The sequence below is a fragment of the Punica granatum genome, chromosome 7, assembly GCF_007655135.1.
Source record: "Punica granatum isolate Tunisia-2019 chromosome 7, ASM765513v2, whole genome shotgun sequence".
In the NCBI taxonomy this organism is placed as follows: domain Eukaryota; kingdom Viridiplantae; phylum Streptophyta; class Magnoliopsida; order Myrtales; family Lythraceae; genus Punica; species Punica granatum.
Window position 1 is genome coordinate 20,477,217 of NC_045133.1, and position 60,948 is coordinate 20,538,164.

Below are 60,948 nucleotides of genomic sequence, written 5' to 3' on the forward strand. Positions count from 1 at the left end.
ATTGGGGAGGCATCTTGGGCTTGGGTCGACCATGGGCTAATGTGACGGGATTGGGCCGAAGCCTGTTTAATCATGCTTCTCGGGGTTCAAGACATGGGCATGTCGGGATTTGCCTATGAGCAAGAGGCTTGCCAAGACTGGGTGGAAGGGAGATTTGACAGCCCAGGTTCGACGCACTATGTTTGACAGGACAGGGTCATCGTTAAGTCTCCTAAGTTGTGTGAAAGCCCCCCATTTGGGTAGGGGCTCACCGGGTCTAGGAGGCTCATCGAGGCGCCCATGCGGGGGAGGCCAGTCAAGTGGTGGAGGTTACGGCTATGAGAGTACTTCAAGTACTCACTTATAGGTATTATAAATATTCAATAAATTCAAAAGCATTAACCATAAATAAGAATTACAAATGCCTGCGAAACACGTAGGCTACACGACCAGTTTTATTTTACTTTCTAGCTACTTTTCAAAAAAAATTATAATTCATTCAACGCCATTTAATCCTCAAATGCTATAACATAGTTTACACATTTGAAATTTGAATTATAGAGGCATATTAGGGAACATTACATTAGAATAGTCACAGATAGCATATTTAAGAAAGTTAAAATAATTTCATATTCAAGATTACTTGAATGAGTTTGAGGTATAATTCTATCATAAAAATAAAGGGTTTTTACCCCATATATCCCATAGTTTCACATTTCTTTCAAATCATTATATACTTTTAAAATTATCTAAAATATCTCATGGTTTATATTTTTTCTTAAATCTATCTCGGCGTTATGTTTTCCGTTAATGAAGCGTAAATAAACTCCAAATCTATCCCATGGTTTTAATTTTTTCTCAAATCTATTTTTTGTTAAAAGGGTCTCAGTGACAAATCCGTTAAATGTTGACGGAAATATAACAGTGGGATAGATTTGGAAAAAAAATGTAAAACATAGGATATTTTTGACAATTTTAAAAGCATAGGATATATTGAAAAAAAAGGTTAAATCATGGGATACATGGAGTAATTTTTCCTAAAAATAATTCACGATAAAGCGCAGGGATAATTTGTTAGTGAAATTCAGAGCATACGCTCTTTTTCCTCACCAAGCAAATAAAGTACCAGAAGTATTTTTGCATTTTGCCCTTTTCTTTTTGTCAAGTTACTTTCAAAATTTTCCAACTGCGATACACGTTTATCAAAAAATCAAATCCAATTCATAAAATGATCTTAGAGGAAGACGGTTTAGTATAGTATACGTTATTGATCCGGAATTACGAGGTTTCCATGCCCTTTAGTTCATTTTTCTATATTCTTATACTAAATTCATGAACCTCCTCTATAATAAAAAGTTTCTTAATATTCATATCTTGTCATGGTGAGTCAACTTAGCATAACAACTTATATCATAAACTCTAGGCGTGTGCACGGATATCGGGTATATCTGGAACCTACCCATTAGGGTAGAGTTCGGGTAACTCGTATTGAAAAATAGAGTAGGGTCCGTGTATTAAAATAAAGAACAGGTGAAAACCGATTTTGATTCTTGCATATAGGGTACACATAATCAAAACCAAAACCGATACCCGGACTCGCATAATAATTTCTCACATTATATATATAGTTATATTCAGATTTTTCTATATTTAAAAAATATAGTCACTAATTTTAAAAAAATATAAATATATGTCGACATTCTGTTTTGCTTGATTACTAATTATGGATTAGACATTTTCGATTTTATTTAGTGAGACATAAAAATTTACAAGTTCCAACATGGTACCATGAAGCTGTGGTATAATACAGGTTCTGGGTAGATTTCGATTTCAGGACTCAACATAGTAGGGTCCGGTTCCAAAATCTTAGAGCCTGTCTTTTACAAATAGAGTCCAAGTATCGTGAAAAAAAAAACAAAATACCCGGACTCGCACACCCTTGAAAATGGAACTAATTTCTTGTCAATTGTCAATATAAATCTAAGATCGTAATTTAACTTTTCGAATGAAAAATTGTATGAGGTAATTAACTAAATCTTATAATTGATTCGAACCTATACATATAACATGCAACCTAAAAGAAAATGAAAAATGTACGTATCTATATCAATACTATATGTAAATGTATATCTATACTATACATAGAAGCATGACAACTCTCTTGAATTTTTAATCTTTCAAAAATGACATTACCCTTGTAACTTTTTATCATACTTTTTTCGGCTCGTTAATTTTGGTCGCACATTTTTAATACATATATATATATATATATATACCGACTCTTTTGATTCATTGTTCATTTTCGACATTTTATTACCTCATTTATCTCTCGACGGAATCAATCATTTATTACAGTTATGTTTATTATATTATTATTTCGCAACGATTTATAGTTTCGAAATTTTGTTACACCAACAATATTCATTTCCAATATATGTTGTCTCAACAGGTTCATACATTCTTTGTCCCATCGTTATGAATCACGTAATTATTTTCAAAACTTCCTATTTTCTCGATTTATGTTCAAAAAAAAATATTTGTATCCTTCGTAAATTTCTATCTTCTTTTCATACTTTTAACACGCAACTTTTTGTGTGATATGTTAGTATGACATTTTCTCACACACTTTCAATTCTCTATTCATTGTTCATTCTCAACATTCGTTGCCTTACATGTTCTATTATATGTTACCTTAACCGAGTTAAATTTTGTATATCTCTTCTAAAGTACGACGCTTGCCAAAATGTTTCTTCAAGTTTTTTTCCTTTTTGCCCTTGGTAAACTAATAATATTATTATTTTACCCGTTACTAAAATAATATGAGTACTACTAAACATCACATCTTTTTAATAGCATGACGTCTTGTCATTCATTTTAATAGAAAAATTAACTTATATGTATTCTTCCTCGTGATCTTTCAATTTCAAGGCTTTTATACCTCCTCACTATAAAAACTACCTAATATATTCTTTCTCATAATTATTCACTCTGACAAACGCATCAAACATGAAATAATTTCTCCATTTAGCGCTCACACTTCCTCTCTCCCTTTTCTTATTTACATTTGTAACTTTTTTCCATTTTTTCTTTCGATTTTTAATTACTTCTCTTTTTAATTATTCTTATTCTTTGACTTTATTAATCGTTGGAAAAAAATTTCCTATTCTCTTTTTTCTGCCAGAATCCTTTTATTTTTTCAAGTTTCAAAAACTAACTTATTCTTTCTCATGAATTTTCAATTTCAATGAACCCTTTCATATTTTTTCACTATAAAAACTACGTAGCATGTTATTTCTCATAATTATTCACAATGACAAACATATAAAATATGTATGTTGCGTTTGGTTTCATAGTAGAATTTTAAAATCAGATTTTGATTTTGAAAAAGAGTGGTATAAATGGGGCCAACCCTTTGACTTTGTATGAGTTATGTTGTTTTGTTGTGAAAAAAAGTGATATAAATGGGGCCCACTCTTTGACTTTGTATGAATTATTTTGTTTTGTAGTGGGTAGAGTTAAATTAGAATTGTAATTCTAAAATAACACTATGAAACCAAACAAGGCTGTAATAACTTCTCCATTTAAAACTCATGGTTCCTCTCTCCCCTTTCCTATTTACATTTGTATCGACGAATATTTAAAATTTATGTTAAGAATTTTTCAAAATTATTTTATATATAAATATTTTTGATGAGATCCATTTGAAAATACGAAGAAATTCAAACAATTTTTCGACGAATAATTCAAAATTTATATTAATTTATTTAAAAACTTTTTAAGACATTATGCCATTGGTAATTTGTTTCAAAGTCCCAATCAAATTTTTTATGGGATTCTATGAATACAAAAGTACGCATTTGAGAGAATAAAAAAGAAAGAGAGAAGAAATATTTCCAAGAAAAGATATACTATATCATTAATTTCTTTTTTATTTTATTTTGTTTTCTCTTATCTCAGGTTTCTTCTTCTCTACCTATTCTTATTTTCTTCTTTTTCTTCTGTCAACAGATAACGGCTACTGTTCTATCCATTGCCACTATAGTGCTTGCCACCACCACATGCTGACAATGTTGCATAGCATAGAGTGCTCATGCTATCATTGTCCTCCCTTCACGAGCTCTAGGTACATTTTTATTCTTGCTCCTCAAGTGTATGTGTGTAAAAAGGGAGAAATAAGTTGCTTTCAATGTAAATCTAATATCGATTATTAATACAACTTATCAGTTGGAAATTGAAATTAAATTTACTCTTCTGACTTTGGAGGGATCTAAGGCGTGTTGATTGTTTTCTTATTTTATTTATTAAGTATAAATTATAATATATAATATGAATTACTAAAACAAATTTATATATATACGTAAAATCGAGTCCAATCAGCTTCCTTCCAATTTTATTTCTTTAAAACTTAAACACGACCCTTAAAGTCTTTAACTTTCAGAAGTTTTTGATCGATTTGGGTCGGATTTTTCTAAATTTCAAGTTATGGGTGTCATTGCAAGACTATTTGTGAAAATAATATTTCTATTAATTATTTTGTAAACTTTTATTGAAATTCTGAATTCACTTCTCTATTTTTTTCTTTAGGATATTCTATTGAAATGATTTACTCTTGTGCATTAGGTGGGATCAAAAGTGTATTATTTGTTTTCTTATTTTATTTATTAAGTATAAATTATAATATATAATATGAATTACTAAAACAAATTTATATATACATAAAATCAGGTCCGATCAATTTCCTTCCAATTTTCTTTCTTTAAAACTTAAACCCGACCCTCAAGGTCTTTAACTTTTGAAATTTTTTATCGATTTGGGTCAGTTTTATGAATGTCATTGCAAGACTATCAGTGTAAATAATATTTCTATTAATATTTTGTAAAATTTTATTGAAAATTTGAATTCACTTATCTATATTTTCCTTCAGGATATTCTATTGAAATGAAAGATCAAGTGAGAAAAATATATTAACTGAAAATTTTTCCTTGAAATAAATTATTTTTAATTGCATTAGTTTCTTTCTTAAAATCATTTCTATTATTTTAATCATATTTATCAAATTTGTATTATTCATAATTTCATATACTAGATTCTGCACTAGCACTACGCGTAACGTGAAGAAAACATGGTTTAAAATGTTGCCTCTGTATTTTCATCATCATAAACCATTTGTAATCCTACATAATTGTGCTATTATTAAAAGAATTTAAAAAATTGTGACAAATTGAAAAAAAAAATTAGTGAAATAAAAGAAAAATAATTTAGATTAAGGTAGAGATAGAGTGCGAGTTGAGGATAAATAAATAAAAAGTAAAGTGGAAGATGGCCACTTGTGAATTGATGGAGAAGCGAGATAAGTAGAAATGAGTTTAAAATTTAAGCAGTTTTATAGTTTTATTCTTACCTTCAGTTTTATTTTTTTTCTTCAATAGAGTTAAAAATAATAGGGATAATTTCGTAAAATTGTACAAAAACTGATACATATATTTAGATATTGTAATTAGTATGCTAATTTTGTATATACTTTTTTATGTTACACATATGTAAATACTATTATCAATATATAAACATATATATGTTTCCATTGAAATTTATTATTATTTATTTATTTTACTAAATTACTTGAAATAGTTTTTGTAAATATTATTAGTTACTTTTAATAATTTTTATTTTGAATTAAATATTTAAATACTCATGGGGTCCACTCGGTATATTTTCATGTATCATGTCTGCAATGTTAATATCATGTTAGAAAAATCCGTTAAAATTGATAGGAAAGTGACAACATGTTATACGTGATACGAAACTCATGATTTGTAATTTTTCATGTAATTAAAAAATCGTGATAGAAATAAAAAGAAAGGCAAATGTTTCGCTTTTTTTTGGTCATCAACTCTCATAGATATTATTAACTATTTTTTATTTTATTTATTTATCACTTAAAGTAAACAAATTTCTAACTAGAAATAGTCACAAATTTATTCAAAATGAGATACTATAAATATATATTTCTTTTTCTAAAAGAGTTTTCTTGATTTTGAACTCATGAACATCTTACGGCCCATTAATTATTGTGTCCTTTTACAAGCATATATTATGTCGTTCGAGTATTATGTATTTTAACATTATCAAAGAATATTTCACATGCATACACGTGTAAATTCACTAGTAATTATAAAAGCCTGAACAAAGCGCCGAGTAATACCATGTAGAACGTAGGTATCTCATGGTTGAATGACTCTTGAGGTTCTCACCAATCACGATGCGAAAAATGGTGTGGTATCATTAAGCCATATCATTCATTTAACTCTAAAGTTTTTTAAGTTATGGAAGATGAAAAGTCATCTATTATAGTAATATGATTAAAATTGAAAAAAAAATATTTATACACGTTCTTAGCATTTTCACAAAAACAAAGCGCAAACTTTCATATTTTACGAACTATGAAAATCTAAATTGATATTTTATTGAAAGCACAAAAATATTCGGCTAACTATTTTGTAGGGTACGAGAAACCAATATATGAGAAAAAAAGAAGTTTAACTGAAATAGGATTGATAACAAATAAACCTTAACTAAATATATGGTCACAAATTTAAAAAAAAATATCCTTATAAATACATATAAAATAAACTTTCTTATAGACAAAGTCTGCTTATGCAATTATGGATGATCTTTTGTTAGTTGTGAATATCTTATACCATTTTAAAGCTTATTCCATAAGTTAATCATCTTTTCAATAGTAGGCCGTGCATATTCACGGGTCCTTCATCTAGTTAATTTTATAACTTCTTCTAACCTCAAACTTTTGCCCTTCCAAATCGACAACTGAATAATATTGAAGGGAGAAAAAGTTTATATTTCTACTGACATTATTAGTCTCAATTTTAGTTCTACAAGGATCATTATTCACGTATATATGCATAAAGATATAACTATAAAAAAAATATGCATAATGATATTATAAAAGCAATACATTCATTCATTTTATAAAAACTTACGCTTTTACAATTTAGTTCTCCTTATCGATATTCTGAACTCTCCATTCTTTTATCTTGAATCTCGATTTTGATAGGTTTGCTGCTATACATTTTCCACCTACTTTATTCTTGAATGGCGAGACCGAGGGGGGATTTCCCTACATGAGGAGCTCAATATTAGTACATGAGGAGCCTCAATGAAGCCTATATAACAGCGGGTAGTGGAATTTCCCTACAGCCGATCTCCCTAAGGCGGCCTTTTCTTAATCTTTTTTTCATTTTAACCTTAAAAATTAAAAATTCTTTTATTTTTTGACATCTAAAAATTTTGTTTTAACATGTCAAGTACGGATATTTTGTTTGAAAATTTTCTTATAGTGAACACCATTTGAATTCTTAGAATTTTCTTGTATTTCTCCAATGTGAGATTAATCTCTACTTCCCATCGAACTATTTTTTTCTATGTGATATTATTATAAAATGGTTCATCATACTGCATTGTTAAAACAAAGTAAAAATGAAAAGCTTTTTTTTAAAAAATTTGAAAAGCTTTACTCATACGCTATGAACTAATCTATATATATATATATATATATATATATATAATCTAATATCGTATTACTATAACAAAGCAAGAATACCCTCCAAATGTTAAGCGGGCATTTACATGAATAACCTCCAAATTTTTTCAAGAAATCAAATATGTGAGAAATTAATCCATGTTTCGAATAATAAAATAAACAGAAAATAGAAAAAAATTGAAATCGCTAGAAATCCGTCACTATTCACTCTGTCAGACAGACAATACTCAAGTGTATATATCACAAAAGAAAACTGCAACTCCTTCCACGTTACATTTTTTTCCACACACTCCCGTCTATTGAAAAGGAAAAACAAGAAAGAGACAAAAGTTTGTTTTTTTTTTTTGAGTGAGATCCCATATATTCTCTATTTAGTAGCTGAGAATCTCATTCTGAAGCGAGACGATTCATTTAACTAGCTCATACAAATTTGGTAGTAATACGGGCATAAATGGAGGAGAGTTCCAAATATGAAATGTCATATCGAATAATAATAACATTCCCTTATCAGCATATGCTAAAATGACACATAGGAAGTTGGAGTTTACTTATTAGTTACGGAACAATACCTTTTGAACCGAATAGTTGCCATACGAGGGAATATCATGATCGTCTCAAAATCCAACTAGTCAACTTATTATCTTAATCTCGTAAGAGACATGCAGATTCCCACATAGCATGAGCATATGGCATTCATGTTTATCGGACGAGAACGGTTTCGTCTTTTGAGGTAATTAAGGAGAGAGATCTTAGGGGTGATGAGCTGCGGAATATTACAGCACACAAGCCATGGAAAAAAAGGCATTGATAAGATTGAATTGCGTATGAAGGAAGAAGAGACAGGTAGCTAGGTCTCTCTTTAATTAAAGATTCCCAAAAGAGAATAATTCGATTTGCTTGAATTATTGTTGAAATTTCGCATTCTCAGCGTAATCACGTCAGTTGGATATTGGCACAAGTGCAATAAGTTTTATTGTTGGATATTGACAAAAGTGCGATTATACGTTGATGTCGATTGGGACTGTGTTTATGAAATTCTGAAAGATGGATATCGGGATAAATGTTCTTTATTCGAAGATATCTTGATTCAGTCAAAGTGTACAGCTTACATCAATTCGAGCTCGATATTGAGGATCACAGTGAGGTGCGTCAACGTCTAGATCGCCCAACCAGTCAGAGCTGAGATCTAATACGAATTCGATACACATCACTGTTCCCTGGTGATGACCCTACCTTGAGCTCCCAATCATGTCCCATTGTAATTTGTCACTTTTTAGCGACAATTTTGGAAATGTCATCAAAAAAAGGTTGCTAAAGGTGATTATTCTTGTAGTGCACCTAATTTCACTTTCTTTTGTTTCTAGTTTTTTTTTAATATTTTGAAATTCACAATATTATTACGGTGCCACGTTGAAGAGTTTATACATAGCAAGTAATCAGCTGTCTCGCCAACAAATATATAGGTGGTGATCAACAAATAGTTATGCATCAGCATACATTTCGCATAATAACCAAAAGGTTATAATTTCGATACTCAAATAAGATTATATGTACTCATTTATTAGTTATTAAGATTTTTATTTTATAATATTAGGCATATGAACATATTTTATAACTGAAAAGAAAAAGGTAGTGATTAGTATATAAAATTTTAAAAGTATGAGGCGTTAATAATTTTTCGAAGTGTATAATGGTATTCAGAAATCCAATGGAATCCAGTTCGAGCGAAGTCGACCTACTAAGGATAAAACTCTGTCAATCAAAGATTTTCCTGAAACTTTTTTTTTGGCTAAATCTCGAACCCAATACCTTGTTTAAGGTAAATAAAAGTCAAACCACTTGAACTAACCATTCATCTTCACTCGACTTGAACCTTTGACCGGAGGACCATAGATAAAATGCTTGAACCAACCCTTGTTGATGCGTTAATAGTGTTTTATAAAATTATAAAAGTGATTTCTGAAATTTATTGGAAAAAACTTAAAACTAGTGGAAACCATTTCAATTTGTTTCTTTTATTTATTGTAAAAAGGGTCATTATATATTATTGCGCTTGCTGAAAGGAAAACGCATGCAATTGAAAAGCTTAACTCATAGACTATGGACTATCGTATCTATAATCTATAATACTCAAATTAAAAGATGGCCTTTTTAACTTTCTATCCGTAAAAGGTGGCTTTTTGGTTGCATGGCTTAAAGAAAATGATGTTAAGCTATATTCCTTTTCATCATTAAAAATATATATATATATATATATATCTTTTCTATCAACACACTTATAAAGAATGGCACATATTCTCGCAAAAATTTTATGTTTTAGATTACAAGACATATTCAGACTATCAACTGAAACTAACTTTCATTCAAACAACGACTTGTCTTGATCGCGAAATACTCTCACCGAGTATTGAACAACCAATCTACAAATAAAAATAAGTGACAGTTAAGTCTACTAACAAATAAATATTTAATTAGATGTTAACCTGATTTTTATTATTATAAGGGTAAAATTATTACAATATATGAACTTATGAAATAAACACTAAATATTTAAAATAAGAATGTTATAAAATTTTATATTAAAAAGTGCATAACCAATTTAATGTGAATATCTATAAAAAAAACTTATCTATTATACAGTAATTAGATAAATATATAATATATTGACCATTAATTAAACTATGTTTATCGAACCATTCGTGATTAGTCAAATATCATTAATTGATTAATGAGTGAAACTTGATATTAACATCGAGCATATTTTATTTCGTTAAAAAGTAAATATATTTTTAAAAATCAGAATAATTGTTATGAAAAAGGATAAATGCGTGCTAAAACGAACATATATATACAATAAAAATGATATAACACTGCAAGAAGAAATTCTTCATATGCAAAATTTCTAAAGATTATCATCATGATCCTATAGAAGAAAAGATTTATAACATACCATTATACTGAGAAAAAAATAAAATTTAAAAATAAGGATGTTACGAACAATATTTTATGTGATAAATCTATATCAAGAATTAATAATTTAAAATTATTATTGTATAATTAACTTACTATTAAAAATATTATTTGAATATTAAAATTAATAATTAGAAATTATTACTATTTTTTATAAAAAAAAATTGATATGAAGATATATGAGGACGAGTCCGTGCGACGCACAGCAAAAAAAATAATATTATATTATCTTTAAAATGTTAGCCTTTAAGAAGCATCAAAAAGCGAATTTGTTTTATGGACACTTGTCTTTCTTTCATTAAGTGCGCGTGGAAAACAGATCCCATGGGAAGCATCCGTGAGATAGATGTACAATCGTACCCCCAATAATTTATTACATATGCATCGAACGGCGAGGCTGTTCCGGTAAATTCGCTAGTAATACATACGGCTTTGTTTGTTTGTCCAAGGTTTTAACGCGGGGCAAGGGAACAGGAGAAACGGCCATTGTCCTACGTTAGCAAAACTGCCACCGCTTCCCTCCGCCTGTCTATTTGTCGTGCTCTTGCGGTTTTGCGGTCCGAACAGGCCTACATTGACCTCCGTGGTCCAGGAATTTCAGCCGTTCATCTGAGTCATCCACAGATTTCCAAAGATCTAACGGCTAGAGAACATTTTTGAAAGATTTCTCATGATTTGTTTTGTGTTCACTTTTTTTTTTGTTTTTAACTTTTGCCCCTGAAATATGATATATATATCTAGTGGTTAGAGAGATAATCTCAAAATAGATTCTATTGAATGGATAAATTGAAATACTTGATAAAATTAACAAAAAAAAAAAAAAAAAAGAAAATCTACACATGGAGGAAGGATTTTTTTACGGACAGGGTATAGAGCAGAGTATTAGCTCTTGCTTGTCAATTAAAAGGTTGGAGGTTTGATTTCTATAGTGAGACTGTCCATATTCTTTAATTAACTATTAAAATTTTAATTTCGTTATATTAAATCAATAAACTTCTTTTGTAATAATTAAAAAAAAGAGCCTAAGGGTGTCCTTGCTCTATAACAAAATAGGGCATAACCTTATCTTTACTTACGCAGAATGAAGAACATAGACAACAATTTCAAAGAAAAATGTGACCAAAAAAAAGGAGCTTTGTACAGTAATATTTATTTCAAACTGAAACTAAAAGTACTGCAGATCCTCCAATTAAAGTGACACGTACAACTACGTTGTTAGATGTTATTCGAAAAAATACGAAATTACAAAGAAGAGCCCTTTTATATCCCAAATAGATTATTGAATGGATACCATCAAGGTGGTAGCCCAGTTGGTAACGGACTTCGCCTTCCAAAAGAGAGATCAAGGGGTCAAAATTCGACTTAAACACGAAAGCACTTGCGTTACTAAATCATTGTCATCTACCTTATGTGAGCTGTTCTGGTTCACTGTGCGCTTTGATGGAGTCATGATGACCTAAGTGGGTTATGTCTCATCGAGTCATTTGCCCATTTGGGCGAATAGAACATTTCATGACGGCAGTGAAGCCCTTCTAGTCTCCAGATGAGGGCTGCTACGTTAGTTTCCCCTCCCGGCATTTTATTTAGCTAAAAAAAAATTGTTGAATGGACATGTAAAATTCCTCCATGCGACACAACACAATATCCTTATCTTCCATGCACCCAATTAGCTAGTTCGGGATCCATAGGAATGCTATGTTAGACGCCCCTTGTTACTTGTAAAAGAGAAATACCTATTCAAGTAATTCACAGCTATAACAATAATTACATATAACAATGATGTTATTAATATCCTGACCAAAAAAATTAATATGCTTAATATTTAATTTTAATTTGAAATAATCTCTCTTTTATTTTAACACCTCTCTGTATTCTCTCCGTGTCTCTGCATACGAAAGATTGGAGCAGAGGAGAGAGACAGAGAGAACCAGAGAGAGAAGGGAATGTGGTGAGAGAGAGAGAGAGAGAGAGAGAGAGAGAGAGAGAGAAGGGAAGCAGTGAACGGCTACCATTGACGCTCCCGAGTTCCATCCGCCATTTCCCCAACTCAGCCGGGCGGTAAGCCCACTGTCAATAGAGAGAGAGAGAGAGAGAGAGAGAGAGAGAGAGCACCGAAAATCCGTTCGCTTTTTTAACCTCCCAACCCCCTGCTCTTCCCCTTCCAAACCCCAAAAAAGCCGAATTTTGTTGTTCGTCCTCTTCGTTCCCGTCCCTGACAGGGCATGGGTTTTAAGGATCCATAGCGACGGTCCCTAATCCATCGAGGAAGACGAGGAAGAAGGGACCCAGAAGGGCCGGGTTGGAGCAACATTTCTGCTGCTTGTTTCAATCCATTCTCTGGTTCGCCTTCTTCTTCTTCACCTCCGTCGTCGTCGTCGTCATCATGTCTGATGCTGGGTATTATAGTAGTTCCAAGAAGTGTGATGATATCTGCGACGAAATCTGTGGCCAGGTAATTTTAAAAAAATAAAAGAGCTTTTCTATGTTTATATCTTTTTCCTCCTGGGAATTTCTGTATTTTCGTCCCCAATCTACCCAATCAATCATCTTGGAACCCTGGGACGGATCATGTGATGGTTTATGGTTTGTGATTCTGCAATGTTGTTGTCTGCAATTGGTTTCTGAACTCTTGAGGTTGTCGAATTAGTGGGGTTTCATTGAATAGGTAATTGAGTTTTCCCTTTAGTTTCTGGGCATTATCGGGCACCTGGTTCTATTGTCCCCCGTTTTGGTTTCGAGAAAGTTCTGTAGATTTTGGAATTAGTTCAGGTAGATTGTCGTGTTGCTTGCCCTTTTCAACTTGCACCAGAATGGTATCGAATCGTATTCGTAATTGATCGCCAGCTTAGCAAAGTCTGCTCCTTTCAATGTTTGAACAGGGGAGTCGTGCTGCTCTGAGCATGTCTCGGGTCCGGTGCTTCCTTCGAGGCCTTGAACTGAGGACGTGTGTCCTCTTCTTCGTCTTCATCCCCATCTTCATCTTTGGCATCTACTTGCATGGGCAGAAGATCTCCTACTTCCTGAGACCGCTCTGGGAGTCCCCTCCGAAGCCCTTCCATATAATCCCTCACTACTACCATGAGAACGTTTCAATGGAGACCCAGTGCCAGCTCCACGGGTGGAAAGTTCGAGAGTTCCCAAGACGGGTCTTCGATGCCGTTTTGTTTAACAATGAGGTCGACATCCTCACCCTTCGGTGGAACGAGCTCTACCCCTATGTGTCCCAGTTTGTCCTCCTTGAGTCGAACTCGACCTTCACTGGTATCCCCAAGAGACTTCTCTTTGCAGCGAACAGGGACAAGTTCAAGTTCGTTGAGCCCCGTCTCACTTACGGGACGATTGGAGGGCGGTTCAAGAAGGGAGAGAACCCATTCGTGGAAGAGGCTTACCAAAGAGTCGCGTTAGATCAACTACTTAAAATTGCGGGCATTGAGGATGATGATTTGTTGATCATGTCTGATGTCGATGAGATCCCAAGTGCCCACACAATCAATCTCCTCCGATGGTGTGATGATATCCCTCCAATTCTCCACTTGCAGCTGAGGAATTATTTGTATTCCTTTGAGTTCTATAAAGATAGTAAGAGCTGGAGAGCCTCCGTACATCGATATCAGACAGGAAATACTCTATACGCACATTATAGACAAACCGATGTCTTGCTAGCTGATTCAGGCTGGCATTGTAGCTTCTGCTTTCGTTACATCAGCCAGTTCGTGTTTAAGATGAAGGCTTACAGCCACTGCGATCGGGTGCGGTTCTCCCATTACTTGGACCCGAAGAGGATTCAGGATGTGATCTGTAAAGGTGCTAATCTGTTTGATATGCTTCCGGAAGAGTACACATTTAAGGAGATTATCGGGAAGATGGGGCCCATCCCTCACACTTATTCGGCTGTACATCTCCCTTCTTACCTCTTAAATCATGCAGAAGAGTACAGGTTCTTGTTGCCTGGGAACTGCAAGAGAGAGAGTGGCTGAGGCACTCGTTTGGAAAGACAAAGGTAGATGTAGGCATTGGTGTATAAAGATGAGAAGAGGGCATTTCTTGGCCATAGGTGTTGACATTACTAATATTTATTTGTGAGGTCTTCTAGTATATACTTATCTTCGGGAATCACGAAGTGTTCGGAACGAGGGATGGAGGGTGGGAGGGAGTAGCGGTTGTGGCGTGCGGAGAGATCTTTGCGTGCAACTTCTTGTCGGTATTTTTCCCGGCCCACTGCTGATTTATATTTACATTACATTGTGAGCTGTGACATTCCCCAGCAGCCTTTTCTCTGCTGGGGAATTTTTGCTGTGGAAAAATCTAATTTAATCCGTACCTACAGAGATTCATTTACTAAATTGCTGTATATTCTTCCATGAACGTATATTTGCTGATTACATGGAACTCTTCTTGTCTATTCTTTCGTAACATTCTCTGTATGATACGATCGAATAATATGGGAGTATGATTCCATGACATTATGTCGTGGATTTTAATCCCTTCCCTACCGTTCCAGTCACTGCCATTTGGTGTCTGTTCCCGCTACTTCTTAGCTGCTGCAAGCAACATTCGTCGGTGTTGGTAAGAGCAGATATATGAAAGTCCGAATGCGATTCATCTGATGAATTACTTATAAGCATCCACGACGACATGTTTGGGGCAGATGCAGTGACATTGGAGGTTCGGAAGCCTCTTCTTATGCCACTTTTGAGTTCAGGGACCCCCAAAAAAAATAAAAAAATGTCCTTTTCTTTTGTTGCCGTTTTTATGTGGCAGAGAAACATACTGGATGAGGTGGTTTCCTTGGCCTTTTGTCAACGGAGAAAGGTTGGCCTTAAGCTTTTCATATACAGGGCAACGTCTCTGCCGTTAAAGGTGCAATGAGAAAGTGCCCTATGAACTAATTAGAATGCGTGCTTCTCGGATATCGGTACTGTGCATAAACCCCTATCTACCGTTGGATCGGGGAAGTCCCTCCTAGCAAGGAGGATTGCTCCCTTCCGATCCAGCGGCGGATGGGGTTAAGGCACGTTACAACACCGGTGCCATAGAACTGTGCGAAAAATTTAGGATCTACTCATCGCCTGCTCATTCTCGTCCACCAGATTACACCTAAGTGATGTGCAGCTGTGTTTCTTCGGAGGATTTATGAAAATGGAAAAAGGGCATCAGTTTGAAATCAATTCTTTGGAGAATTAATTTGACCTCATTTCAGCTCGTCTCGATCCAAATAAGTTTAATTCAATTGTAAATGAATTATATTATTTGAATAGATTTAATTAAAATGAATTGAATACCGTTGTTTGGAGTACATATTAGAATGATTATTTATAAATAAATTTGAGATCTAAAATTAAACTTGAAAGTACCTAGGGTTTGTATTATATCCCAAATCTATTCTACGGTGACTTTCCGTCAAAAATGGATTGAGAGGTCGACATGGCTTAGTTCAGGGGGTAACGGTTCTTACAGTGAATACTCTTTTAACCGAGCCATGTCAACTTCTCCATGCATTTTTTATGAAGCAAAAGTCACAATCGGATAGATAAATACAAATATTGAACCGGATCGATTCACTTACATAAATCTCTTTCAATATAATTTTTTTATTATTATTTTACTGCAAAAATAAATCAAAAATTGGAAAATAGAAAAAAAAATTCCCGCCACGAACTTATTGGTCATTGACAAGAGGAGGGAATGGTACGGTGCAACGTGTCCAAGAACGTGGATTCGTACAACGACTTCACGCGCCGTTACCTTTTTGACAAAGGACAGCATCTCATTTAGATTGATTAAATTGACGGGGTTTAGCTATCGTTTGGTCCAACTGTCACCGGCGGCAAGATCTCCGTCGATCAAACACGTGGAAGTGAAACCACCCTCTCATAACTAATGGAAAAAAAGATAACCCCCACAAAATGTTCTGCTTTACTGGCAAAAAGAGATTGGAGTTCGGGATTGATGTAGACCGATACCTCGATAAGGATCAAAACGACACTTGAACGAAAAAATAATTATTCTCAATCAATAAAGACTCGATCAATACATACTCGATATGCAGTAGTTTCACTGCCAAGGGAGGAAAAAAGCAAGGAAAAAAAAAAGTCGTACACATAGTAAGTTGACGGGGGGCAATTGTCCCCTTAATTGTTGCATAAGTAAAATTGTCAAATTTTAAAATTTTGGCCCCTAGTAAATATAATTATGCCCCTGAAATATATTATTTGACTTTGTCCCTGGGATCTTCTTAGGAGTCCCAGTAAAATTAAAGAACTTTTAACGTGTCTCGACCTAATTGGAAAAATAAAAGTATCATTTGTATTTCATTTTTGAAATTCAAAATCAAGAAGAAGTAATTAATTGTCTTTTTTAGGATGGAATATTATCTCCTCCAGCTAGAAATTTTGATAGTTTAAGTATAATCTTTTTTAATTATGTGAAAGGATTTGGAAATCGAATTTACATGATATTAAGATTTACTAAAACCCGATCTTTACATCAGGTAAGTTAAGGCCAAAAGGATTGGTCGTTAGGCAAGATACCATAAGAGGAGAAAGTCACAAGTAACTAAATTACCCTCCGAGAGCATTTATAAATGCTATTTTTTTTAATGAATTTCATTTTATGAATTTATTTTCATTGTCTTATTTATTTATACGCTAAATATAGCTTTATAATATTACCTTGATTGTCAAGGATCTTTAGACCCAAGTTGGAAATATACAAAGGGAATCCTAGATTAACAAAAGAGTTGAGACTCGCATCCTATCGGCTTAAATTTTTAAGATGCAATGGGCCCAACCCCTTGAAGGCCCGTTGAGTGTTTAACATGATATCAGAGTTAGGTCAAAACCCCACGCCAATGTGCTAATTATGCAAAATTTCGCATCTACGCGCTTACGCTACGCATCACTCTACGCGCCACTGCGCTTACTAGCATGCTGAGTTCGTGTCTCGTCCAGTCTCATCCTGGCTATGAATCCACGCTGCATGTGAGGGCTGGTGTCAAGAATTCTTAAATCCCACATTGAAAATATACAAAGATAATCCTGGATTTATAAGAGGATTGAGACTCGCATCTTATCAACTTAAACTTTTATGATGCAAATAGGCCCAATTCTTTGTAGGCCTGTTGAATATTTGACATTGATTATAGTTAAATATATATATATATATATATATATATACCATTACAAAAGAAAGATGAAGAATAGCTTGTCCATCTTTCCTTCTCCCAAAAATGCCCTTATGAAAATTATTATGATTCATTGATGACAACTAAATTAAGGGAAGTTATAGGGTAATTTTGTGAATCACTATAATTAATAATTACTAACTTCCCAACTTCTCTCTATACTATTTCTGGGTCTCTCTTCCTTTTTCTCTCTCTTTCATCTCTCTCTCTTTCCCTCTCTATTTTCTATCCCCACATAATTTTTTTTATAATTTTAATCTTTTTTTATGAGTAATACTAAATGTTATTGCAATTAGTAAGAAACATCACGGAACGTCATTGCAAGGATATCAAGGATATCCCTCGAAGATAGTAAGAGCATTGTAGCCTAAACTAAAGCCAAGTTGACAAAGGTCATGCACCTAGTAATTTAACGCTCTAGGGACCCAACTGCAATTGACGTTCTACTACTAATAAAGTGTCAGTTTCAATGCAAATTTTCGACCATCCTGCATTATGGGCTAAGGAAATGGCAAGAAGGATTGTAGCAACTTTTACTTGTAACGTTGATGTCACCTTGACGGGTGCACACCATGACTGGATGATGATTTGATAGTGGAGCCGAGCTACCCCTGATATATATGCTTTGTCTCCTCTCCAAGCTGCATCATAGTTGATTTTCCATCATCCAGGTCTCAAGTTCTGCGAGCAGTTCTTGGGGGCTGTAAAGTTCAATCATGGAGAGCGTCCAACATAATGGGGTAGTTCTCCGACATGCCAGGACATTGGAGATGGTTCCAAGCTTCGAGCTGGGGAGTTGTCGAGTTGTTAGAAGATTGTAGTTGTTAATGGTCTCTATGGCTCAAATGCTCCGTAAAAGCTTTCCTAATGCGCTGCAACATTCGCTTGAGTTTAGTCCTAGTTCCTGTAAACAAACTTTCATTTCTTAAGTTCCATAAAGTGTAAAGAATAATAGCACCATAAGTTGAGAAAGACAAAGGATCTATATGGTTAATAAAAAGCATAGTAAGTGGCTGCACAATAAAATTTATAATATCAGACAAAGAGTTTGTAGGGAAATTATCTGAGATCAAGTTCCATGGTGTTTCCCTCCATGTCACTCGATAATAGATATAGCTATGAAATAGGTGGGTAAAATTATCGGAACCAGATTGACAAAGGGGACATGATGTTCTACTTCGATCAAACCATGGGAGGCATTCACTCGCTACTCTCTACATGTGGATTTTCAATTTTTGGTGAATTTGTAGACTTCACATGCACTTCCATTTAACCATAGAATTTTGATTGAATCGAGATCTTTGATCCAGCAAATAAAAAGTTTTTGTGATCTCCTGAAGAGGTGGGAGTCCAAACAATATAATCATCTAAGTCTTCTAACAGATTTCTGATAAAAGGAATAATATACCTTTTCGGGTGGAAGAGCAGGCTCAATTACCTATAGGGTGGCAAGTACCTACCTAGAGAGTATCACGACACCATTGCAGCCCATTCCAAATGTGCGATGAGCTGGTCATGGATCTTTGTTTAGGGATAGAAATTGTCGTACTTTGCTTTCATTGCCCTCATTAATAAGCTGTATTGTTTGAAGTTAAAGCCCAAGTTGTTTTGGAGAGCATGGCCTTATTAGAGTCTTCTGCTCTTCTAAAACCCAAGCCACCTGAGGCTTTCGGTTGGCAGAGGGTATTATAGCTTTTCGAGGTGTAGTAGGAACCTGATCCCTCGTTGCTTCCCCACCAGAATCGTCTATTGAGCTGGTCCATCTTATTTAGAGTGGTCTTTGGTAAATGGAACAGGGACATAATATATATTGGAGTACTACAAATGATCGAGTTAATGAGGGTCGCTCTACCTGCCCATAAAAGGTTTTTTGATTTCCAGGCCTTTAACTTACATTTGATCTTGTCGATGAGAAACTGAAAGGATTCCTTTTTCCTTTTGCGAAGAAAGAGTAGATTGCCATGGTATTGAGTATCGGCCTTGAGCTTTTTAATTCCGAGCATGTTCTTGATGCTTTAACGCCTCAAGGCTTGGGTATTTTTTGAGAAGACTGCCTCAGATTTGTCAAGATTAATTTGTTGGTCCAACCAGGAAGAAAACTTCTCCAAGATTTTTTTTGTAGGAATGATGTCAGAGTTTGTGACCCCTGAGAGGATGAGCAAATCATCGACAAACATGAGATGAGAGATGGTAGGTCCGCCATGACTAATTTGAACGCCTTTAATCACACCATTTGCCTCAACCTTGTAGAGTAATCTAGACAAGATTTCCATTGATATGATGAAGAGATAAAGGGAGATGGGGTCGCCTTGTTGAGGCTTCTTTTCCGGATGAAGTGCCCGTGGGGAGATCCATTGATGAGAATCAATAGTGAAGTAGTGGAAAAACATTGTTCGATCAAGGAAATAACTTTGGAATCAAACACGAAGTTTTTTTATGGTGTGTTTGGTTTTTGAGTTGAGATTTTAACTCAACTTAACTTATTTTTGGGAATAAGAAAAGATAAAAAATAATTATTACAAATGTTGAAAAATATATAGATGTGTAAGAATATATATATATATATGTATATATAGATGTAAAGTAGATAGGGTATTTATTATTAAAAAATTGATTATAAAAGTGGTTAGAAAAAATATGAGTGAGAATAAAAAGACAAAACAGTAATAATTGTAATGTTGTATTTATAAAAGAATATAATTGAGTTGGGTAAAGTAAAATTTTAATCCTAAAACCAAACAAGTCAAAAACTTGGATGATAAAACTCCATTCCAATTTATCAAAAGCTTTTATAAAATCGATTTTCATTCCAACCCAGCCCCTACGAGCCTTGTTGTTTTTCATGTATTGAAGTATTTCATGGGTAAGGATTCCGTTTTCATTTATCCATCTTCATTCAATAAAAGCTGTTTGATTTGGAGATACAATTCTATGAAGGAAGGGTTTGAGGATTCAACTAAAATTTTCGAAATTGCTTTATAAGAAACATTGCATAGGCTAATCGGACGAAAATCTTCAAAATCTGCAAGCCCCTGGCTTTTTTGGGATAAGGGTAATGAAAGTATTATTCTACTCTTTTAAAAGAAATCCATTTGGAAAAAATCTTTGCATAGCAGAGCTGAGAAAGAGGTTGAACTGTCTCCCCATAAAAATTATAGAAAAGAGCTGGTAGCCCATCGAGGCCTAGGGCTTTGAGGTTTGGCATAGCTTTTAAGGCTCGGGAAATTTCATTAATGATTGGGATGTCAGTAAGTTTCCGGTTCTCTTCTTCAGTGATAATCGGGTTAATAAGCCCCCTCTAGATCTACAGGGAATCAGGGATTATAGGACGAGAAGAGGTGTGTAAATTTTTGGTTAAAATAATTACCAATGTCCTTCGGATCTTGGATTGTAACTCCATTCTTCAATTTGATTGCTTCAATATAATTTTTACGGCATCGGATAATTGTTAAGAGATAGAAGAACTTGATATTTCTGTTACCGTCTTTCAGCCATAACTCTAGGAACTTCTGTCTCCATATCAGGTCTTTTCTGGTTAGTAGTTCAATGAGCTCTAATTCAAACCTGATCTCCTTCTCCATATTTTGTTTACTGGGGTCTTGGTATTGTATCTTCTCCAATTTTTCGAGTGCTTCTGCAATTCTAATATCACAAAAGCCAAAACAATTCATGTTCTACCCTCTCAAGTCTTTTTTTTTACCACTTTGATTTTACCAAAGAGTTGGAAAGGTTTTGAACCTATGATCGTTGTTTCCCATGCTTTTTTAATGACATAAGCACTTGAAAGATCCCTAGTCCGAGCCTCCTCGAAGCTAAAAGGCCTACGGTCAGTGGATGATTCCAATCACAATTTGACTAAGATTGGGTTGTGGACGAATTTAGCAGCAAGAAGATGTACAACCCCAGCCTTAGGAAAATGGATTATTCATTCGCTATTTGCAATGGCTCTATCAAGTCTTTGTTTGATATGGGCTAGACCAAGCCTTTTATTTCTCTAAGTGATTTTCCAACAAAACCCAAGTCCACATAACTTGAGAGAATACGAAAGTCCTCGAGAAAAGACCTAGAGGAGGAGGCCTGGTTCCTACCTCCTCTTTTGTCAATTGAACTATTTATTTCATTGAGGTCTCCTACTATAAGCCACAGGCAACTAATGGAATCAGACATGCAATTAAGCTCATTCCAAAAGGCTGACTTAAGAGAGGCATAAGGAGGGCCATAGACACAAGTTAATAACCAAGCAATATGAAGCATAGGATGTTTAATATTGGCATGAATGTAAAAGCAAGAGTGCTTTAATATAGTTACAGAAAGTTCCTATGTCCACATTAAGCAGAGTCCTCCAGCTGAGTTCCTAGCCTCAACACAAAAAAGATTGTCGAAGTTGCATCTATTGGCGATCTCCTCGCATCTACCATAAACCATTTTGGCAATGACGGGTCCTTCCAATTGATTTCTGGAACTTCACCCACCTTGCTTGTAGCAAATTAGATGTTCTGATAGGAGACCAATTCCGGCAAGATCCCCCTACTTTGATTCCAAAAGTTGATGGTTCCAAAGGCAACCTCTTTGATGGTGAGATTTCTATTCCAATGAGCAAGCATTAGATGAGCACCTCTGTGTGAGAAGGCTCCACCTTTTCCTGTCGATAAGAGGTCGCTGAAGAAATACTTCAGAATTTTTTTTGGTAGGTATCAGAGACGATTGTCATGGATCGTTTTTGGTGCCAGGCTTTGTGAATGTGAAGGATTATTTGATTTGGGGGGGAGGGCAACCTAAAGCCCCAGGGCTTAACCAACAAGGTCAAGGTTGAGTTTTCTCCGATGGCCTCTTTGTTGGTCTCAAGTTCAAGGGTCTCAGCTTGCTCAGCTACAGTAATTTGGGACAGAAGCATGAAGGAGAGGAACACATCCAGATCAATGGGAACGAAGAGAAAACGAAGGGAAAAAGACAGGGGGGCCTCCAACGGGGGAGGGATAGTGCTCCAACAAAGAGAGGATTTTCTCTCTCTAAAAGCCATAGGGAGAGGTTTCTTTTGGATTCTAGACCTTTATAATTTTTTTATCTAATATTGTTAGTAATTTATATATGTTCAGAAATTATGAATAATAATTATATATTTGCAAAGATTTTATCAAAGAAATGATAAAAATTATACTAGACAATGGGTAACGCGAATAAGAGTCGTTAGAGAATAATGTTGATAACAGAATGAAACGGTGTTCCAGAAATCTTACCAAAAACTGTGAATTGGAAACTTTATGGTGTAAAATCTGCATATAGTGCTGGCAAATTTCTAGTATTGCTAAAAAAAAGTTCTTGGCTCCGACTATATTTTGGATAAATTCTATCAATAGAGAAAAGCTTTGGAACACTTTGGACTAGGATTACTTGTCCAATGAAATGAAAATAACTTTCGAATTCGAAGGTTAAATAATCACATTTTCATGCCTTCTTTCTACGGTGCAGGCTATTGAAAAACCATGCCTTTTGAAGCAAAGATTATACTCGTTAAAGTTTTGATTAATGGGGATCATTATGACAGGACGGAGCTGAAGGCCGAGGCTGGCACCTTGTTCTTATCCAATGTGTGATCCTAACCAGCCAATCAAGTCGTTGTAGTATAGTGGTGAGTATTCCCGCCTGTCACGCGGGTGACCCGGGTTCGATCCCCGGCAACGGCGTTTCTTTTTTTCTCTATTTTATTCTCAACTAAATTTTTCTTTGCATAAACAAATAAGAATTTCGACCCAATATATTTCGATTTTCTCTATTTTATTCTCAACTGAAATTTTCATTGCAGAAGGGAATTTTCTTCGAATGTTAAAATTTTAAAAGAATTTAAACAAATAAGAATTCCGACAAACATGGATACGTGACACAAAGCACATCATCGAACACAATCAAAGCTTTATTATAAAATCTAAAACAATCTTTCTTCTTCTATTTGCTTCATACATTGAAGTCTCTGCAAGCAATGGGAGCTTCTTACATCGGAGCAAAGAACAGAGCGAAGGCATTTGGACGATGGACTTTTTAAACTTTACAAGAACAAACACATCACAGCAACCTCCAGCTCCAATGTGTCCTCCAACTTTCCGATGACCACTCTTCATGTCAGTGACAAAGCCTAGGTCAATCTACACTGTGTGAAGAAAACGAAAAATTCTCCTTGATGGTTTTATTGGGCTATCACCTTGAATCAATAGATCAGTAGCACCGGTGGAAACAGAAGAAGAAGCCCCGAGGCTGCTGTTGGTCCATCATGATCTGGGTTGAGGGGGTCTCAGCGGAGCTGTCCCTTGCAGGCATCAGAGCACTGGTCCCGGGAGATTCAGGCGGAAAAACTGTGTTCCCGGAAGGGAAAATCCTGGGAGGAATCAGGGGCTCTGGAGGAGAGATGGTTGAGAGGTAGTGGAGAAGCATGCGGATTATCTGGGTGAAGTTTGGCCGGTCATTCGGGTCCTCCTTCCAGCAAGAGGTCACGATCAATGCAAGATCCTCTGGAAGATTCTCGACGCTCGGCCTGAAATTCTGGAACAGGGCAGCAGTTTATTGACTGGATGAACCTTCTACAATAGATTAGGACTAGACAAACAAATGGACTTCACGCATGCAGAAGAATGACAAATTGCTCAGACTGGATTCTGGCCCTGACAAGACCAAATTAGCTGGTTGGAACTGCCAGGCCAGGCTAACCACATAGCCATTCCAATTCTCGATAAAACAATATCTGCAATGAACTCGTGAAAATACTTCATAGAAATGCTTAAAATCAGTCTGCGTTACCTAAATTCAATCACTTATCGAGGGGAAAAAAAAAAGTCGATCTCTTTCTCTATTAATTTGTTGTCACATTTATGTCGTCAAATGATTATTTCAAACTAATGAACACCCGATAACTTCACCAATCATGCTTGAAACCACAGCCTAGTTTTTTTCCGGAATTTTAAGTTGGTATGAAGGAGCAGCAGCAATTGCACATTGGCCTTGGATTAAATTAGTCAGCGACTCTCCTTTTGCCCTCAAATGTACTAAACCGGGAAGCCCATAATAATATATTGATAACAGAAGTGACAAAATGATCTGGGAACTTAACCAGGAATAGAAGAACTACCTTAAAAGCAGCTGCATAAGCTGCCTGAAGATTCGACATGCCTTCAAAGGGCAGCTTATTGTGGACGAGCTCCCACAACACAATAGCGAAGCTGTAAGCATCCACCTTGTTATTGTAATGCTTCTTCTCCCCACGCCTCAGCGTCACAGTGCTGTAGAGCTGCCAGGGAGAATAAGATAAGTAATGATTTTACGCAAACCGGATGACAAGGGCAAATAGGTCAAGCACAGTAATTGTAAAATTCAAGTAATTTATGACTCACTTCTGGGGCCATCCAACGATATGTTCCCGTTTCGGCAGTCATCATTTCTGTCAAAGACTCTTCTCTTGCTAACCCAAAATCGGCAAGTTTCACCGTCTTATGGTCCGCAGTCAAGAGGAGGTTCTCTAGACGAAAGGGAGAGGGAACAGTAAGTGAAAATTAGTCTTTAACACTGCGGGTTTTTCACGAAAAATTTTTAGCTCTGTGAAATTCCAAATTTGAAATAGATTCGCTGTCGAAGCTTTCCCATATCTATGTCAGATTAGCAAACTGATGGATAAAAAACTGTAAAAATATAGTTTGCATTCATTTTCCACCTTTAACATCAAAAATCAGAAGCTGCAAAAGAAGAAAAACTGACTACATTTTAAAAAATCAGCTGAGTTTCAATCCATTTTTTGCTAACATGAGACAACCTTATTTAAGTTCTGCCCCAAATATGTGAGATTTAATTTCTTGAGAGAAAATGCCCATGTTTTCATCCTAGAAAATCTCAATTAAAATATAACACCTAATATTTCTCCTGTTTCCTGTTTTCTTGAAGAAGAAAAACCACAAGCACCCCCCACTACCAAATGAAGCCTAGACTTTTAAGCGAGATGTTCGATCATCCAGCAGTTGCTAAGAAGTTAAATTATGGATCTTGAAAGGCATATCTACTTAATCCTGCTCTGCTATATGATAAGACATGAAAAGGTACATTATTCTCAAGAGATTACCCGGTTTCAGGTCTCGGTGAATGATCCCATGAGAGTGCAAGCACTCCATAGCACGAGCAATATCAAGCGCGAAAGCAACAGCCACCCGCATGTCTAGGCGCCGAGGCTGTGTGTTGAGCAGATATTTACGCAAGGTTCCCCCCAGCAGGAGTTCAGTCACTATCACCATCACTGGTTGTTTGCAGGCCCCGATAAACTGGTAAAAGGATAGGTCAAAGAGCTTCAGTTACATAACTTATGTTGGAGCATTTGCACGGTCTACATCTACTACTAAAAGGGCACAGCAGAAAAGATCTAAGACCTGCCCACTTTCTCGTGAGACAAACATGCTTAGTCGGCCCTCACGATTGTCCTCCCATGTCAGACTTAGATGCTTGGCCCCTTAATACTTGGGGAAAATTCTCGGGTTAATTCCCAAAATTCTAACTGTTTTCCTAATTGCATCTTCTGCTCTCCCCCTTGGAATAATTTTGCTTCCTAATATGAAATCCTAGCTAGCATCCCTCCTGCTTAGCACTAATCTGTTCGCATACAGGAATTAGCAGGTTTGCTGCTTATATAGGTTAAAGGGACAACCTTAACTAGATTCTTGTGTTGAACTCTAGACAACATTGCAACCTCCCTCGCGAACCTTGCTTCTTTCTTGGCGATTTCCTCCGGGGTCTCCCCCCTCTGAATAACCTTGACAGCAACATTCTGATTCCTGTACCTGAAAATCCACAAAAATTAACTTCATGATGCATCGCCATTCCCGCTAAAATCGGGTAAACAAACTTCAAGAATTCAGACCATTTAATCGATAAACTCAACCGAACTTCAAGGGAAATTCAAAAACTTACTTGCCCTCATAAACTTTAGCATGGGCTCCTTCTCCAATCTTGGGCCCAACAAAGAGACTCTTAGGATCAATCAGCCACTTTGTATCCATATTGAACTCTCCCCCAGTGTAAAACCCATTCCCTGATCCCATCTTCCCTCCCCAAAACCACACTCACCACAGCAAGCAAACAATCCAACTAATTTACACCCATGAAGCCAACCGCTCTCAGCATAATTCACTCAGAGCAGCACACCGGAGACCTCAGACAACCTCAGAAGCTGCTGAGACAGCACAAGCAACGATTCTCAGGATATGATATGACCCAACAGGCATAAGCTATCGGATACACGACAGGATTGGACAATAATTGCAAGCAAGCAAGAGACTTCCTATAAGAAGACCCACACCCCAGAAATCACGGCCGGGCAGATCGGAAGCAATCAATCTATCTTAATGATATTCACATCCGTTCCCTTATTTCGGAGGCCAAAAGGACAAAAGCCCAAGTGGTCCCTTTCGTGTCTTTCCTCAGACGCAGAGAGGCCGCCACCTATAGAATAGTAATGCCCAAGAACTTATCTACTGGGGTTGCAAGCAGCAAATTAAGAACAGAGCAGAGAAATGGAAGAGGTGGGGAGGGAGATGGGGGGCAGGGAGAGAGAGGAGAGGAGAAGAATTTGGGTGAGTTAATAATGAATGAACCAAAGGTTATTATTGCGCGTATGGACAGGCCATGTCTTCCCGTGGAAAAATGTTGCAGATAAAGCCACGGAACGGAAGAGAGGGGAAGGAATTCAGTCGCTGTCAGAGCAGAGAAGAGTGGGTCTGTCTCTGTTTTTCTTTTTTTTTTTCTTTTCTCGCTTCTTTTTCCTAAGGGAAACAGTGAAACTTTGACCGTTAAATAAACCGAGTTATGAAGACAGAGAGAGGGAGAGAGAGAGGGGAGGAGGAAGAGAAGGCCATTTCAATGGCACATGGAGGACACTGAAACTCTGCCTCGTACATGAAGCCGACACAGATCCAACACGGTCGCCGTGTCGGGAAATATTATAATAAGGAAAAAATATGTCATAAAATAACTTTTTATTTTTGTATTCATTTTATCACGACCTTTTAAAATTATATTATATATCACCTCGTTTAGAGTACAGTGTCAATTATGACACTGAAAATTAAACGGAAAAGGCTGATGTAACGCACCCGATGATGAATAGCGGGTCGAGACTCTTACCACATACGAAATAACTCATATTTCAACTCGTCTGGTGCCCTTTCACCCATTCAACTCTTTCACCATCAATACCTCAATTTCATTCCCGTTTCTGCACACATCTCCCACTTCACTACAGTCCCAAATTTCTCTTCAGTTCAACGCTTTGAGTTGCACTCGATGATGAATAGCGGGCCGAGACTCTTGCCACATGCGAAATAACTCATATTTCAATCCGTCCAGTGCCCTTTCACCCACTCGACTCTCTCACCATCAATACCTCAATTTCATTCCCGCTTCTGCACACATCTCCCACTTCACTGCAGCCCCAAATTTCTCTTCAGTTCAACGCTTTGCGTTACACTCGATAATAAATAGCGGGCCAAGACTCTTGCCACATGCGAAGTAACCCATATTTCAATCCGTCTGATGCCCTTTCACCCACTCGACTCTTTCACCATCAATACCTCAATTTCATTCCCGCTTCTGCACACATCTCCCACTTCACTGCAGCCCCAAATTTCTCTTTAGTTCAATGCTTTATCCTTTCTCTCCCTCTTCACTCATGAGTTTTCCAGTTTCCTTCTTCACATTTTTTTTCTTTTGTCTCTATAGAATAAAACGAATTAAGGTTTGCATTTCATTTGATAATTATGAGCTTCCATTTTCTTTCTAACAATTTTTCATCATTTATTCACTATATGAACTGCAATAAGTTCAATATGTGATTTTTTTTATTCTATTGATGATGTAGTTGTTTTTGTAAAGAGCAATTATGTATGTAAAAAGGTGGGAATGGGATCCAAGTATTGATGGTGAGGAAGTATGGTGGGTAAAAGGGAACTAGGCGGGTCGAAATATGGTTTATTGCACATGTGGCAAGAATCTGAGCCCACTATTTATTATCGAATGTGTGACATCAGCCTTTTCCGTTTAATTGTCACAGAAATTTTAACGTCAGACTATAATTGACGCTATATCGTAAACGTTGTGCTATATAATGTAATTTTAAAATGTTGTGCTCTGACATATACTTTTCCAGTATAATAAAACTTCCGATTTTGTTCAGTGTAATTTATCTCTTAATTATTGTTTAGTTAAAATTTTTAAAAATTAGTTGAGAGTTTGTTAATGGTTAAGACCAAAGAGTTTTTTTTTTATTCTAGTATTCGAATACCCAATAAATCACAAATTCAATTCTGTCACATCGACTCACTAAAGGGTTGAACTCTACCAATGTAAAATTTTCCATTCACAAATACTCGAAACCGAGATCTTAATTAAGGGTAAAAAACGTCAAATTACTTGAACCAACCCATGTTAGTTATAAAAAGAGTTAATTCAGTATATATATATATATATATATATATGTCAATTACCAAAAAAATTGAATTAGTTTAAGTAAAGCTTTCATCGACTTAAATTGTTCAATTAATTGAATAATACAATGGATCTCTCTTTGTCCCTCTCCTGCCTCTCTTCCTCGTATTCTTGTTCACAACCCAACCACTTCCAAAACTTCCTAAACTAGAGTTATGTTGATAATTGCCATGTTCTGTTAAATCTCCTTTAAATTGTCTCCGTTAAATACTTAGCTCCCTCATTCTTTATGTGTTTATGCAATTAGCAAGATGTAACTTCTTCTTCTTTTTTTTTGTAGAATTGACAACTTTATAATTGTTGGTGGGGTGGAATGTTATTTTAATTTAATTTTAGATTAGAATCTTGTATTTGTGTTGTTTCAACTGTCTGGAGATTTATGTAAAAGTACGATTTCTTTTACCAGCATGTGAGAACTGAGAAAATGTTTAATTCGTGTTTGATTTGGATAAGTTGTAGGCTGAGATAAGCCTTTCTCCAATTTCGGTATAAACCGAAACCGAACCAAAAAAATAGTTCGATTTATAGAGAGACTTTGGCACAGTTCGGTGTGGTATTTTAAAGGCAATTAAAACTTCAATTTGATTGTTTGGGGTCGATTCGGTTCGGTTCGGTTCGGTTTGGGCCGAATGAGCAACTCCTTACTCACATCGGGTGTTGTTGATTTCCCCATTTTCCCGCCCTCTCCCGACTCCCCTGCGTCTCTCCATTTATAGCTTGTTTGGATTGAGGCTAGCTTATGGGGGGTTATGGAGGGGTGGCTTATGGAGGAGTGAACATGTTAACATAATAAAAATGTTGAAAATAAATAAATAAATAAATAAATAATATATATATATATATATATTGTGTGTATTTGAGTATCCGAAGGTCCAATGAGTCCTGACTAATCTAGTTTTAATCGGATTAGTCTACTAAAAGGATAAAGCTCTTCTTTCTCAATTCATAAAACTCGAATCCAAAACATTACTTAAACGAAAAAAGTGTCGAACTGTTTGAACCAACTCAAATTAGTTTAACTTTGCACAACTTATTGTCACTAATGTACATATTTATTTACCTTCAAGTGAAAATGCACTTTTAACTTTTATTCATTGATAATCACTTTAGGATTTCTTTTTATGTTTTTTGAGATTGGTCCAGGCCCTTCATGTACTCTTGTTGACATTACACACTCAGATATCATCACATGGAAATATGAACGTAAAGTTCATTTCTTTCTTCGGAATACAAATGACCTCAAAGATCTAACGGGGATATAGGAGAAAGGGAATAAAAGGCATCAAGTCTTATTGGTAAGAATTAAATTCAAGAACTTCATGGTATTAATTAGATTGACAACGATGTCACTACATTTCATTCTCAAAGTTTATTTAATTTTATTTATGCTTACGGTACTATTGTGGTACAGTTCTTATAGTTAATTGTGGAGAAAATTATTGATATAGACCGCTTAATGAGATGCACATACAGTAGTACATCACGCGCAATACACCGTGATCTAAGTAAATTCCTACCTAGTTATTTACACAGTCATTTATGACCTAGTTTCATAAGTTTTTGTATGTACTGGTATGATAACTACTGCATAATACATAAATATCACCTAGGATGATTGATTTTTGAACTGTTAATAACTTACAATTTTTTTTAAAATAACTCATTATCTTCTCTTTTTTGTCCTTCCCTCCTAGCATTCCTTCCTCTATCGTAACAAGCCCGTCACAAATTCGTTACTAGCTTTAAATAATTTAATTTATAATTTCTATTCGGAGAGTATTAATTTTACAACATTATCTATATTCAGTTTGATAAAATATGTATATACCAAATTAAGTGTTTTAAAAATTAGTTATTTACAAAGAAGACGCGAGATTAATGAGAAAATGCGGTGTCGTACTGACGTTGGGGATTCCAATAATGAAATTCGGACTCCTCATTATTTTCACGAACCAACCCAAATATATATAAGAATAATCTAACAAACATATATATATATTACATTATTCGTCCGTCTTTAATTTTGAGGATAATGATCAAGCAAGACCCTCCACCTAACTTGATTAGCCCTAGCCAGTGGTTAGAATGCTTGAAAGTTACCTCTCAAAAATCAGAATATAAGAGACATAAGTCCCAGCCATAAACGTGTCAATAAACCGATTAATTAATTAATTAAGTCACGACTTAATTTTATGTTAACTTGATAATTTCTCAATGTATGCATATATACATGCGGGACATGAAAAACTGCATTCATCTCGAGAATTAGGGAACACATCGCTAACTGGGTTTTCTTAATAATTATTATCAATGTCAAAACAATTTAATTATATTTTTCTCCCTTTGTAAAGTTAGGAAGTTGAAGGATGCCCATCGTTTTAGTAAAATATTATCGAAGAGGAAGCAATCGGCATGAGATCACTCTGCTGTTGATGGTTGGACCAAAAAAAGGCCTTACTTTTTGATAAGATTATGCCACAATACTGAATTTCATTTTTAAATCCGTTGTTTCTTAATTTCGGTAGATTGATCGATCAAGAAGACAATTAGGTTAATCCACGTGCATGTTAATTTATTCAATTTAATTATTTACTACCGGACAGAATCTTGAAGAAATTTAGGTTCACCTACTTGTGCTAAATTTCTATCAAGTTTGTATCAATCCCTATCAAGGTTCAATTCGTTCCTGATCAGACCATAAGAGTAATTCTGTAAATTTCGTCTGCCGAGCATGGATGGCTTACTTCGGATTCGTTCGGGGAGATGAACCAACCGAGGTCATGTGCAACCCGATCCGAACGCTGCCTGACCACATTAAAAAGGAATATGTATAAGGGTTATGTGCTGCTAATTAAGGTTAACACTTTTTGAGTCTAGACCAAACTCTCCTAATAATAGAACCAAATAGCACTAAAGTCAAATCACGAACGTATCTGATCTGACCAAATAAATTCTGGCAATGATTTTTTACACGTTCGGTTTTTAGTTTGACCCAAGGAAAATATAATTATTATTGTATTTATACATACAATGTGGGCCCGTAATGGATGAGCCAAGAAATGTCGAAATCTGATCTCCGGTCAATATCTAAATAGGATTATTCTCATAAGCTTCTTTTTTTAACAATTTTTTTAATAATAATCTAATTAAGTGCTATATGATTGAAATTTGAGTTGACGATGACTTGGAAATTAAATGTTGTCCCATTAGTTGAGTTATGGGGCCACTTAAAGAAATTATATATAATTGTAGATCTGAATCACGTGAAGATAATATGTACATGGTTTTTGCTAAATTCTTCTTAAAAAATTTTCCTAACAAGTGACAATTTCTCTGACTAATGATAATGCATGTATCATTTTTTTTTCCGATTACAAGAAAGGTTTAATGACTTAGTATAATAAAATAAAAATTCTAAATAGTTAATAAAGGAACACAGATAGTCTCACCATGAGTATCAAACATGCAATCTAGTATGCGTCACTGAATTACATTTTTTTTTATTAATATTTTCTTTTCGCTTTTAACAAAAGAACCACAAGTCTAATGAGGATAGAGAAGAGGAAGATAAAAGGACTTCAGGAGTCTCATTGATCATAATAAGATCTACAATCTCTTGATCCTGGGTCGAGCGCAGATGTAAATTTTAGACATGCAAGCTGTAAATTTAGAGAAATGTAAATTGAGTTTGTAATAATGTCCAAACTGTTTGAGTTTTTAAAGGATAACATACATTAGTTAAAAAGAAATGAGAAAATTTTAGATAATCCTACGTCAAATGATGTGGTGAGAAAAAATCAATAAAAATTCTTTAATGAAGAATAATTATATCAATTATTAGAGTGATTAGTACCAAATTTCTAGTTTCATGCAATTTGATTGATATTTTCTCACGTCATGTGGGGAGGTAAGATCACCTAATTTGAGAATAAAAAGATTTCATATTAGATTCTCGTTATTGAGACCGCCTATATTCGTTTATGTAACTTTCATTTCCTTGTATCCTCCTTTAGGCTTCGGCATCTATTTTAGATGTCGTGCAAATGCAAATGTGGCAAAGAAGTAATTTTCTTTCCAATTACAATGGTGGAATTGAAAATTTATTTTCTTTAGAAATAGATACAAAGGGAGAACATGTCGGTGGCGGTGCGGGCCACTGTGGGGCCCATAGTATAACAAATAAAGCCAAGGCCGTGGACTTAGAGGCCTTCCTTGGACTTCCATAATCCATTACATTAGTAACTAAAATAGATAGGTAGATATTATGTCGAGCGGAAAAATCAATCAAGTATTAATTATTAATTTCAAGATGTGACTTCTCACTAATTAATCATTAGAGAAAACAGGTCAAAGTTGTTTAAGCTTGTGAGGGAGACGATTTTGAAAGATGCAGCAGTCGGTGGATAGATATATTGGCCATTAATTCCAGTCCCCACTATATGTTCTAGAATTTTATCATCTAATTTCATACACCAATCCCGTGGGAGAGGTTGTCTAGGAATTTATATTTTGTTGCCCTCGCGTAAATAGAGGGGTTAAGGAACAGTCAATCACCACTGACCCAAAGTCGCCAATGGCCTCGGTTGGGGCAATGTGACACGTAACGAGCCCGGTCACTCCAATTTATTCTCAAAACTATCCTCCTATTGTTGGGTTGCACAGTGGCCAACACTACCTCGATTGAGCTCCGGACGACCTCGTGTGGACCAATGCTGCTAGCGTTGAGTGTGTTGGTTGGTTATTGCTTCGAACGAGCTACTTTGGCTGGGATTGAGCTCTAAACAGCACTGCCCAGGGCGATGATGTCGACTTTAGGCCCCATTGTATCGAACTATTAAAACCCTAACTTATTTGTTCCTATTTTCTCTTCATGAAAACAAATAGGGACAAAAATGAAAGGTGGTCGGCGGCATCCACCATTACATCCTTATTGCTCCGTTCCCTCTCCGTCATCTTAATTTCTTCTTCTTCTTTCTTTTTTTTTTAAAATTTATGTTATTGAATTTTTTTTTAAGAAAACTGTCATGGTGATATTATTTTTATGCGAAACTAAACAATGGGACTGAGGCAAATGTAATTCACAATAGCCAAGTACATATTTGAGAAGGAAAAAAGCATAGAAGAAGAAGAAAATTGGGGAAAAATTGAAAAACGACAAAGTTAAGGACTAAAACTTGAATATTATCTGATAGAATAGTGGATAAAAGAATGAAAAGGTAAAATCAAGTAAAATAAAGCGCTATAAAATTAAAGAGATGTAGCGCAGTGACATATGCTCTTGTCTAAGAATGGAGCCAAGATTTTCTTCTAGCGGGGATGAAAATAATGAATTGGTATGCCATAGATATTTTTTTACCGGAAGTAAAATTATTATTTAATTTCTAATTATCGGGCAAAATCTTAAAGAATATAAAAATACAGGGGGTGGATTTGCCTCCTAAAGTAAATATATTTCCATCCTTACTCTCGCTTGGTAACCAAGAGATTACAGGTTTGATATTCAATGGGACTACCCGTAATCTTTTATTAGCTATTAAGGTTTATGTTTTATTGTATTAGACTTATGAAACTCCCTTGTAACAGATAAAAAAATTACTATCGAATGAAAACAAACAAAGAATAAGAAAAAGGACTGATACAAATAAATTGTAAAACATATGTATGTTTCCCGTTTTCAATGAACATAATTTACCCAAAAAAATTGATACAAAATTTTATAACTGATGTAATGATTCTTTCACATAAATTAGCTAGTCCTGACCAACCAACAAAAGAGCGTGCAACTGTTATTATGTAAATCAATATCATAACTACTATTTTAGATCTTTTCTAAAAATTTCATTTACTATAGTTCCCCATAATTAATTTCTTGTAATTTTTCAAACTCAACTACACAAATTTAATAAGAATGGATGATCTCCAGGGGGGAAAAAGCCACTTAAAAAAAATAGCTGTCGAGTAACCTCGATTCAGATTTCTTATGTACAAAACAAAGAGAAGTTTTGGTGCTACTTCATCGCCTACAAAGCACGGAGTTTTATGTGTTTTTCAAATCTATCACGTTTTTTACAAAATTTTCTATACAAATAGGTGATTTTTTGTTTCATCAAATCTATAATGTGACTTCTATACCTATATTTTGTTTTTCCTAAAAACACCTAAAATCTACTCACATTTTGAAATATGCCTATCCAGTATCCACTCTATGCTCTATCCCCACTGTCACGACTAATTTCTAGAAATTCATTCCTTTTGTTCAGACTTCTTATTAACTTGTTTAAGATGTCTATGGAGAATTCATACGTGATATTATAGTCTAGAAAATCAATGAGCAAAAGCCCAATAGATAAATAAATAAAGAACATACAAAACTGGGGTGAAAATTGGATTTTATCACAAAGATAGCCGTAGAAATTTTGAATCATGATATTTAGAGTCCACAATCGATATATGCTTTATGCTGAGGTTTCTTGTATGCTTTACGCTGCATCCTTTGTGTATAAGACGGAATCTGCAGTCAAGGCCCCGAATGCTTCAGGTAAAGAGAAAAATGCCTCCAGGATTTGAGAAATTATTTTCTCACCATAGGTACTAGGTGTAATGGAAGGAGACATGCTCATCGACTCGAATTACATGTTCACCCCGGGCTCCGATGTTGGAAGGCAAAGCAGCTGTCGGGGTGGGCTGACCATAAAAAATCCTGATTTGATAATGTAGGACGGTCTAAGTATATCACATACGAATTTCAGAGACCTAGTAATAATGTTTATCATTTATATCATGCTATAGAGGGAAAAGTCTAGGTTTAGTCGTTAACAACGATTCACTGATAGGCGGCTTTCGCCTTTTGATATGTTTAGACTTCATACACAATATGGAAAGCAATAGGATTTTATGACATTCAACTCCATTGAACGGTTTGATTGATATCGTGATTTGAAATTTTTATCATTGTGATAAAATTTAATTTTCGCCATAGTTTTTTATATTGTTTATTTATCTGTTGAACTTTTGCTTGTTTCGAAACTATATATCGTAACCTCCTAAGAATTTTCCATAGACACCTCAAATACTTTAATTTGATGTCCAAGGGGGAAAAAATGTTAATCATGGCAGAGGGGGAGGGGAGAGAGTAGAGTGGGTGGGTAGATTTCAAAAGGTCATTATTATTGATGGATTTTAGAAAAAATAAATAGGAAAAGTCACATACTAGATTTGAAACGAAAATTAATTGCGCCCTTTTGTGAAAATTTTTTAAAAATACTTTTGTGCAATTTACCCGTATAAATATAGATGATCAGCTGTATAGTGTTTTTGTAATTTACCCATACATTTATTGATCTGAGTCGTGTAGTGTCTATATATATAATATATAATTGTTGGTATTCACCATTGTGTGGCATTTGTCCAAAAGTTCTAAATGGAAGCTTTTTATTCACCGACTCATCATCATCATCAAGCCAATTTGAATGTATATAGTTATAGTTAAGCCAATTAAGCCAATCTATCTATTATTATAGGTAATTAATTTTAATTCCCGACCATTGTTTAATGAGAGCTTGTCACATTGAATTTAGACTATTTCTTTAACTCCTGATTAATTATCTCTTCACTGACCTTTTTTTAATATAATAACCCACAATAATAAATATATAAATAACAAATAATGATTTAATAATTGTAAAAGAAAATGAATTAATTTGGCCCTTTAAATTCAACATGAGTGTTTCAATTCATGGAAATATGAGAAGAACAAAAACGCTAATAATATGAATATGTTGAGCACAATTTGCACAAAAATAAGTTCAATATTAAAAATCTTTGAAAGAAAATTTGAAATACTCAAATATAATTTCTTTTATAATCTTTTAATAAGAGCAAATTTCCATTTCATTAATTCTTGACTTTCTCGGCATACATTGAGTAAAACAATTGTTCTACTCTATAATTATGTGATAGACTTATTATATATATTTAAATTTCAATATATTCTATTTATATTAGATGCTTATTACATGTTTTTTTTCTTTTTGCTAATATTACATGATTGAGTAGACTTATTATACATATTTAAATTTCAATATATTCTATTTATATTAGATGTTTATTACATGTTTTTTTTTCTTTTTGCTAATATTACATGATTGAGTAGATCGTAAAATATATTTCTTAACTAATTCCTCAAATCGTTGAAATAATTAATTTTTTATTCACTATATGTCTTATTTTATGTGAAAAGAAATTGATTAGCCTCACGTGAACGAGAGCCCTCGATTCAATCCATGAAAGCCTTCCAAATAGGATTTTCAGGCATTCTCATCAACTGACTCTTCGAGTCTCTGTTATTTAGTATAGACATGAACTTTCACAATTATTTCATTAATTTCAATTGTGTATAATTTTTTGAAAACCATCTTCTCTCATACAACAATCAAAATTGTGTTCCAGTAGATTGTTACAAATCCAAACAACTGCTAACGCCAACACAATGCGCGAGCTTTAAGACTAGTTATCTCAATTGGAGAAAGCATAATCCAGCAAAGAAAAAGAAAAACTGGGAGAAAGCATAAGGTATTAGCATGATTTTCAGTTTATTGGTGAATGGTCGGACCTCGTACCACAGACCTTTCTAAGTCGAACTGAAGATCCATACTCCTTATCAAGATCACGGTTAACCAACTTCGAACTCGGAAAGACAACAGTTGAATCACGCCGACTCAAGTTACTGGAGTAGGAAAAGAATGATGCCCGAACGATAGCCTGCTCACATGAACAAGTCGATCAGGGCATTCTAAGGCGTACTTCATCAAATACGAATGGATAAGAAGCACGAGTCTACTTGCCATGCTAGACGAGCCATCGACCTTCATCGGAGGTCGGCCCCTACAGGAAAGCCTCACGTCTTGTTAGAGATATCGATTCATTCATCGGAACTAGATGAGATTCGAGACATGGCCTACTCACAAATGATACTGATATATCATTTCAGACGTAAATGTTTTTTCTTGTTCCAACTAATCAGTCGATCTAAACATATGTCCGAGGAAACAATCTCTTGAATGAAACACCTCCTAAGACATCGTACACCTTCCCGCATCAGATCAAGAACGACAAGCCACCCCACTGACGAGATTCCCCTCCTCCTCTCTTCCATCCTACAAGATCCCGCCATTGCCCTTCCCGCTCTCAGGAAGGTCCATGCGAAGCTCCTCCGCCATGGCCTCCAGGCTCATGCCGCGCTCTCCAAGAAAATCTCGAGCCTGTACATTTCGTTCGACGAAATCGACGCTGCCCGGCGGGTCTTCGACTCTTCGCCGAACCCGAGTAGCTTCATCTGCAACATCCTCATCAGGGCATACTCCAAGACCGGCAATCATGGAGATTCGCTCAGGCTGTACTCGACGATGGTGACCCGGAAGGGCCTTTTGCCCGACAAGTACACATTCCCCTTTGCACTTAATTCTTGTGCTGCGTTGTGTGAGCTGAGAATCGGGAAATTGGTCCATCAGCACTCGGTCTGCTTCGGGTGTGGAAGTGATCTGTTCGTGAATGCCGCTCTCGTCGATATGTACGCGAAGTGCGGAGAAGTGGAGACCGCCCGCCTCGTGTTCGATGAAATGCCCGTCAGAGACTTGGTTTCTTGGACTTCGATGATTTCAGGGTATGCCCACAGTGGTTACAATGGTGAGACTTTGGAGTTCTTCGATATGATGCGCGAATCGGGGGTCAGCCCTAACCGGGTGGGTCTACTGAGCGGATTGCTCGCATGTGGCAATCTCGGGGCCCTGAGGAAGGGGGAGTGGTTTCATGGTCATGCGATCAGGACGGGGTTCGAGCACGATATTCTGGTCACCACTGCGTTGATTGATACGTACACAAAGTGCGGGAACCTTGCTTCGGCGCGAAGGAAGTTTGATGAATCGGAGGGGAAGGATGTGGTCTGTTGGAGCTCAATGATCGCAAGCTACGGGACCCATGGGGACGTAAGGGAAGCGCTTGGTCTCTTTGACAAGATGGTTGGTTTAGGGTGGCGGCCGAATCATGTGACTTTCACTTGTGTACTCTCTGCTTGTAGCCACGCCGGGTTACTAGACGAAGGGAAGATGTACTTTGAGATGATGACCAAGGAGTTTGGGCTCGAGCCAAGATTGAACAATTATGCATGTATGGTCGACCTTTTGGGCCGTTCGGGGAGGCTCTCTGAGGCTCAGAGGTTGATTGAGGAGATGCCCTTAAAGCCCGATGTGGGTGTGTGGGGATCTCTACTTGGGGCATGCCGAATCCATGGGGACCTGGACTTGGCTGAGAAGATTGCAGACCGGGTTTTTGAGCTCGACCCCTTTCATGGCGGATATCACGTCTTGCTGTCCAACATCTATGCTGCAAAATCTCGGTGGCATGAGGTCGAAAAGATAAGGAAAATGATGATCGGAAGAGGTGCGAATAAAACTCCAGGCTTCAGCCTAGTCGAGTTTAATAGTGCAGTACACAAGTTTGGGGTCGGAGACAGGTCAAACCCGCGCTCGGATGAGATCTACTCTAAGCTAGAGGAGCTCGGGGTTGCAATGAAGCGATTAGGCCACATTCCCTCCACAGATTTCGTACTTCATGATATCGAAGAAGAGGCAAAGGAGGAGGCCCTCCTGTTTCACAGCGAGAAGCTCGCAGTCGCCTTCGGGCTCATAAGTACTCGTCCAGGGACCACAATTCGGGTCACAAAGAACCTAAGAATATGTGGTGATTGCCACAATGCAATTAAACTGATCTCGAAGATCGAGGAACGGACGATTATTGTGAGGGATATGCACCGATTTCATCATTTCAAGGGCGGCGAGTGCTCTTGCAGGGATTACTGGTGAAGGAAGCCTGTCAAGGCTGCAGAAACTGGCTAATATTTTTCCGTTCTCAGTATTAGGCCACAATATTCTAGCGGAATCAGTTCGTGCATGACCTGTGAACTAACTAGGCACAGATGAAGAGGCTTCAGAAGATACCAGGTGCGGAACAGGACCGTTGCTAACATTGCTTATCACGACCGACCGTAGAAGCTCTGAAGAGCCATTTGTTCATTGTTTCGAAAGAAGAGCATGATGGATGATGAGTTTTCCTTTCTGTTAAGCTGGCCTTGATCTATCAGTGATTCTATCACTGTTATTTTCCAGGTTTGCGTAATAGGATTATGAAGTTCTAAATGATTTTTATGCGTGCTGAGAGTTGTGCATGATCTCTAGAGTGTGCATAGGTACCAGGTAAGTCTGAAATATGTAGGAACATAGGGTAGGTTCTCGGTAGAGACAATTAAAATTATGGTAGGTTTCGGGTAACAATGCAAGGAATCGATAAAAAAATCATTTTGATTTCACTATGCAGGGTACCTTGAATCAGAACTGGAATTGGAATCATTAATGGGAACTTTTTTGTTTTCTTGGTAGTAATAAGGATTTATTTATTACTCAAAAGTTAAAACGAAAAATGCTCAAAAAAATTATAATATAAGGGCATGAATGGTTTAAAATATTACAAAAATTTGAACCTTTGGACTGTCGGTGATGGGATTACTTGTTAGTTTGTAGAAGCATTTTTGGTTCAGTAATTAGTACTATAGATGGAACCTTCTAAACTAACCACAAGTAAAATATAAAAGATCAAAACACCCAACGGATCTGCTTCAATCTTGTACTTAAGCTCTTTGGATCCTCGACATAAACCTACTTCCGGCTATAAGGATTCCCTTCAAAGACTGGGAAGGGTTCTCCAATCGATCCACAAATCCTTTTTCGATATTAGGAATCCCCTCAAGATCTTTAAATAGTTGCCACAACAGAGCTAAACAATAGGGCCTTGACATTTTAGTTTGTTTCACAGTATTTTTATATCCCATAAACCAAAGATTAAAGTTACTAAAATTATAATCGTAACAAAAATGAAAGGAGAGAAACTCTATATCAATTTTCTTCTCTTCCTCTTCCTCTTCCTCTGCCGAGCCACCAACCGCTTTTATGTTCTCATCTCTCCGCCATCGTTCAGTTTTATGGATAAGATGAGACTTCAGATTTAATTGATGAGACGTGATTTGTTTATGTGGACATTTAGCTATTCTTTTGGGTGAATGACGTTTAGCTTATTCGATATCAAATTTGTAAGAATATGCGGGATGCAGTTTAATTTTATTTGTTGTAATTATTGTTTTAAAGACGAAAAAAAATAAATTATAAGTGCAAAACGGTACGCAACTATGGTATAATACAATTTTCGGATAGAGTTCCATTTCATGTCTCAACAAATTAGGGTCTAACCCCAAAATCTAGGAACAAGTCCCCCGGAAGGATACAAGTTACATGCATACTTGGACACAGACCCTAATAATTTCTCTCTGATGTCATTTACAATAAGATGGAACATAATGCGAATGGAATGAAATCATCTTATACAGTGCGGTTATATGATGATTTTCTTTGGACTCTTATTTTATCTCATCGTACCAAACGTGCAATGGTAACTTAAGAGGTGAGGAGATAGAAGAGATCAGAGGTCAGCAAACAACAAATCCATTCAACAAATAACAGAGGATGAGCTGATGATCACAAGAAGAAGATGATGATGATGAGATGGATGTCCCTTCAAGCACAAGCCGCCGCACCACAGCAACAATAACGTTCAAAAGATGGAGATATGATTAATAATAAAATTAAATAAAATAAGAGAGACAGAAAACATGAGAAAATAAAATAGTAATGAATTGATTCCTTAACATATACTAAAAGTAGGATTCAGTGGTCCCAATGCATGAATACGATCTTTGGCATCACCACTTTTTCTTTTCTCATTTGGCACGATTTCCGATCACCCTTGTTATTCCGAGCAAATATTAAGTGGGTATTACTTATTTAACTTGCTAAGTAATTTCAAATTAAAATACACAAAAGTGAAAAGCTAATCTCAATCTCACACTGGTCCCAAAGATTCCACTTATACAGACGTTTCGGTGAATTATTATTCACCCGCTATGAATCGTATTCACCGAATATTTAGTCCCTCGTTCTGATCCTCTTACATGCTATCTAAGTGGATATGATAAAATGTATTGGTTGCATATTTTAGACGTTATCTGATCTCCGAAGATCGAGCCTCGAGCAGAGATTTGTGTCTCGACTCCCAAGGAGGAGCATTCAATTGGTTTGGCTCTCATTCGGTTGCATGAAACTTTGGAGATTCAACTTTGGACAGCAAATGGTCAAGACCTAACTAGGGAGGAACAAATTGATTTATACTTTTTTAATTTATTATTGTTACACTTTGCCAAAAATTGGCAACTCTGATTCGATTGGGGGGGGGGGGGGGGGGGGGGGGGGGGGGCAAACAGTTGTTGCATTCCAGCTTAAAATCATCTAAGTGTGATTTGACAGTAATACAAGCAAATATCGCAGTCGACACCTTTACTATCCTTGAATCTGTCCCTTTAAAATCTTATCCCTCCAATAACATTTTACATTCTTTGTGATCTTCCGGTATTATGTATTTCGAGTTTCGCTCATATAATTTTGAATGAACATGTATGGCATAGAAGGATACTTCCGTTACAGAAGAAGGTTTACCGCTACAGTCTATCGCCGACATCAGTCTACATTTACGTTAAACAAATGGAGCCTAAAGAATTACCTGAATAACACGGAGTATCGATTTCAAATTTGTGCGTTGAACCTAGGAGCATAAAAATATCCAAACTATCACACATCTGTTGTAGAATTTTTTGTGTCGGAAGATATCTTTTTCTTTCTTTCTTTCTTTCGTTCTTTGTTTCTTTCTTTTCCGGATGTCGCGTGATATTTAATACGACATTAGTTCGGCCTGTTTCTGTTAATCAAGTAGCAAGATCACAGGAGGACAGAAAGAAAACGAGAGGACCCATCTATGGCTTGAGAAATGTGACCAGAAAAAACTCACAAATAGAACTATCGTCTGGAGTTAGCTTCCCGAAAGGGAAAGTAAAAGATTTTTGTTTTGGGTTTGATTCTCAGTCTTTCCACCCAAAAAGCTGATCACGACACATTGCAGTTTGCTTCTCACTCAAAACAATGGATTCCCCCCACCAGCACCCATTTATCAGTCCCTCTCCTCTAGGACAGGACTAGAAAGAGAGGCAGAAAGCACAGGATCAAGGTCGGTCGGGGATCGAGGTTTCGAGTTGATCACTGATGGAGGATTTGGAGTTTGTGGTTGAAGCTCTGATGAATAATGGGGACAGAGAAGCTCAGGTCGAGGCGGCCATTAGGATCAGGGAGCTCAACAGGAAGCAGAGGCATGAGTTGGCTGAGAGAGGAGCGATCGGACCTTTGATCTCGATTCTTCGTACTCATGGCGGGTGCGAGGAGGCCATTGAAGCAGCGCTCTTTGCCCTGCTTGCTCTTGCATTCGGCAGTGAAAGGTACAGAACATACAAACTCACATATCCTATTCGTGTGGACGGGACAAGGAAGGAACCATACCTTTGAATTAATCGAACTTGTAATCCTAATGATCACATATATCCATCAGCCTTAACTTTCTTTAGGACGGGTTAAAAAAGCGGCCTTTTCGTTTGAACCGAGTTGCGAATCTTGCTGTTCAGCTTCTTTCTTTTGCCTATTCCTTTCTTCGGGATTTCCATTCCCATGTTCCACTTGATACCGAGCCGCCCCCACAATGATCAAAGTACTAAATTAGAACTCAAAAGGGATCCCCTTTACGTTACATTTCCTTTCATCTTACTCTTGTTTGAAACCAAATGCCCGTCGAATGCTGTGCTCTTGCTTCTCTGTAGTCGGATTTCCACGCAGTTTTGTGTTTTAACCGAACCAAACCGGCTTCGTTTCGATGTTCGATTCATCAAAGTTTTGCAGTTGAACTCTACAAGTCCTCATCTTTTACAGGAACAAAGTTAGGATTGTGAAGTATGGAGCAGTACCGGTGCTGCTGGATCTCTTGCAAAGCCAGAGCGAGGTGGCAGTCGAGCTCTCAGTGGCAGCGATGATGATCCTCTCCTCTTGCTTGGCAAACCGTCCAGCGATCGCATCTTCCGAGACTGTAGGGATCCTAATTGCGATCATTGGAGATACCGGTCACAGTGAGCAATCCCATCTCGACACCATCTCTACTCTCCACAGCCTCACTAAGGTAGAGCAAACGATCCCCCTCATTGTCGCCCACGGAGGAGTTTCTTCCCTTGTTGAGTTCATAATCGCCAGTGAGAAGTCATTGGAGGCGGTGGAAAAAGCCGTGGTGCTGCTGGAGGCTGTTGCAGCATCCTCAGCCGAGGCTGTGATCGAAACAGCCACAGCAAGCGGCGGGATCCAAGCGCTGGTTGAGGTCGTGGAGGAAGGGACGCCACAGGCTAAGGAGCACGCGGCCGCTGTCCTTCTGCTGGCCTGCCAGGGCAGCCACCAAGAGGGGTGCCGGGAGTGCATCCTCCAGGAGGGGGCTTTGCCGGGCCTGCTGCAGCTGAGCGTGGACGGGAAACCAAGAGCCAAGGATATCGCTCAGAGGCTGCTGCTGCTGCTGAGGGAGAGGGTGAGGGACCACCAATTGGAATGTGGCGGCGGGGCGGCGGGGAAGAGGAGGCCGAACAAGAAGTGCTGTTCGAAGATGGAGTTAGTGGAGGAGATCATGAGGGAGATAGACACGGATGGGGAGGTAGTGGTGGCGGCGACGCTGAGACTGGTGGAGGAGATGGTGGCGAAGCTGGGGCACGACCGGCCGGCGGCATCACCTGCCGGCTCTCGTCTCCGCTTTGCCCACATGCTTTCAGGCAGACTCTCGATTCGGTCCAGAAGAGGCAGCTGATCAAACTAAAGAGACCAAATTGAGATCTAAACTATCGGGGTAAAAATGACATTCCCCGATTGTTGCTGGTGGGGTTCAGTGTTCACTTCCTAGTTCTTGATTTCTTGTACATATGGGTGATCGTTTTGTGATTTTGGATTGCTTTAGGATGAAAGATTCATTCATCAGCACGATTCATTTGATTGTTGTGGAACGCAGAAAATCCATTTAAGGGGTAGAGACACTTCTTGATTATTTGACTTGATTCCAAGAGTTTTGATTCAAGTAGACGCTAATTTCGCAAAATTATTGCTTGTCAAGGTAGCAAGACATATATCGAACAATTACGTCTGTAAAGTCGAGGAACATCCAAAACTTTGAAACCAGTGGACAGATAACCTGAACCAAGACATCATCAGATGGCAATGAGAATTAGATGTAAGTGAATAATGTGGAAATGCAACTTGATAGAATTCTTAACGTCCGACTGTAGTGCTGTCCGTAATAAAAGTGGACAGAAGTATGAATTTTTCTTTTACTAGACTAGATAGCCATGCGCAAGCTAACACGACTTAAGCGAGTCAGTCTCCTCAGGAAGAAGCCCGGGTTCAGAATCTTATTCTTAAAGCACCTTTAACAAGTAAACCTTATGGGGCATCAAACCCTCCCAAAAACAGACTGTTGGACGCAAACAAGCAATTACTATCTTCAATGAGACCTCTTATAGAAGCTATATGCGACGGCCACGGTTGCAACGGCTCCAACAACAGCAGCGGCTGTGAGGAGTTCACGTTGCTCCCATTTCCCAACCCAGCATGACAGGTTGCAGAGGCCTTTCTTTCCTTTCGGTTCAGAGGCTACCTCCTTGTCCTCAAAGTTCCCGTCTTTGCAACACGATAAGCCATTGGCGCCTTGGCAACACCCAGAAGCAGGAGCTTCCTTCTTATCCTCAATAGGGGTTTCCTGGTGGCGCTTCTTGTGCTTCTTTTCCTTCCGATGCTTCTCATTTGTCTTCTCACCTTCCACTGGTGAAGCTCCCATTTGCCCCCTGTAGTTCATCACCATTGATTTAGATATATATAGAGAGAGAAAGAGACTAACATTAAAGTCGAATCTGGTGACATCTTGTAAGTCAGAACAGAACCACTTTGTCTTTTATTGTAATGATTACAAATAAAAAGAAAAAACAATGAAATAGAATGTCGTTAAGATCACAAACCAAGTATCGTACTACTAAAAGTAAATGCATGAATTAATCATCAAAGAGACAAACCTCCAGCTGGTTCATACTGACAACTCAGCCAATACCATAACATCTTAGAAGAATAGATTAGATGGACTCCATCAGAAAGGACCTATTTTGTCAATCACTTTCTTTTTTATTTTATTTTTCCCTGCGCTTTAGTAGAAAAATATTTGAAGCCATGCCATGTTTTCTTGTGCAAATCTATTTCAATTTACAGCAGCTTTGAGTTGAATAACCAGAGATGCATTTCAATGAATTGAACCTCATTTTCTAATGCGCCTGTATTTCTAATACCCTGGCCGATCATCTCATATTCTACTTAGGAGTTTGGTCAAAATAAAACACGAGACAAGTAGACATATAAACATAGGAATTAACTGATTCAGTGTATGCACTCTCCAAAATTTCGACACATAGGACATAAACAGGGGATATTCTTTTCATTGAGTAACCAAAAATTATTGCCCAGAGCCCTCAAAAAACTTTTCTTGCAGTAAAATAATTTAAAGTGGAAAATATCAAGGAAATATTAAACAATTGTGTGATACTGCATCATATTTTCTAAAACAAAATTCATTTCTTCATCATGGTCGTTGTATCAAGTGAATGATCACACGAGGAATAACAAGAAATTCTAAATATCTTGCTGGTATCATACGCATGCAGAAAAGCAAGATTCATAAAGCAAAAAAGGACGAACCTCCAGAGTCGTTCGATCACTTGTCCCTTGCTAATATGCTGATCAAGCACTTCCGGCACATCATCAGGAGTAACATAACCATACCTGCAACAAGGAATCAACCCAAGTAAGAACTACAAGCTGTACAAAGTGTAGGATCTCCCCTGCATAATTAACTGATGAGCATTTCTTACCAGTGGCCAGCTATCTTTCCCTCTGAATCGGGACTATATATGATCAAGTTCCCAGCATACTTGTGGCCGCCGATGTGAGAGCATGGGCTAACAAACACCTGATCCTTTATCCCACGCAGCTCTATCTCCTCCTCAAATTTTTCAATAAGAGCTGGGCCACAAACACCACACCTCTTGTCTCTACTACCATGAGCGCACACAAATACATGGGAACCAGTTACAGCCTCCTGCACACCGGACGACCATGGCTTCCCATTCACAAGGACATCATCAACAAATTCATCCACAGTTGACTCTGTCAAACCCCTTCAATCAAAAATAATAGTTGGCATGTAGTCAGAACACAGGAATCATTATACTTCCACCCAAGTGAAACTTCACCAATCGTGCACAGCTCAGTCCAATTCATCATTTTCATAAAGTCATGGTGCTGAAGATATTATTAAAATCAAAGGGAGACCAAAAATAAGGGCTGAAAAACGTGTATATGCACTCATTGATGATTCGCACAGCACGAGGACTACAATGATTGAAGATCCAGAGCAAACTGTAGGTACTTGTATTTGATCATGTCAGGGAAAATCAACACATCTCCGTCTGAGCAGTTGGTCCCATCGCATCCACCGCATATCGTCAGTTTTGTCTATCAAACCACAGAACAAAATCAGAACGGCTCATTTAGTATTACGATATCAAGCCGAGCTCATTCCAGTTCAAAGATCAGATATCCTCATGGATAAACTCCAACCACTGAAGAAAGATTCTCGCGAGTACTTAGCATATTCAGTATCGCAAATTTCTTCTCTATTTAGCTCTAATCCATACACATTACTTTTATTAACTTCCAGTATAAGTCAAGCATATATGAATCTCCCTGCTTCATCTTTCCATTTTTCACTTGTCACTTTGACTTTCACCAGCTCTAATCAGAAACCGACACGAAGCTCAACTTCCACCCTTACCAATCCATCCACAACGTTACAACTAACAAATCAAGAGCTCGAGCTGATTCAGCTGACCTTCACAGTGATGTCATTCTTCCGAGCTTTGACGGCGGCGGAGAGCACCTTGGGGAGCGGATCCGCGTCGGAGTCCTCCACGCGAGGGAGCCAGGCCTCGGGGCACTTGTAGCAGAGGAAAACGTGGCGGTCGTAGGCGTCGACAGTGTTCGCGAGGTTGGTGGAGTACATCTCCGGCCGCTGGAAACCGAACTTCGCCGCCTCTTCCTCGGCGGCGGAGATCGGAGCGCCATTCTCCTTAGAGGCCATGGGAGCGAGTTCCCAAGCAGAACGGAAGAGAAGGGTTTTGTGGAAGCAGAAGCAGAAGAGACGAGACGAGACGAGACGATAGAGAAATGGGCAAATGCGGTCAGAAGGGGAAGATGAAATAATCTCGATTGGAGCGTAGACGCACGCGCCACGGACTTGCGGGAAAAGTTAGATCGGGAATTGCCACATGCGATTTTAGTCGGGCTGTTGCCCATTCCATTACTACTGAGTCCGTGTCGTGACGAAAAATCAATAAGATGTTTAAACTCACAATCGATATGTCAAGTGTTTACACGTAATAGTTGATGCAATTGCCTCACAGATCGAGAAAATAATAATTAGAGCTTTATTTAATTGGATACGATTTTTGCTCGAAATTCATGACTAAGAACAGCTTCTTGATTAGAACTCTTGCTCGCTAGGTCGATCATCGGTGAATCGGTGATGTGTGGCATCTAGTCTCGAGTCACGTTCAGATTGTTGACATTTGGTTTACGTGATATAGTCCTATTAAATGCTCAACACAAGTCATCGTCACAATATGGCATATATATGAAAATAGTAATTACATCAGATCACAGGCGTCCTGAGCCTAAACTCGGAGGTGAAAAATGAAAGTGATCCAACTAGTCCTTTGATTTTGTTAAGGATTTCATCCTTAACGTAGATTGGTTTTAACCCATAAAATCCAAGACGACATAATTACGCCCACCTAGATTTTTAGATAAGGGGCATAGATTTCTAATTGGTCCCTTACCCGGTCAAGTTGACATGTTGATGGAGTATATATCTCCCACATTTAATATAACTAATAAAATAATCGCATGCAATATTGTGTAATTTAATATGATATTTTGCAAAATTTTAAAAGAAAAATTAGCTATCACCTAAATAAATAAATAAATTTTATGTATTACATATAAACATCAAAAACATATATTTTCATTTTCAAATAACATTATATTTCGAAGCAGCTTTTGATTAGATGTCAAAGTATTTTATCTATTAGATTTTATATTCAATTTAAAATTTATGAATTACAATAAAAATAAATAAATAAAAACTTAGCAAATGATATGTATACAAATATTAAAATCAGAAAATACTCTTGAAAGTATGTTTTTCGTAGATAGTAGAGAATAATTTTGTATATACTGATTGACAAAATCATCTATTAGAAAAATGTGAAAGTTATTTTTTTATTCAATTAAAATTGGGATGCTATAGTAAGAACTGAAAAAAAAAGAGAGAGTGAGAAGAAAATCCCTTGATAAATTCTAAAGATGTGCTTATTCGTGTAACATATATATAAATTTTAGTTTCTTATTTAAATTGTCATTTTACATTGTATATATTAAATTATCAACTAATTTACCAAGAAAGAATGTAGGAGCAACTTTTGACCTCCTGGTTTACAATTACTACAATTGATGATTAGTGGTTAGGGACGAACTTTTAACGTCAATTTATTAATAATGATCAAGAAAGATATTAAAGAAGGAACTTAAATAACTTGACCAATTGCATTAATTAAAATTTTCTAAATACATCAAAATCGTAGAATTATAAATCAAATTAGTCCCCATATATGTCAAATGATAAAGATAGAGGTATATTCTGATCAGTTGAAGGCTGCTGGTTCTCCCTTGTCTCCTAATGACTTGATTGCATGTACCTCATTGGGTCTCACTATATGACTCTTTTGTTACAAATATCACGAAATGGACGTGATCCGATTACTTTCGAGCAACTGCGGACCAAACTGATACGTGAAGAAGGAGACCGTCTCAAGAACCTCTGTCTGAAACCATTTACGTCCGACAGCTCAGTGGCTTTGCCTCCTGCCTTCCAGACCCTTGCTACCTCGGGTTATCATCCTGCTTGTGGCGGTCGTACCAACAACAAAGGCAGAAAGAGTGGCCGTGGTGGTGGCAGCGGCTGGAACACATCCCGCGGTGGACGCTCCGGTCGAGGGGGCGGCGGCAACCAGCAAAATGGTTTAGGGCTGGGGTGGCAGCTACTCCGAGAATCAACAGTATCACAATAACGGTAAAGGTCGTGGTGGTGGTAAATTTTATTCCCTAATCCAGCTCATAACTCAGGTAGGAACACACACTCTCCTTTGGTTAGCGATGGACTTCTAGGATCAGGACCTCCTCCCATTATGTGTCAGCTTTGCAATTCTCCTGGGCATTCTGTTATTCGATGTATCCAGCTCTATAGCTATTCCAATTCGCAGGAAATTCCAAAATCCCTTGCTGCGATGTCCCTGGGTGACAGTCCATCGGAAACGTACATGGACTCTGGAGCTCCCTCGCACATGGTCTCCTCGGAAGGTATTTTACATAATCGTTCCCTGTATTTCGGTTCTGCAAAGGTCATACTTGGTGATGGGTCTTCTTTGCCAATTAAAAATATGGGTTCTGGGACAATTCCTAGCTCAAACTCATGTATGAAATTAAATAGTGCGTTTCATGTTCCTTCCCTTGCATGCAACTTAATCTCTATTCATAGATTGTGCTTGGAAAACAATTGGTCCGTGACTTTTACTAATCCTGGTGCATTTATCAAGGACAATACTATGGGAAGGACTCTACTTCACTGTCGTTCTAACAGTCACCTCTATCCCCTTCCGATCACCCATCCTAGAGCCATGGTCGTGCAACAGTCTCCAAGCTCCACTCTAGCATCGCAAGCTAGGACATACTTAACCACGCACTATTGAGTTACTAAAGTCTAGGGATTTGATTCCGTCTTTTTCAATTTCAAAAGATTTTTGTGTTTCATGTGCTTTGGAAAAGTCTCATCGACTCCCCTTTAATAATGTTATACACAAATCGAAGTTTCCATTAGAATTGATACATGCGGATTTATGGCAATCTCCTGTTTCCTCGAATATGGGATTTCGATACTATGTCATCTTTGTCGATGATTTCTCCCGATACTCTTGGTTGTTTCCTGTGCATTGCAAATCCCATACTTTCCAAATATTATGTGCCTTCAAAAGTAATGTGGAAAATACTTTGGGAAATAAAATCAATTTTTTCCAATGCAATGGTGAAATGGAATTTAACAATTCCTCTTTTGGAAAAGTATTTCAAGATCGGGGATATCATTGCGCATGTCTTGTCCTCATAACCCCGAGAAAATTTTAAATGGTCATACCTCATAATGATGTGGTGAGAAAAAACTAATAAGATTGCTTCGATTAAAAAAACTTACCGTAATTAATCGAGTAATTAACACTTATTATTTAGATATTGCAATTTAATTGGTTCTTGCTCATGTTACGTGGCGATGTAAGATCACCGAATAATCTCTCACGTACCCCGCAAACAAAACGGAGTTGCCGAATGAAAACACCATCAGGTAATTGAAACTGCTCGTACAGTACTTCTACAAAGTAATCTTCCTCAAAAGCTTTCAGTCAATGCCGCATTTACAGCCGTTTACTTAATAAATCGTCTTCCAACATCAATTCTAAATGGAAAAAGTCCTTTTGAAAAACTACGCTGATCAAACCCAGATTACTCAATCTTGAGTGTGTTTGGTTGTTCTAGTTTTCCTAACCTTACCCCATATACGTGTCATAAATTAGAACCACGATCAAAATCCTGCATGTTTCTTGGATATGCTCCCAACTATAAAGGGTATAGGTGCTTAGAGCCAAACTCGGGTCGCATCTAGTGGATGTTAAAAATGCCTTTTTTCATGGTCATCTTCGGGAGAAGGCTTATATGCTTCAACCACTAGGTTTCAAACATACTCACTTTCCTAATCATGTGTGTCGACTTCATCGGTCCCGTTATGATCTTAAATAGGCTCTTAGAGCCTGGTTTACCCGGTTTTCTTCATTTCTATCATCGAACAATTTCACCTCTCGTTAGGTCGACACTTAATTATTCATCTATCACCGTGGCCCTCACATTATATTACTCTTCTTTATGTCGATGATATCATTGTCACTAGTAGCTCCCCTTCATTGGTCCACTGCATTTTTTTCTCGGGATTCAAGCCACCAGAAAATCCAACTCACACTTCTTATCTCGGCAAAAATACATCTCTAATGTGCCTCAGCATTTCGGTCTTAGTAATTATAGCCCCGTCAAGGCTCCTCTTCCTACTCGTGTTAATTTGTCACTAACCAATGAGGAACCATTACAGGATCCTATTCAGTACAAGAGTCTGGTTGGGGCATTACAATACATTACCCTTATCCAACCCCGATATTTATTATGCTGTTAATTTAGTGAGTCAGTTTATGTATGCTCCTCGCACTGTACATTTGCAGGCTACCAAATGCATCCTTCGATATTTATGTAGCACTTATAATCATGACCTTACGTTACGTCGGTCCAATGATCTTCAGATTACAGCCTATGTAGATGCAGATTGGGCTGACTATCCAGATGGTCGACGATTCACTATTTGCTATGCTGTCTTTGCATGACCAAACTTGATAAGTCGGCACTCCAAGAAACAGTCAACAGTTTCGAAGAGCTCCACTGAAGCTAAGTACCGCGCACTTGCGTATGTTGTAGCTGAGACCCTTTGGCTGTTGCAACTAATCGCCGACATCGGGCTTCACTCCCCAAGTCCAATAGTTGCCTGTTGTGATAAACATAAGTGCGGCATACCTTGCCGGCAACCTCATGCAACATGATCGGAGTAAGCATATTGCAGTGGATTATAATTTTGTGAGGAAATGCGTTACTCGAGGAGATCTTCTTGTTCGTTACGTACCACATCATCACAACTAGCGGACATCCTAATGAAAAATGTTCATGTCAGCACTTTCTGTTCTCATTGCAGCAATCTATCGGTGATTGCACCCCCAATAGATTGAGGGGCATATTAGAGTAATAAATCTATGATTGTTGTATATAAGGCAAATATCTATACAATAGGAAAGAATGTGATTTTGCCTTTGACACATGTACAAATCTCCTCAATGTAATCATAAGCACACCCACATTGGGTGTAAACCATTCTCTCCAAATTTCTCTGCTACCGTACAAAGTTATAGAGTTAGTGGTAATAATATTAATTTCTGTAAGGAGAAAAAATATGTTCGACTTTTGGGAATTAATTGTTCAAGGTGGGGGAACCTTTGTCTGAATGGAGGAAAAATGGAGCGAAAGGTTAAGCCTTAGAATTGCGAGAGTAATGTCCATAATTTTAAATTTTAACAAGAAAAATAAATAATGAATAAATAAAAGGACCAAATTATCTTGCAAGTTGCTGATAGGCATAAAATTCCAAATGCAAATGTATGTTTTTTACTAGAAAAGAATGCAGCCCATTAATGCAGGTTATTTTCATGATAAATTTATATCTCAATGAATTCTAACGATGTTATATTTAAAATTATTTTTTAAAATATGTTAGATCTGACTATATGTAACATAATCTCCATCAATGTTCTTTCGTATAATTCAAATAGCCAAATATGTAAGAGTGTATTTGGTTTCAGAGTTAAAATAACTTTGATTTTGATTTTGATTTTGATTGTGGAAAATGACAAATGAGATGGTATTATAAATTCGACTTGGGAAACGTATATTTTTGTTGTGTAGTGGGTAGAGTTAAAATCAAAATCATAATTCTAAAATCAAACGCACCCTAAATTATGTTATACTATTTTATGCCATTTGAGAATTAAATGATGCCGAATAAATTAAAAATGCGTTTTGAAAACGAAATAGACAGACAATGAAACAAAATATTGAAATATAGGGCAGTTATATTAATATAGATTGTGCTTGTATAAAATTAGAATGATTTGTTGAACAATATGCTAGTTCGATTTTTCGACATATTAATAGAGTTATAAGGACCATGTTAAAAAAACATATATTTTTCAAATGGTCAACTTATATGATTAAGAACATATATATTAAAAAAAACATATATTTTTCGGAAAGTTGTAAGAACCTATACGATTAAGAAAATAATGATTTTTCGTGAGAGTCTAGTTAACAAATTTTTAATTGTCGTTATACATCATCTATTGGTTTAACACGACGGGCCGGATTTGCTAATTCCGTGCCCGAAACGTTTTCTTTGGAAGGGTGTCTGGCACACGCGCCTGGGGAACCCCTGCCATAGGTAGGGATAAGGGAAGAGAAAAAGGTTGAGTGTAAAAGTTTGCTAGATCATATCAAACGCTCCCATTTGATTTTAGGGGAAAAAAAATCCTATTGAGGAAAATAGTCCCTTAAAATTGTCTAATTAACTGATTTTAGTCTGGTAGACGCATGTAATAATATGAAAACAAATAGATAATTATGCTTAGCATTTGTATGCTTAATCATGAAAAGAGTGACATTGAAATTTATTTAAGGTGGCATATATTGAAAAACAGTTTCGTATGTGCTGATCGCATAAAATTCCATAGTAGTACCGTCTATCATTAGTATGTATACTTCGATTGTATGCCATCGGATTAATTGAGATTAGTCGACGGTCACTTGGCTTGTAGATAAACTAATACATAGTATGATGCTTTTACCAGAAAAACTATACAGTATGATGCAAATTAGATATCGCGTAAAATTGGTTTGTATGTTTACAAAAATAAACTTTACTTAACTTAACTTAATTTTTCCCTCAATTTAACAACACAATCATTATTTCAAATTATGTCTCGTACCTTTTCTTATTTATTATGATAATTAATTTTTTTAATACTAAATTCTCTTAACTATTCAACATATTTCCTCAAGTTCAACACTTTTTTTTTTCAATTTAACAATACAATCATTACTTTTTTATTTTCTTTTTCAAATTTTCTCACATACTTTTCATAACTACTTTTATTTTCATTTTCTCAAATCAAACTAAATCAAATTAATGAACTTAATTTGGTTACCAAACGCTATGTTAAGTTCTTTATTATCATCATTGAGATTAAAAGCCCCTATAGCTGATGGCACAATTTTCTTTCTTTTTTTTTGTAACGAGAGCGTTCGAGTTTTGCCCGACTTATCTCACGATCCACGTGAACACCCTGTAAACCCACAAGACAGATCAGTCCGACCCAGACCGTGCAGGTGATCCAATAGAGAGTATTCACCTACATGATTTTCGGAGTGACTCGAACCTGAAATTTTTTTCAAAGAAGCCGCACCCTTTAACCATCATATCAATTCAATATGATTTGCTAATGGCATAATTAATTTATTATAATAATGTTCACTTCATCTTATATATTTCGAGTCTTGTATGATAAATTTTTACACTTTTCCAATATGATTAAGTTTTAAAAGAATGATAGTTGACGCAGGCAATAAATAAAGTGACTCTTCTAGGAAAAAGCAAATTTTCTTTTTTCACAAAATCTAAATCATCTCTTAATAACCGATAAATGTAGGATAATGAAGAATAGCATAAAAAGTGAAATCTCCGGAAGAAAAGAAAATGGAATCAATGTAGTCAGAAGGAACTACAATCAACATTACACTCGGCAGGTGAAGCGCGTGCATATCCGTGAGGAATGGACGGGATTCCGCTGTGGAGTTGCTGACGCATGTGCTTACGACATATTTCTTTTATCTTTTTCCTTCTTCTTTGCGGCCCATCAAATCATATCCTTACATTTCCTCCTTTGTGGCTGAAAGGCCGTCAATTTATGAAATTTTCTTGTTTGCTTATCTCAGTCAGAACTCAAGGATTCATTCCTTTCACACCGTAAAAATTGCTTATCAAGATAGATATATATATATATATATATATATGAGTTAGTTTTTGGTGTTTATTTTCTTAAGAAATGTCACACATTCGATTATTGTTAATGGAGAAATTCATGATTAAAAGTGACCATAAGTGACTTTTTTTTTTTGCTTGAACGGTCATGAAGGTTATTCATATATCCACAACAAAAACGAATACATCTGGATATTACATGAACAAAATATAACAATTTATCTGCCGAATAGTTTACAAAAGAAAAATAATATGAAAAGATCATATCAGAATAAAACAAGTATAATTAAATGTTGCCATCCTGAAACTGTTAATCCTGTAGCATTTCACCACGGACCCCAGCGAAAATCGAAAGTGGGATCCTTACTTCAGTCCATAAATCCATGACGAAGTTTCACTTCCACGATATAGCAGAACAGACAAGGTGTCTATTGGGCCAGTATCCGATCGCAAAATCGCACCACATATCACAATTCCTAGACAATCAAATATGAGGAACTAGAGCAGCTAGGTAACTAAACCTCCATTGATCGGATCAAACCAGAGACCGTCAAACCGATCTTAATCAACCTAACCCTAACAACCCAATCCCACGATAATCAAACCTAAGGATCTAAAGTAGTTAAGCAGCTAGAGCTCACTCCATCAGTTCAAATAGCGGCCACCAATAGAGGAGCAGAACCTGTTCATATCAAAAACAAAAAGGCAAGCCACAAAAAATTGATTTGAGCATGTGGCAGTAAGATCAAATCGGTTGTAAACCACAATCCTATTCATGGTGGGTAGGGATGCTGTCGCTGACATAAGGGGCGGAGTTGTCGTAGATGAGAGGCCGACATTGAGGGGAGGGAAAGGATGGACTAGAAAACAAAGGACAATTGATCAAAGAATTTAGTACTTCCATATGCTATGTTTGATCGTCTGGTTAGGGATTAGGTTGGGAATGGGATGAAATGAGATTTTAAATCCCATGGGATTACTTAATTCTATTCAAGTGTTTGGAGTATATTTAGGTTTAGAATTAGGATATTGAGGCAAAATGACTAACATATCTATATGTGTTAAAAAAAAAGACCAGCATATCCCTTGAAATAAATATTTTAAATTTTTAAAAATAAAAATAAACGTTTTTCTTGACCACAACATAAAAACAAACTCTAAAAACTAAATTTAATCACAAATAAGAATTAATTAGCCAAAGAAATAAAAAATATCATAATCGCAAAATGGAGGTAGGAGCTGCAGCGGCGGCCTGGCACCAAGCACCAACACCTAGACGAGGTCACTGAAGACCTTGCCTGGGCGGTGATGGCCGCCATAAGTCACCGTCGACCTCCATTGGGTCTTACCCTCTTCTTTGTAACTTTCACGAAATCTCGGGTGGTAATGGCCCTAGCGACCTCGCCCAAGTGGTGGTGTCCAGTGTCGAGCCACCACCGTCACCTTCTCAAGTTACCCTAAAACCCTAACCTCAAAATGGCATGATTTGAAAATTCAGAGACAAATTAAGGACAATTTCGTCCTTTAATAAATATCATAATTTCAATCTACCTTTATCCCACCCCTCAATGGGCTAATTTCCTTAATGTTTTATCCTACTTTATACCAAACCCAATCCCAATCCTACTGTTTTCTAAACATAAGATAATGATATTTAAAATACAATCCCACCTTTTATCCGACGGTCAAACATGGCCATACGAAATAATGCCATACTAATGCCAAAGTAATGGCGACCACCCACGAACCTCGACGGAAAATCCTTTGCTATCGATAGTGGGAAGAGAGCATCTATTATTATATATATATAAGCCGAAAGTGCTTCTAAGATATCTTCATTTACAAACTCTCAACTCATGGTTATTTGCCTTTTCACATGCTCGGAACATTGTGTCAATCCTTCTTGGCCAATTGCACCCTTAACAGCACCCAACCCAAGCTTTCTTAACTTTTGGCCCAGCGTCCTTCTCCCCACAATGCTCAAGATTTGGTGTGCTCCATCCCACAATGTCCAAGGTGTGGTTAGCTTCATCCCTCACGAATTCCGTGAGGAGTGAAAGGTGGAGAAGAAACATTAACATGTTTTTAATACCCTCAACTCATGATGTGGTAACTTTTCAACTACTCGACCATAATTATTATATTTAAGTATCATAGTGAAAGATGAAACAAACTTCCCAATTTTTTAATAGACATTATATATTTCTTGAAAGATTTTAAAATTTTTTCAAAAACTTCAATTAATAACAATATTTTGTCCATATAATTTGAAATGATAGAAAAAATCTGAAGAAAAGATCTTTAAATAAATTAAAACATTTCTCTATAACAGTTGAATGAGCTCAATTTTTTTTTTAGCGAATTGTTCAGTAAATAAAACATTATGGTAGTTCTAGGTTCCTTGACCGACGGAAAAAAACCTTCGCTCGACACCGCAAATTGGATAACTTTTGCTTGGTTTATACTGCAAAAAAAGCCCAAATGTTTAGGGGCAAACTGCATTGCCTTAACGAAACAAAACGATAATACCATGATATTATTTTATATAAGGAAGTGAAAGCAGGTCCTAAAATCGGATCCGCTAGAGAGTGGGGATACTTTCCCCACTCGCAGCTTCCTTTTTAATTTTTTAATTTTTTTCTTCATTTTTATTATTAAATTCAATCTAAAAAGGTTTTAGGTAATTTCGTTGACCTGTCGGAATTCAATTTCATTTTTAATCCGTTTGTTATATTATAAATCTAATATGAATAATGTAGTAGAATATCCGATGTGTCCGTCAAAATAAATGATCTAGTCATTATAATCGTATCAATTATTTTTAAAAAGTATTTTCGCCAACTTTGTCTAGAAAAGTCAAAAGAAATTTCTTATCAAAAATACTTTGAGTACTCTTACGACTGCTTTGTTTTTAAAAAATTTCACATTTTTGACCCATTTGTTAGTATTTTAAATCCAACCAAATCAAGACAGCAGGTTATTCAGTTAATTTGTTATGATAAAGGATCTTGTCATTATGGTCGGATTAATTTTCTGAAAAAAAGGGCACTTTTTCACCTAAATTTTGTATGGATAAATCAGAAAAAATTTCATATCGAAAATAATAGATATACAAATTTCGATATATGCATTTTTTTATTTAGGTTTCCACTGGGAAACATTTTTTCACTTTTGAGAGTTTATTTTTCACGGGCCCATGAATATTCCAAATACATCATCTTATCATTGTTAATAAATAAACATCTTCCCCACTCGCAGTTTTTTAATTTCTTCAATTTTGATTTTTAAAATTTATTTTTCTTTATATATTATAGAATCCTAGAAAAAAAGTATTAGGTAATTTGGTCCCCATCAAGACAAATTAACTATTTGGTCTTGTTTTTAACCCATTTTTTAGTATTTTAAATCCGACTCAAATAATGTAGCAGATTATCATATTAACCCGTCGGAATAAACGATCCGATCGTTATGGCCGAATCAATTATTTTCAAAAAAAAAATATTTTCCACCTAACTTTTGTCTAGAAAAGTCACGAGAAATTTCATATAGAAAATACGTTGAGTACCCTCGTGACTGCTTTATTTTTTAAAATTTTCAAACCCTAAGTTTTCACATTGTTTAACTGCTATATTAGTAATCTGACTTGAACAAGGTAGCGGGTTATCATGTCCACCCGACGAGATATACGATCCTGTCATTATGATCGGATCAATTATTTCAAATATATATATATGTTTTCACACAACTTTTGTATAGGTTAATCAATAGAAATTTCATATCGAAAATACTAGATATACAAATTTATATGTATGTACTTTTTAAAATTTTAGGTTGCCAACGGGAAACATTTTCCTACTCTTGGAAGTTTATTCATAGGCCCGTGAAGACCCCAAACATGTCATCTTAAGACCTTTTCCTACTCTCTTTTTTTTTTGGTGAAAACCCGAATTATTTTGCCTATTAAGGAAAATAAAACTTTATTTACTCTCTAATAAGTGCACTTAGGGGCATTGTTGTGCGTTGTGCTGGTGTATTGAAAACGTAAACAAGATTTTAAGTTATCTAAATTGTTGGAGAATCTTATTAAAATTTTAGAGAAAACTAATTGATATCCACGCATTGTACAGTAATTTGTTTTCAATTTTTGCATCACAAAAATAAACTATGTGCATATATGGCAATATACGAATGAATATCACTAGACCAATGACGCTAGAATTATATACTCTAACGATTGTACATAATGAACATATTAATGTGAATGAGAGTCGGAAAAAATATGCAATCATGATGATAGAAAGTAAATACGTATAACAGTTCTATGAAAATGAAATAACCTATATAGTAAAACATAATAAATCTGTAATATATATATATATGTGGATAAATAAAAAGAGTCAACGGTATCACGTAGAGATTATAATATATAAAAAAGACTACATAGATCAGTAGAAAGAGTATGAAATGAACTTTCAAGTCTCCTATTTAAAGAAAAATTTAGCACGTAAAACTTAGACATATCACATATCTCGAGAAATCATTTTAATTGTCAGAACTCAACAATTCATTCCTTTCATACTGTTTAAAAATAAAAATAATCAATCTAATTTAAGTGGTTCAATACTTATTTCTTATAAGTGTTGTCTCGAGTTCGGTGATTAGAGAAAATTTATTATTGAGAGAATTTTATTATTATTGATCGACCCGACTCGAAACTAGATTAATCGGAGGCCCTTTGGCCTTCCCGGTACTAGGTATTGCATAGCGGGAAAGAAAACCCAAAAAATAGTTCCACCTAAATCGATAAGAAAAAAATCCTACTAAAAATCAAAAGGGAAAAAAAATAAAAAAAAATAAAAAC

General features: G+C 36.4%; 5 protein-coding genes and 1 non-coding gene across 6 annotated transcripts; 4 read left to right on the plus strand and 2 right to left on the minus strand.

The window, feature by feature from the left end:
* Positions 1–12,401: 12,401 nt before the first annotated feature.
* Positions 12,402–14,850, plus strand: LOC116215463. The gene is made up of 2 exons (XM_031551180.1): positions 12,402–12,959; positions 13,387–14,850. Exons 1-2 carry the CDS (start codon positions 12,891–12,893, stop codon positions 14,482–14,484), a joined length of 1,167 nt encoding a protein of 388 aa, XP_031407040.1. The 5' UTR covers positions 12,402–12,890; the 3' UTR covers positions 14,485–14,850.
* Positions 14,851–23,302: 8,452 nt separating this feature from the next.
* TRNAD-GUC lies at positions 23,303–23,374 on the plus strand. The gene has a single exon. It is a non-coding gene; the product is annotated as a tRNA-Asp (tRNA).
* Positions 23,375–23,580: 206 nt separating this feature from the next.
* Positions 23,581–27,458, minus strand: LOC116214645 (serine/threonine-protein kinase STY13-like). Its single transcript, XM_031550043.1, has 6 exons — positions 26,628–27,458; positions 26,365–26,497; positions 25,789–25,984; positions 25,070–25,194; positions 24,808–24,966; positions 23,581–24,224 (listed from the first exon to the last, which is right to left on the minus strand). Exons 1-6 carry the CDS (start codon positions 26,756–26,758, stop codon positions 23,901–23,903), a joined length of 1,068 nt encoding a protein of 355 aa, XP_031405903.1. The 5' UTR covers positions 26,759–27,458; the 3' UTR covers positions 23,581–23,900.
* Positions 27,459–38,050: 10,592 nt separating this feature from the next.
* LOC116215630 (pentatricopeptide repeat-containing protein At2g01510, mitochondrial-like) lies at positions 38,051–40,585 on the plus strand. Its single transcript, XM_031551412.1, has one exon. The coding sequence runs from the start codon at positions 38,258–38,260 to the stop codon at positions 40,055–40,057; it is 1,800 nt and encodes a 599-aa protein (XP_031407272.1). The 5' UTR covers positions 38,051–38,257; the 3' UTR covers positions 40,058–40,585.
* A 2,280-nt stretch (positions 40,586–42,865) lies between these two features.
* On the plus strand, positions 42,866–45,256 carry LOC116214026 (U-box domain-containing protein 6). The gene is made up of 2 exons (XM_031549239.1): positions 42,866–43,623; positions 44,108–45,256. Exons 1-2 carry the CDS (start codon positions 43,394–43,396, stop codon positions 45,015–45,017), a joined length of 1,140 nt encoding a protein of 379 aa, XP_031405099.1. The 5' UTR covers positions 42,866–43,393; the 3' UTR covers positions 45,018–45,256.
* A 179-nt stretch (positions 45,257–45,435) lies between these two features.
* Positions 45,436–48,476, minus strand: LOC116214027 (altered inheritance of mitochondria protein 32-like). Its single transcript, XM_031549240.1, has 5 exons — positions 48,135–48,476; positions 47,673–47,758; positions 47,116–47,421; positions 46,943–47,026; positions 45,436–46,044 (listed from the first exon to the last, which is right to left on the minus strand). The coding sequence occupies exons 1-5, from the start codon at positions 48,381–48,383 to the stop codon at positions 45,705–45,707; spliced, it is 1,065 nt and encodes a 354-aa protein (XP_031405100.1). The 5' UTR covers positions 48,384–48,476; the 3' UTR covers positions 45,436–45,704.
* Between the last annotated feature and the right edge of the window lie 12,472 nt (positions 48,477–60,948).

Excerpts from the sequence above, each read along its gene's own strand:
- LOC116215463 (XM_031551180.1), top strand. The coding sequence starts at position 12,891 with ATGTCTGATGCTGGGTATTATAGTAGTTCCAAGAAGTGTGATGATATC. Across the intron at positions 12,960-13,386 it reads GCGACGAAATCTGTGGCCAG|GGGAGTCGTGCTGCTCTGAG; the intron begins GTAATTTTAAAA and ends ATGTTTGAACAG.
- LOC116214645 (XM_031550043.1), bottom strand. The coding sequence starts at position 26,758 with ATGGGATCAGGGAATGGGTTTTACACTGGGGGAGAGTTCAATATGGAT. Across the intron at positions 26,498-26,627 it reads GCTAAAGTTTATGAGGGCAA|GTACAGGAATCAGAATGTTG; the intron begins GTAAGTTTTTGA and ends GTGGATTTTCAG. Across the intron at positions 24,225-24,807 it reads CTTATGCAGCTGCTTTTAAG|AATTTCAGGCCGAGCGTCGA; the intron begins GTAGTTCTTCTA and ends GCCCTGTTCCAG.
- LOC116215630 (XM_031551412.1), top strand. The coding sequence starts at position 38,258 with ATGAAACACCTCCTAAGACATCGTACACCTTCCCGCATCAGATCAAGA.
- LOC116214026 (XM_031549239.1), top strand. The coding sequence starts at position 43,394 with ATGGAGGATTTGGAGTTTGTGGTTGAAGCTCTGATGAATAATGGGGAC. Across the intron at positions 43,624-44,107 it reads CTTGCATTCGGCAGTGAAAG|GAACAAAGTTAGGATTGTGA; the intron begins GTACAGAACATA and ends CATCTTTTACAG.
- LOC116214027 (XM_031549240.1), bottom strand. The coding sequence starts at position 48,383 with ATGGCCTCTAAGGAGAATGGCGCTCCGATCTCCGCCGCCGAGGAAGAG. Across the intron at positions 47,422-47,672 it reads CCTGACATGATCAAATACAA|GGGTTTGACAGAGTCAACTG; the intron begins GTACCTACAGTT and ends TTTTGATTGAAG. Across the intron at positions 46,045-46,942 it reads GTGATCGAACGACTCTGGAG|GGGGCAAATGGGAGCTTCAC; the intron begins GTTCGTCCTTTT and ends GATGAACTACAG.